Consider the following 69,197-nt stretch of genomic DNA (forward strand, 5'->3'; position numbering starts at 1 on the left):
GAAAGTGCACGGGAGCAGTCAAAAGAGGCTGTGGCCAAATAAACCCGCAATGTCGCCGATTTTTTTTATTTTACAGATCTCAGAAGCTCCGCAAGGTTGCGCCTGGACTGTGGCGCTTGGATTGGTGAGCGGCGTGCACGTCGGAGTGCGGTGTGCAGGTTACGCGTTGTGCCTCTCTACGATGCGCTTTCAGGCTCTGCCCCTTGTTGATCAGCGCGATGTCTGTGACGTTCCCTCCACGTGCTGGGAGCATCGTCAACATTTGAAATGTTAGAAGCATTGACAGATTTCAATTCTTCGTTACATTGGAGCTGAGATTCCATTCATAATTGTTAAGTTATTTAATGAACTTCAGGATGCTCCTCGAGCAATGGGTAAGGTTTTACATTTTTGTTCAAGTAACGAGACATTGACTGGACATCAAGGGACGTGCATTGTCCTCTTCAATCGATCTTCAGTCTGCGTCGTTGCACATCACCGCAGCACGGGAACGGTACCGGGGCCATAGAGCAACAGGAATGGAACAAAAGAATCCCGTCACGACCTTAGCGGGTCAATTTGCAACTGTGCACAACGAATATCAGAAGAACATTAAGTAGCAAATAAAGTTAATAATAAGTAAAGAATATGAATGAGTAAATACATTTAATAATGCAATTATTAACATGAATATTAAAATTAATTGTAAATATAATTTAAGTGAATTTACGCATTTAAATGAAATCACTTAAAATATTTTAAAATAATTTCAATTAAGTTAAATATTTATGAATAATAATTTAATATTAAAATAAATGTCATTTGCGTAAAATTGTAACTAAAATAATATTAGACAATAATATTTTAAAATATTTTCTAATTTAAATAAAATGAATAACACATTAATAATAAAATTTACAACAAGCACATTTAAAGAATAATAAATGCACCGGTCTCCCCCCTTGTTAAATGGTGGATGATAGGGGCAGGCGAGTGTGAGTAGCGGCGTCTTGTACAGAGCACGGAGTTGAGAGACACTGGGCGCGTTGTGGACGTCCTGTGGGCAGGGCATGCTCGAGACGGCTCCTCCCCCCAGCGTCGGGTGAACAATCCCGGTGCGGTTTGGATAAACGTATTCACTCGCACGAACGCCACCCACCCATTGTACATCACGTAAAGTACGGGGGAAATCACTGCTGTCGAGAAAGTATTGTATTTTAAATTCAAACAAACCACGCGTGACAGAACCCTGCGCGTGCAGGCACACGAGCTACAACATCAAAGTGAAGGAGTGTGCGCACGTCAATGAGAATGGACGTGAGGGGTCGTAAGCGGCAATGCTGCTGAGTTGCTCAGAGCGCAGCTGCTCGAGTGGAGGAGGAGAGGTGAGTTGGGTGATGAACCCGATTACCCAGACGAATCTAACGCGATGGAGCAGGTGGAGATGAGTCCATTTGCTGTACTGCCATCTGCTGGCACGCCAGGGTATGGTGACCTCAGTGCACAGGGGGAAGGGAGTGATCCACCTGGATTACAGGGATCCATCCCTCCTCAATGGAATCCAGTGCTGGATTTCAGGCACTCATCACCACAGCTCGTGCTATGCAGGTACAGCACAGTAGGTTGTTGGAGGGCAAGAAGAGGGTGGTTGGAAAGTCTGTAGAGAAGTTGGTGAATGACAACAAAACAACCGAAGGCTTTAGCTGGTGGAGTTTAAAGGGATAAAATGTCGAGAGAGATCAATAAAGTTGAGTGTGTCTGCTATGGACGGAGCTATTCATCTACGAGCCACCCATTTCAACGCACGCAGTTACTCAAAATAAATAATTTATTGTGCGCACAGGTCGTGCAGATCTTGGGGGTTGTTTGACCATACTTCACCACCAACTTCCTCAAAAGGCTACCACTCAGGTGGGCCCCACCGAGTGAAGCTGATCAAGGTGGTGGTGAAGCCTCTTCAGTCTGTGCGCGTGTTCTACTGACGATGCGCTGCGCTTCACGAATTGTAATCTTAATCGTTTTTCAAAACGACTCAACACGTTCATAAATAACACCGCTATTAAAGGAAATGCATCTAAATAGGCAATACGCGACGTTTATAGCAATTAACATTCTTCTTAAACCCATTATGAATATGCTCTCAAGAAGAGCCATTGCCTGAAACGTCACCAATTACACGTTTTCTATTACTTGGCTGTTATTAACCAATGTGTTGAGATTTTGTTACCTTTGCTTGTGCTCAACTGCCAACGCAGTGTCATCAAATAATAATTCTAAATCTACAAGTTACATAAGAAGTTTGTTTTACGATGAGAACTGATAGGCAGCTTTAACGTTAAAATTCCTGCGAACTTTGGAGAGCAACTGGAAGTGGAATGATTCAGCAAACACTGGCACAAGGCTCAGCAGCATTCCAAAGTTGAGCGCCTTATCTCTTGAACATCTACAATGTAAATAGTTTAAGCACGAGTTATCATTTAATTGTGCACTCTAAACAAAAGTCAACAAATCACTTCTGGGTAACCCTCATGTCTCTGCAACAGTGGCCAAGAGTCACTGCATTGGTGGCGAGATGTTAACTACCTCGCCTGGTACACAGGAGGTCGTGAGTTCGATCCCGACCCTAACGCCTGCTGCTGTATATTTTGAGTCATCACGTCTCTCTCCCCGTTGTCGCGTAAATTTCTCTCCGGGTCCTCCGTTTTTCCCCTCCACATTTAGAATAAATTTGCATTCAGAGGATTTGGCTGCCGCTGTAAATATCCACGTGACGAGCCACTCCGCTGAGCTGTAATTTGTGATAACGAGGTCACACGTGAACAAGAGCGACTTATCTCAGTTAGCCTTGCCTAGAAAAATAAATATTGTTTTCAGTTCGCATCATCCCACATTTCAGTTTTCGGTTTCATTTATTTGGTATAGCCCTGTGAGCCATTCGGCTGTTGAATCGGGTGCAACCACAACAAACAAAAACATGAACAAGAAATAATCTTAAAGTGACTATGTGACTGTGCAAACAGAAAATCCAGGAAAAAAACAGCACATGCCACAATCCACCACTCTGTTCACCCCCCACCCCCCATGGCCTATTGAACCAGCACTGAACACAAGACATACTTTAACAAAAAAAATACTAAAATATTTGTTAGCCTACGTTTCCTATGCAAAACCGCTATAATAATACAGAAATGAAACAATATTTAGGTGTAATAATAAATACATCTTCATATCTCATCATATTCATGAGGCAAATCATACCGTGCTGATCGTGAACTAATAAAACAAAAACGCCTCTCCAATCTGAATGAGCCGCTGCAGTCATCTCGACCAAGACTCAGAACCAACTCGGATCGCGACAAACGCTCAACCCCAAGGCAGCCATTTTGTACGTTTTAACCATTAACACTTTAAACGTAACTAACATTCAGTTCAACAAGCTACCCAAATAACGACCTCTATGTTTTTTTCATGTTTTACCATTCATAACGTTGTAACCGCCTTCCGATTGCTATATGCGCATTAATTTACCTCAGAATTTCCATAACAAAGTTATCAACGCTCGTTAATTGTAAATAAATAAATAAATGTGACAAAATGGAGTCTCCGACGCCATTTTGTATTTACACTTTTGGCGCCAAAAAAAATAAAGCGGCGAATGAGGCAAAGTTGAAGAATTAAAATCATTGGCAGAGTTTGACCTCTACATTTGTCCCTCACATTAGGAATCACAGGAGCATTCAATTGATTTTTTATTGTAAATCGCTAAAAGTAAATTGCTAAAGGTGCACCACCACTACCACCACTACCAACACCACCACCACCACTACAACCACCAACACCACTACCACCACCACTACCAACACCACTACCACCACCACTACCAACACCACTACCACCAACACCACTACGACCACCAACACCACTACCCCCAACACACCACCATCACTAACACCACCACCACCACTACGACCACCAACACCACTACCACCACCACTACCAACACCACTACCACCAACACCACCACGACCACCAACACCACTACCACCACTAACACTACCAACACTACGACCACCAACACCACTACGAACACCACTACCCCCAACACAACCACCATCACTAACACCACCACAACCACCACCCCGCTCCACGCCCACCAACGGAGTGGAGCTGACGAGTTCTCTGCTCCACTCAGCCCCCTGCCCCACACCGCCACAGCTGCGCACTGTCAGAGTCGTGGTTTAGGCTGCAGGAGGGGGAATCCGATGAGCTGTGAAGCTCTTTGTGTTCACGGATGGTGCAGTGGTGAGGGGCGGGCGTCGGGGGAGCGCGTGTGGGGGTGGGGGAGAGGGGGAAGCATGGTGACGTCACAGTGTTGGGGGAACGTGTGTGGTGACGTCACCACGTCCATGACGCAGCAGCAGACGACTTGAACAGCTGGGACATTGTTGGCGCCTTTTGTGTTTGGCGCCGTCTCTTTATTTGTTTATTAATTTGTAGATTTAATTTGCTTGGCAGTGGCTGTGTAGAGGATTTGCTCCTCGTGTTTAATTAATGAACAGTGAGCACGAATGACGCTGTACACAACTACATTGTTGTTGTTGTGTTCTGTATTTTTATTGTAGAATCGACGATACAAGCGTTACAACGCCACTGTCGTGCGCGTACATTTATACTAATTAAAATTAATATTATTGTTGTTGTATCTCTCCCACAACCCATGACACCACCAGTGTATAAACACATCCCAGTTCACCATTGCTAATCACTGCACCCTACACCACAGTCACACTCCTCTGGCAGGGTGAATTCATCCACGCTGGCTTCACACACACAGAGCGGTACTTATTTTATCACCCCCACCCCCCTATGAAGGTTGTGAGGATTGTTTACGCTCAGCCCCCCCTCCCGTTGTGATGGGGAGCCACGCAGCCCCTAGCCACCGACAGCCACCAGCCAGTCACGGGCGTGGCGCTGCGCGTGGCGGTGACGAGGGTGGCGAGCGCCGTGCGTCGTGGCGTCTGCCCTCTGCGCTGTTCACGTTCACCTCTCTCAGGACGCGCCACTCAGATCCACGATCCTCACTGAGTCACCATTATACCACACCCCCAGCCCAGGGTGTAGAGGCTGAGTGAATGTTTGGTGAAACGAGTGCAACGGCGCCATGGAGTCTGCGCTGTAAAACGACAGCAGCCCCGCGTCCCAGTCCAGGTGGACCCCGACTCTCCGCGAAGGCTGCGGCACCGACAGTGACGTCACTACCCCGCCATGCCGCACTGAGAAGCTGTCGTCACGTTTCTGTAGACACCAGGAGACGTCGCTCAGTCCCAGGCAGCACTCAGCACCAAACCCTCGCGACTCCAATCCGACACCGCCTCGCGCTCCCCACGTCCACCTCCCAGTAGTGCTGACCCGACGAGAAGCTCTCAGAGCACAACGCTTGTGGATAGACATCAAAGCGGTGTGGGTGATGGGGGCGACCCTGGGCGACATCGCTCCACGTCACCGTCCTGAGATCCGAGGAAATCTGGAGGCGGTCGTGGGCTGAGTTTGTGTCCAGAGTCGGTGAGCGTCCATCTGTGGTGAGTATTCGTGTACACACACAAATATTAGTTAGTATTAGTGTACACACACTAATATTAGTTAGTTTTAGTGTACACACACAAATATTAGTTAGTATTAGTGTACACACACCCTAATATTAGTTAGTATTAGTGTACACACACTAATATTAGTTAGTTTTAGTGTACACATACTAATATTAGTTAGTATTAGTGTACACATACTAATATTAGTTAGTTTTAGTGTACACATACTAATATTAGTTATTATTAGTGTACACATACTAATATTAGTTAGTATTAGTGTACACATACTAATATTAGTTAGTATTAGTGGTCACACACTAATATTAGTTAGTATTAGTGTACACACACTAATATTAGTTAGTATTAGTGTACACATACTAATATTAGTTAGTATTAGTGTACACATACTAATATTAGTTAGTATTAGTGTACACATACTAATATTAGTTATTATTAGTGTACATATACTAATATTAGTTATTATTAGTGTGCACATACTAATATTAGTTATTATTAGTGTACATATACTAATATTAGTTATTATTAGTGTGCACACACTAATATTAGTTATTATTAGTGTACACACACTAATATTAGTTATTATTAGTGTACACATACTAATATTAGTTATTTTTAGTGTACACATACTAATATTAGTTATTATTAGTGTACACATACTAATATTAGTTAGTATTCGTGTACACACACAAATATTAGTTAGTATTAGTGTACACACACTAATATTAGTTAGTTTTAGTGTACACACACAAATATTAGTTAGTATTAGTGTACACACACCCTAATATTAGTTAGTATTAGTGTACACACACTAATATTAGTTAGTTTTAGTGTACACATACTAATATTAGTTAGTATTAGTGTACACATACTAATATTAGTTAGTTTTAGTGTACACATACTAATATTAGTTATTATTAGTGTACACATACTAATATTAGTTAGTATTAGTGTACACATACTAATATTAGTTAGTATTAGTGTACACACACTAATATTAGTTAGTATTAGTGTACACATACTAATATTAGTTAGTATTAGTGTACACATACTAATAAAAGTTATTATTAGTGTACACATACTAATATTAGTTAGTATTAGTGTACAAATACTAATATTACTTAGCATTAGTGTACACATACTAATATTAGTTAGTATTAGCGTACTCGTACTAAAATTACTTAGTATTAGTGTACACATACTAATATTAGTTAGTATTAGTGTACACACACTAATATTAGTGAGTATTACTGTACATATACTAATATTCGTAAGTATTACTGTACACATACTAATATTCGTAAGTATTACTGTACACATACTAATATTCGTAAGCATTACTGTACACATACTAATATTCGGTAGTATTATTGTATACACACTAATATTCATTAGTATTAGTGTACACATACTAATATTAGTTAGTATTAGTGTACACACACTAATACTAACTAATATTAGTTTATATTAGTGTACACACATTAATATTAGTTAGTTTTAGTGTACACATACTAATATTCGTTAGTGTTAGTGTACACCTGCTAATATTCCTAAGTATTAGTGTACACATACTAATATTCGTTACTATTAGTGTACACATACTAATATTTGTTAGTATTATTGTACACATACTAATATTAGTTAGCATTAGTGTACACATAGTAGTATTAGTTAGTGTTAGTGTACACATACTAATATTAGTTAGTATTACTGTACAGATACAAATATTCGTTAGTATTAGTGTACACATACTAATGTTTGTTAGTATTAGTGTACACCTACTAATATTAGTTAGTATTAGTGTACACACGGTAACATTAGTTAGTATTAGTGTACACATGCTAATATCGTTAGTATAAATGTACACACACTGCTAATCACTCGTGAATAATAATAATAAATAATAATAGTACTACACTAACTTGACTTTGTGTGTGTGCAGTGGTAGTGAAGAGTGGTGATGATGCCAGCACCACGATGTTGACGCCATTCTCACACCCCCACACCAGACATTGTGTGTCACAGCCTCGCACACTCTCACACACACACACAGACATTGTGTGTCACAGCCTAGCACACTCTCACACCCACACACACAGACATTGTGTGTCACAGCCTCGCACACTCTCACATCCACAGACAGACATTTTGAGTCACAGCCTCGCACACTCTCACACCCACACACAGACATTGTGTGTCACAGCCTCGCACACTCTCACACCCACACACAGACAATGTGTGTCACAGCCTCGCACACAACAACAACAACAACCGCCATTCGCCACTAAGTGGCGGTGACGTCACCACGACGCTTGTGCCAGGCTATGTGCACCCTGAGGCCACGTGAAGTGTCGAATGCCCGCTGGCAGGTGGTCACGGGGCAGACCCAGGTGCCACGGGTCGACTGACTGAGATGACTGGCTGATGCACCACCTGTGCCCCCTACTGTGCCAACCTGCTGTGCTTTAGCCACCCGGCGCTCCGCTCGCTGTTGTGAGCGTCGCTCCTCCGCCCTCCGTTGTTGTTGGAGGGCGACTGCCTCCAACTGCCCAGTAGCATCCTTCACGAGCCTCCTCCACAGAGGCCGATCTTGACACCGCTGGTACCAGTCATCGGCAAGTCCACTCAGCTCCACGTCCTCCTGTACCACATCACTCCATCTCTTCTCTAGCCCGTGCCGCGCCCGCTTAGCCCCCTCAATCCGGCCAAACAAAAGCTGTTTCGGCATGCGGTGGCTGGGCATGCGGGCTACATGACCCAGCCATCGCAGCCTTGCCTGCCGGAGGAGCTCACCGATGGGACCCTGCCCAGATCTTTCAAGGATTTGTGAGCTCCTCACACAATCCAGTCTGGTTAAACCCAGGATGGATCGTAGGCAGGCCAGCCTAAATGTTTCTAACCGGCGAAGATGTTCCATTAGGGGGGTCCACGTTTCGCAAGCGTAGAGAAGGGAGGGAATGACCGTGGCCGAGAAGACCTGAAGCTTAGTGCGGAGCGACAGACCAGGTAGCTTCCACACAGCGTTACGCAACCGATGAAAAGATATTGCCGCTCGACTGATTCGGAGTGAGACCTCTGCTGTTAAACTGGAGCCAGTCATAAGCACACTGCCCAGGTATGGGAAACTCTCCACTCTCTCCACAACTGCCCCATCACCGATTGGGAGTTGTGGGGGTGGAGTGTCCGATGGTACAAAATACCCAGGCAGGTGCTTAGTTTTGGTGGGGCTGATGGTAAGGCCCCACCTCTTAGTGGCACGCTCCAGTCTCAGCAGCAGCGTCTCCAACTCCTCCTCTGACTGAGCAGCTATTACCAAATCATCAGCATACATAACGTGGTTGAGCAATAGGGAGCCATCCCTTGACCGCACCCGGGCATCGATTAGCCTCCCATTATATCTGTACCATATGGAGATTCCCCCGGTACAGCTATTGAAGGCTTCACGAACTACGTGGTCAAAATAGATGTTAAATAATGTGGGAGCCAGAAGACATCCCTGTCGCACCCCAAGGTGTACAGGGAATGGCTCTGACTCCCGGCCACGTAGTTTTACCCGGGCCCGCTCACCATCATGAAGGTCCTTAATGATCGTGAGCAGAGGGTCAGGTACTCCAAAAGCACGAAGAACGACCCAGAGCCCAGGCCTACTGATGGTATCATTGGCCTTGACCAGGTCAATAAAGCAGAGATGTAGGTCTTGTTGGAATTCCCTACACCTCTGCTGTAGCAGACGGACAGAAAATATGGCATCTGTGCAGGACCGCCCTTTCCTGAAACCGCATTGGGGCTCCGCAAGCCTCTCCTCAGCGTGCCTGGCAAGGCGATGCTGAATAATCCTTGCCAGGACCTTTCCCGGCACACTGAGGAGTGAGATGCCCCTGTAGTTGTTACAGTCTGTGCGGTCCCCCTTCTTAAAAAGGGGGACCACCAGGGCATCCTTCCAATCCTGCGGAACCCGTCCAGTGGTCCAGACTGTTGTTATGATGTCATATAGGGCAGTCTGTGCACAAACGCCACCCTCCCTCAGCATTTCGCTTGGGAGATCATCTCTGCCCGCTGCCTTTCCTGGTCTCAGACTCCGGATCGCCTTCAATACTTCCTCAGCAGATGGCACCTCAGCCAGCCACTCACAGGGGGTGACTTCATCCAATATTTGAGGCACCGCAGCCTCAGCAGGGTCATCCTCACTTTGTGCCAGGGTGTTTTCCTGGCTGAGGGATTTTCCCTCCCCCAGGACCTCACAGAAATGCTCAGCAAATCTGCGAACCTGTTCCTGGGGGTCGGAAATTGGATCACCGTTTTTTCCCCTAATGATGGTAATAGGTGTGGCGCTGCAGGTTACTTTTTTGATGGAGTTAAATAGAGATTTGTGATCACGGGCCACTGAGGCAGACTCCATCTCCTCAGCAACCCGCGACCACCACCCATCCTTGCAGCGCCTCATGGCTCTCCGAACCTCCGAGCGAAGGCTGCGGTAAGCCTCCTCATTCTCTGACGTGGGATTCTGTAGCCGATGACAGTGGGCCTGTCGCTTTTTCTCAACCATCCTGAACAACTCCTCTGTCATCCAGGGTGTCTGGGGAGGTCTGGACCGCGTACCCAAAGCAGCCATTGCAGCTGCATGAGTCACAGTCCTAAACCTCGCCCATTTACCCTCGACATCAGGAGGAGTCGGGGACGATGCCAATCCCAGCCGCAAGCGATGATGAAATTCTCGCTTGCAACTTTCATCAGATAACTGAGACCAGGCCACTTTAGGTTGGAATGGGGTCCTGGGTGTACACCCACCACCGGAGTGGAAGAATGGCAGGCGCATCTTACAGATGACTAGTCGATGGTCAGAGGGCAGATCAGCTCCACGGTAGGTCCTGGTGTCAAGGACATGGGCTCGCATTCGCTGGTCCGTCACTATGTAGTCCAGCAGATGTTCTTGCTTAGACCCGGCATGCATCCATGATGTTGTGTGGATGCGCCGATGCCGGAACAGCGTGTTGGTAATTACAAGCCCATGGGCTGCACAAAAATCTAGCAGCCTCCTACCGTTGTTATTGAGCTGATCTGGCCCATGCCCTCCAATCACTCCAGACCAGGTGCCAGTATCATGACCAACTCGGGCATTGAAGTCACCCAACATGATGACTCTATCCCGAGGGGTCACTTTAGCCAGCACCTGTGACAGGAGGTCATAGAAGGCATCTGACTCATCGGCTTTGCCTGCATCCCTCCACGGATGTTCATCTTCGGTGGGGGCATAAGTAACCACGACCACCATTCCTCGCCTCCGGTTGATGGGAAGGCGAGCCCAAAGTAGCCTGGGGCTTACAGCTTCCCACACCTCACCGCCACGCTCCCACGCCCCCTTCATTCTTTTGTTCAAAAGAAGACCCACACCCTGTTGTTTGGCAGTCTGCTGCCCCGAGTAGAGGACTGTCCACCCCTCATGGTGGCAGGAGCCAGAGCCGGTCCACCGGACCTCCTGAATGCTGCATAGATCCAGGCGGTACCGGTCCAGCTCCCGACAGAGGAGTGGCAGCCTCTCCTCTGCAGTGAGCGTTCGAACATTCCACGTGGCCACCCGTAGTGGCTTTTCGTTGTTTCTGGAGTAGCCCCGAGGGTAGGTATTCAATCTCCTGGCTCCGCCAATTGGGGTTTGGCCAGGAGACGTCATAGACGCCTGGCCCCCCGGGGCCTCCGGCACAAGCTTAGTTGTTACATATTTCAGTTTAATTCGTGGTTTCGTGGTAATTAATTGAAGGTGGAGGGGTTACCAGACCCTCGCACCCGTCCAGAGCCCCCGTTTAGCCCCTGTGGTGGACACATATGCCATGAGGGGAGGAGCCAATCAAAATTGGATCTCCCCCCACAGCGCTGTCCACGACAGAGTTGCCCGTCCGGCACCGCGAGGAGGTAGGGGGTTGTTTTGCCGGACAGCCTCGCACACTCTCACACCTACACACAGACATTGTGTGTCACAGCCTCGCACACTGTCACATCCACACACAGACATTGTGTGTCACAGCCTCGCACACTCTCACATCCACACACAGACATTGTGTGTCACAGCCTCGCACACTGTCACATCCACACACAGACATTGTGTGTCACAGCCTCGCACACTCTCACACCCATACACAAACATTGTGTGTCACAGCCTCGCACACTCTCACACCCACACACAGACATTGTGTGTCACATCCTCGCACACTCTCACACCCACACACAGACATTGTGTCTCACAGCCTCGCACACTCTCAGACCCACACACAGACATTGTGTCTCACAGCCTCGCACACTCTCAGACCCACACACAGACATTGTGTGTCACAGCCTCGCACACTCTCACACCCACACACACAGACATTGTGTGTCACAGCCTCGCACACTCTCACACCCACACACAGACATTGTGTGTCACAGCCTCGCATACTCTCACACCCACACACAGACATTATATGTAACAGCCTCGCACACTCTCACATCCACGCACAGACATTGTGTGTCACAGACTCGCACACTCTCAAACCCACACACACATACATTGTGTGTCACAGCCTCGCACACTCTCACACCCACACACAGACATTGTGTGTCACAGCCTCGCACACTCTCACATCCACACACAGACATTGTGTCATAGCCTCGCACACTTTCACACCCACACACAGCCAATGTGTGTCACAGCCTCGCACACTCTCACACCCACACACAGAAATTATGTGTCACAGCCTCGCACACTCTCACACCCACACACACACATTGTGTGTCACAGCCTCGCACACTCTCACACCCACACACAGACATTGTGTGTCACAGCCTTGCACACTCTCACATCCACACACAGACATTGTATGTCACAGCTTTGCACACTCTCACACCCACACACAGACATTGTGTGTCACAGCCTCGCACACTCTCACACCCACACACAGACATTGTGTGTCACAGCCTCGCACACTCTCACATCCACACACACACATTGTGTATCAGTGAGTGGGGGGTGTGCGTAGGTGAGTGAGTGGGTGAATGAGTGTGAGCAGCGTTAATGTAGCGGTATGCACACTGCACTGCGTAGAAGCGACCTGGCCACACGTGCTGATTGCTCATCAAAGTGCTTTTTCACGTGGAAATGTATAGCAGCCAAATACCCTAAATCCAGATGTCTAAACGTGGAGGGAAAAAAACCGGAGGACCCGGAGAAAAATTAGGATCTTGCACTGAAACTCTGAGACACAGTCAATCATTTACATTCCGTTGCACTTTTTAAAGTCCTGGTTGTGAAGGCTGCCTTCGCGATTATGAAACAGCTGCTGTCTCCATCCTGCACTTCGTTTTACTTGAACAGTTTAATCCCAATTTTCCCGCAGTTAGCGCCCTAAGTAGAATAAGGTACTTATCATTTGGCTCTCGTTCGTCTTAATTCTCACGTAGCAGCTTCTTTCCTCAACCAACCGTGAACCCACTGCACCCACGCGTGATGGTCAGCGTCTAAATGAGCGTGACGGGACTGGAACGTGCTTCGTCCGTAGCTTACAAAGTCGCCCTTTTGCTCTCAAGTAACGCACTGTCACGTTGCTGTTGTTGTTTGCAACTCCTGATGAGTGAGACCCTTCGTGTTGTTGACAATCTTTCACCCAGCACATCGGTGCCCGTTTCATGACCAAAATGCACGCAGGTCTCCCTTGCCAAAGGGGTCACGCTGCATTAATGCCCTCAAGCCTGGGTAAAATAAAGGAGGCCCTCCAAATGGGTAGGATTTGTAGGCAATCTGGAGTCTGTAATGGAGCCTAACGAAGATCGTCGTGGCAGAAGGACGTACCGAGAAAAGACAGAAGCTTAGTTTGGACGCCACCCACTGAGATGACTTTTGCGAGGTTCAGACCATGGGAGACGGGGGCTGGGTCATCCTGAGTCTCCTGGGAGACGGAGCTCCTCCTGCACTCACAGCACAGGACACACACAGAGTCTAATGAGGGTCCATGTCTCTCTACCCAAAAACCGCCATTCGCCTTTAAGTGGTGGTGACGTGCACCCTGAGGCCACGTGAAGTGTTGAACGCCCGCTGGCAGGAGGTCATGGGGCAGACCCTGGTGCCACAGGTCGACTGATTGAGATGACTGAGATGACTGGCTGATGCACCACCTGTGCCCTCTACTGTACCACCTTGCTGTGCTTTAGTCACCTGGCGCTCCGCTCGTTGTTGTGAGCGTCGTTCCTCCGCCCTCTGTTGTTGTTGGAGGTCGACTGCCTCCAACTGTCCAATAGCGTCCTTCACGAGCCTCCTCCACAGAGGCCAATCTTGACACCGCTGGTACCGGTCATCGGAAAGTCCACTCAGCTCCACGTCCTCCTGTACCACATCACTCCATCTCTTCTCTAGCCCGTGGTGCGCCCGTTTAGACCCCTCTATCCGGCCGAACAAAAGCTGTTTAGGCATGCGGTGGATGGGCATGCGGGCTACATGATCCAGCCAACCACAGCCTTGCCTGCCGGAGGAGCTCATCAATTGGACTTTGCCCAGATCTTTCAAGGATTTGTGAGCTCCTCAAACAATCCAGCCTGGTTAAATCCAGGATGGACCGTAGGCAGGCCAGCCTAAATGTCCACGTTTCACAAGCGTAGAGAAGGGAGGGAATGACCATGGCCGAGAAGATCTGAAGCTTCGTGCAGAGCGACAGACCAGGTATCTTCCACATATCGTTACGCACCCGATGAAAATATATTGCTGCTCGACTGATTTGGAGTGAGACCTCTGCTGTTAAACTGGAGCCGGACATGAGCACACTGCCCAGGTATGGGAGACTCTCCACTCTCTCCACAACTGCCCCATCACTGATTGGGAGTTGTGGGGGTGGAGTGTCCGATGGTACAAAATACCCAGGCAGGTGCTTAGTTTTGGTGGGGCTGATGGTAAGGCTCCACCTCTGAGTGGCACGGTCCAGTTTCAAAAGCAGCGTCTGCAACTCCTCCTCTGAATGAGCAGCAATTACCAAATCATCAGCATACATAACGTGGTTGACCACTCATAGCACAGGACACACAGAGTCTATTGAGGGCCCATGTCTCTCTGCAAATGGACAAACCAGGCAACCCTCGACTTGTGAACGCCCATACTTAAAAACCAGCTCCCATGAAGTCAAAAAATAACTTTGGCTTAAAATGCAAACTCGCAGCTGCAAACTGAACCGTGCAACTATTTTGTTCAGAGGAGCGATCCTCCGCCATATGTAATGAGTCCGCCTCGTGCCGGGAGTGTTTGCGTGTGTACGGACATTGTGTGTGTGTACGGACATTGTGCGTGTGTGTTAACATTGTGCGTGTGTGTGAACATTGTGGGTGTGTAAAAGTGTGTGGGGTACAGCTGTTGCATCAACCAGTCATCTCTGTCAGCCAACCCATAGCACCTGGGTCTGTCCCGAGACCTCCTGTCAGCGAGCCTTCGACATTTCACGTGACCTCAAAGTGCACTTGGCCTGGCACAGGCGCCGTGGTAACATCACCGTCACTTAGTGGCGAATGGCGGGTATTGGTATTGGTGTGGGGAGTGGTAGTGTAGCGGTGACGGCGCTGCGCTACGAAAGCGACGACCAGAGTTCGATTCTTGCTCACGGCCAACACCAGTACCTGGTGTGGTGCGTGGACATCGCCAACGGGGAGACAAAAGCAGCGGGCCGTGACGCTGGCCACCCACCCCCTCGTGTGCCACAGTGGCGGCCATCTTAGGCGCTGCTCGCTGAGAGAACTTGCCCCAAACATCCTGTGAAGGCTACACGGGGGGATTGTTGTCGTTGTGGTGTCTTTGTCTTTGTGTGTACATGCGTGCCCTGTTTGTTGTGGTGACTAATTGCGCCTCTACCGACTACATGTAAGTGAAAACAAAGTTTGCTTTCTATTCATATTATGTTATATTATGTTTAATTTACTATACAGTATATTGTTTTACATTGTTAGATGCAAATGTACAACATTTATTCTTTATTATTAATCTAACAATGCTTCCCTCTGTGTTGAAGCGCAACACATTTCATAACCGTGTCGGCATTTAAATAGGGTGCGTTATTGTATTCCGACTTACGAACCGTTCAACTTACGAATGAGTCTCAGGAACAAATTGTGTGCGTAACCCGAGGACTGCCCGTACGGGATGCAATTTACCACACGGGATACAACTGCATACAATTGGGTTTATTAGGACTCACATCACGACCGTTTGCTGATTTGTCCACCAGGTTGCAGACAGAGCTCGAGTTTGAGTCTGGGTTGGTACTGACCTGAGTCTCTCATTTACGGGATCCTGAAAAACACAAACCCGCATTTCACATTTACATTGACATCATAAACAGATGCCCAAACCTCCACACAGTCGCCTGCTATTTAGTGGAGTGCGACATCAAGGAATTAACAAATACCTGCAAACAGAGAATGGTGAAAAACAGAGTTATCTGTGTGCCTTTGTACTGTTAAGCCTATTCTTATTAAATTTTGACTTAAAGCTTTCGTGACTGCAGGGATTCATATGCTTGTGTTTCAATCGAACTTCGTGAGTTTTTTATATTCTTAATATTTTTGATATTTATATATATTTTAATTATTATTTTATTATCTGTCTATTTATTTATTTTCAATCTACGTTACTTCACCGAAAGAACCATAGGATATTGATTCCTGCAGTCACGAAAGCTTTAATTCAAAACATAGAATACCTATTATTCTTTTTTCATCAATAACAGGATTCCTTTGACTGGACACGGACCCCAACAAATGACAAAGCCACTCCTAGCAGGTTTAGTCTAGCAGCTAAACAAATGGTTAAGTGATGTTCAACAACTCGTGTTTTTTAACTCTTGTTCAGTAGCGAGCTGGCTATCACAAATGATAGCTCAACTAACTGGCTTATGTGGACATTTATAATAGCAGCCACATACTCTGAATGCATGATGTTGTTTCTAAATGGAGTGAAAAACAAGAGGACCTGAAAAAATCTACGCGATCAGAGAGAGAGAGAGACGCAGACTCAAAATTTACAGCAGGCATTGTCAGGGTTGGGTACAAACCCACGACCTCCTGCCTAGCAGGCCAGGTAAATGGCGATGTTGTACTGGACAAGTTCAGGTCTGAATGTCACACGAAAGCAAACGCGCGTCTATTTATGGACACCGCCGCTTTCTCCCAGATCGTGAAAACACTGAAATAAGTTTGCCAACAATGTGAACGTCTCACAGGGCGGTGCACCTCTGCTGGTTGTAGATAAATCCTCTTCTGATAAACCAAGGCTGTGAGTATAAACTATAAACTACTTTTTATACCTTACCAGGTAAGGCCACTGAGCTATATAGCTCTACTTCAGAAGTAACCTTGCCACAAATTATAACTCAAGAAAGTAGCTTATCGTGTGTACATTTATAGCAGCAAAATACTCTAAACGCGTGATGTCGATTCTAAATGTGGAGGGAAAACCAGAGGACCCGGAAAAAATCCACGCATCCACGAGAAGAGAGAGAGAGAGATGCAAACTCCGAATATACAGCAGCAGACGTCAGGGTTGTTATCAAACCCACGACCTCCTGCAAAAATCCACGCATCCACGAGAAGAGAGAGAGAGAGAGATGCAAACTCCGAATATACAGCAGCAGACGTCAGGGTTCTTATCAAACCCACGACCTCCTGCATACCAGGCGAGGTAGTTAACATCTCCTAGCCACCCTGGCGAGTGAATGGAGGTGGTGCCACCTGCAGGAAGGAGAGGGGGTCCTGCACGGCGAGAGCGGCGAGCAGCTGGTTGATCTCCTGCTCCAGGCCGTGTGCTCTGCTCTCGTAGCGAGCGATGTCCGCCTGGATGCGGGACAGCACGGAGCGGCCCTCCTCGTCCACGCGCTCCAGTGCCTCCCTCTCCTCCTCCCTCAGCTGCTCCCTCCGGCGCTCAAACTCTCGGCTGATCCGCGCCTTGGTCCCACGCAGAGACTCCTGCACAGACAGTGCCGAGTTGTTGAGTCACTTGTTAGTAAAGAAGCAATGTGGCGTCGTACAGGCAATGATTGTTACCTTACCTCGATTATGTACACGGAGGTGAGCGACGTGTGTTTTGGGAGCTCGTGAACATGTAAAGCACAGGAAGAATGAGAATGGGATATAAAATATCCTATTCAAGGAGATTACAGAAAATACGTCTTTCTATACCTACACGATGCTGAGTGTCTATCTGGTGAAAATGAAAAACATCTTCATGGATATCACTCGCATCTGTCTGTCTGTTCGTCCCACTCTGGATCTACCAAACGGTGCATGGGAAGAAAATGCCAATTAAACTGAAACAATTCTCTTGCCGAGGACATTCCCAGAAAAGTGTGTCAAAGGTCAAATACACGTCACATTGCTCGATGGTTTTAAATTAAAATGTGCTAAAAGAGTCAAACAATGCTGATTTCGAAGGCAATACTCACGTCCACTCTTCCTTACACTCAGGCTAAGTTGGTCCGATTCAGATTTGTGGGAGCCAGGAAGGAGGAATTGCAACATTCCATAGCAAGCATCGTGGTTGTGATCAATAAAGAAATCAACAGGGCAAGTCGCCAACGCATCATCCAGCGTAGATCGATTCTGCCCCCCAAACCAAAACTGATGTCAAGTTGGAAGTTGCGTCATAAATGAAGTTTCTGTGTCATCACCGTGGTGGCCTCTATTCACGTAGTAAACGTGTTGCAAATGGGGCCATCCTAAACCGGTTGTAATGTTTCCCACATTCTTTTTTCCTGATGTGTGAAAATACACAAAAGCAATACATTTCATTGAAGATTAACGTTTCATAAAAGTTATGCGCTCAAAAAATGAGATTTAAAAAAGTACTGACAGACAAACACAGCTACGAACTCACACTTTGCTTCGTTACAGTGTGATGTCGTTCATTGTCTTGATTGAAAGTAGGCAGCAAGCGAATTGTCATTGGGATACGATTCGCTTGAAATCCACACCGCTTGCAATTCACCGAAGTTGTATCCCACGCCGACGCGTGGGGCAGTGCTCGTCAATAATAAGAATTGCGATCGAAACGTCGTGATCTATTTTGTTTTCTACCTACGTGACTTTACCGAAAGAACCAAAGAGTATAACAAGAGCGAGGTTTAATGAAATACGATTCTTTAGGCAAACCAGAAGAGGAATTTGTGCGGCTGCCATCTCTCTCTGTACCTCCACGCGCCGGTAGTCGTCCCTGAGCGTCCGTGTCCGTGACGCCGCCGCGTTCCTCTTCTCCTCTCTTCCCTCCTTCTTGACTCTGAGCTCCTCCTGCGGCGAATGAGGCAAAGTTGAAGAATTAAAATCATTGGCAGAGTTTGACCTCTACATTTGTCCCTCACATTAGGAATCACAGGAGCATTCAATTGATTTTTTTTATTGTAAATCGCTAAAAGTAAATTGCTAAAGGTGCACCACCACTACCACCACTACCAACACCACCACCACCACTACAACCACCAACACCACTACCACCACCACTACCAACACCACTACCACCACCACTACCAACACCACTACCACCAACACCACTACGACCACCAACACCACTACCCCCAACACACCACCATCACTAACACCACCACCACCACTACGACCACCAACACCACTACCACCACCACTACCAACACCACTACCACCAACACCACTACGACCACCAACACCACTACCACCACTAACACTACCAACACTACGACCACCAACACCACTACGAACACCAACACCACTACCCCCAACACAACCACCATCACTAACACCACCACAACCACCACCCCGCTCCACGCCCACCAACGGAGTGGAGCTGACGAGTTCTCTGCTCCACTCAGCCACCTGCCCCACACCGCCACAGCTGCGCACTGTCAGAGTCGTGGTTTAGGCTGCAGGAGGGGGAATCCGATGAGCTGTGAAGCTCTTTGTGTTCACGGATGGTGCAGTGGTGAGGGGCGGGCGTCGGGAGAGCGCGTGTGGGGGTGGGGGAGAGGGGGAAGCATGGTGACGTCACAGTGTTGGGGGAACGTGTGTGGTGACGTCACCACGTCCATGACGCAGCAGCAGACGACTTGAACAGCTGGGACATTGTTGGCGCCTTTTGTGTTTGGCGCCGTCTCTTTATTTGTTTATTAATTTGTAGATTTAATTTGCTTGGCAGTGGCTGTGTAGAGGATTTGCTCCTCGTGTTTAATTAATGAACAGTGAGCACGAATGACGCTGTACACAACTACATTGTTGTTCTTCTTTGGTTCTTTCGGTAAAGTCACGTAGAATGAGAATAAAATAATAAATTGATAAAATAAAATAACACAATAATATTCTCACGACGTTTCGGCCACAACACAAGCGGCCTTCATCAGGTGAAGAAGGCGAGACTGTCTGGTAGGACAGCGCTGGAGTCTCGTCCCTTCACCTGATGAAGGCCGCTTGTGTTGTGGCCGAAACGTCGTGAGAATATTATTGTGTTATTTTATTTTATCAATTTATTATTTTATTCTCATTCTACGTGACTTTACCGAAAGAACCAAAGAAGATGAATCATTGCAGTCACGAAAGCTTTAAATCGAAATTTAACCGCCTCTACGGGGAGGGATTCCACACATCCTTAAGATCATTCAACAGACTTCGGGATAAGAAGGCTCAACTAATCGAGTCTCTCACCTTTCTGAAGAGATGCCGCGACTCTAAGGTTCTTTGTTCCTCTCACACAGCTTAAAAGCCGTGATCTGAACGTGGCTCTCTCACTCCAGCGCTGTCCTACCAGACAGTCTCGCCCCCTTCACCTGATGAAGGCCGCTTGTGTTGTGGCCGAAACGTCGTGAGAATATTATTGTGTTATTTTATTTTATCAATTTATTATTTTATTCTCATTCTACGTGACTTTACCGAAAGAACCAAAGAAGATGAATCATTGCAGTCACGAAAGCTTTAAATCGAAATTTAACCGCCTCTACGGGGAGGGATTCCACACATCCTTAAGATCATTCAACAGACTTCGGGATAAGAAGGCTCAACTAATCGAGTCTCTCACCTTTCTGAAGAGATGCCGCGACTCTAAGGTTCTTTGTTCCTCTCACACAGCTTAAAAGCCGTGATCTGAACGTGGCTCTCTCACTCCAGCGCTGTCCTACCAGACAGTCTCGCCCCCTTCACCTGATGAAGGCCGCTTGTGTTGTTGCCGAAACGTCGTGAGAATATTATTGTGTTATTTTATTTTATCAATTTATTATTTTATTCTCATTCTACGTGACTTTACCGAAAGAACCAAAGAAGATGAATCATTGCAGTCACGAAAGCTTTAAATCGAAATTTAACCGCCTCTACGGGGAGGGATTCCACACATCCTTAAGATCATTCAACAGACTTCGGGATAAGAAGGCTCAACTAATCGAGTCTCTCACCTTTCTGAAGAGATGCCGCGACTCTAAGGTTCTTTGTTCCTCTCACACAGCTTAAAAGCCGTGATCTGAACGTGGCTCTCTCACTCCAGAGCTGTCCTACTAGACAGTCTCGCCCCCTTCACCTGATGAAGGCTGCTTGTGTTGTGGCCGAAACGTCGTGAGAATATTATTGTGTTATTTTATTTTATCAATTTATTATTTTATTCTCATTCTACGTGACTTTACCGAAAGAACCAAAGAAGATGAATCATTGCAGTCACGAAAGCTTTAAATCGAAATTTAACCGCCTCTACGGGGAGGGATTCCACACATCCTTAAGATCATTCAACAGACTTCGGGATAAGAAGGCTCAACTAATCGAGTCTCTCACCTTTCTGAAGAGATGCCGCGACTCTAAGGTTCTTTGTTCCTCTCACACAGCTTAAAAGCCGTGATCTGAACGTGGCTCTCTCACTCCAGCGCTGTCCTACCAGACAGTCTCGCCCCCTTCACCTGATGAAGGCCGCTTGTGTTGTGGCCGAAACGTCGTGAGAATATTATTGTGTTATTTTATTTTATCAATTTATTATTTTATTCTCATTCTACGTGACTTTACCGAAAGAACCAAAGAAGATGAATCATTGCAGTCACGAAAGCTTTAAATCGAAATTTAACCGCCTCTATGGGGAGGGATTCCACACATCCTTAAGATCATTCAACAGACTTCGGGATAAGAAGGCTCAACTAATTGAGTCTCTCACCTTTCTGAAGAGATGCCGCGACTCTAAGGTTCTTTGTTCCTCTCACACAGCTTAAAAGCCGTGATCTGAACGTGGCTCTCTCACTCCAGCGCTGTCCTACCAGACAGTCTCGCCCCCTTCACCTGATGAAGGCCGCTTGTGTTGTGGCCGAAACGTCGTGAGAATATTATTGTGTTATTTTATTTTATCAATTTATTATTTTATTCTCATTCTACGTGACTTTACCGAAAGAACCAAAGAAGATGAATCATTGCAGTCACGAAAGCTTTAAATCGAAATTTAACCGCCTCTACGGGGAGGGATTCCACACATCCTTAAGATCATTCAACAGACTTCGGGATAAGAAGGCTCAACTAATCGAGTCTCTCACCTTTCTGAAGAGATGCCGCGACTCTAAGGTTCTTTGTTCCTCTCACACAGCTTAAAAGCCGTGATCTGAACGTGGCTCTCTCACTCCAGCGCTGTCCTACCAGACAGTCTCGCCCCCTTCACCTGATGAAGGCCGCTTGTGTTGTGGCCGAAACGTCGTGAGAATATTATTGTGTTATTTTATTTTATCAATTTATTATTTTATTCTCATTCTACGTGACTTTACCGAAAGAACCAAAGAAGATGAATCATTGCAGTCACGAAAGCTTTAAATCGAAATTTAACCGCCTCTACGGGGAGGGATTCCACACATCCTTAAGATCATTCAACAGACTTCGGGATAAGAAGGCTCAACTAATCGAGTCTCTCACCTTTCTGAAGAGATGCCGCGACTCTAAGGTTCTTTGTTCCTCTCACACAGCTTAAAAGCCGTGATCTGAACGTGGCTCTCTCACTCCAGCGCTGTCCTACCAGACAGTCTCGCCCCCTTCACCTGATGAAGGCCGCTTGTGTTGTGGCCGAAACGTCGTGAGAATATTATTGTGTTATTTTATTTTATCAATTTATTATTTTATTCTCATTCTACGTGACTTTACCGAAAGAACCAAAGAAGATGAATCATTGCAGTCACGAAAGCTTTAAATCGAAATTTAACCGCCTCTACGGGGAGGGATTCCACACATCCTTAAGATCATTCAACAGACTTCGGGATAAGAAGGCTCAACTAATCGAGTCTCTCACCTTTCTGAAGAGATGCCGCGACTCTAAGGTTCTTTGTTCCTCTCACACAGCTTAAAAGCCGTGATCTGAACGTGGCTCTCTCACTCCAGCGCTGTCCTACCAGACAGTCTCGCCCCCTTCACCTGATGAAGGCCGCTTGTGTTGTGGCCGAAACGTCGTGAGAATATTATTGTGTTATTTTATTTTATCAATTTATTATTTTATTCTCATTCTACGTGACTTTACCGAAAGAACCAAAGAAGATGAATCATTGCAGTCACGAAAGCTTTAAATCGAAATTTAACCGCCTCTACGGGGAGGGATTCCACACATCCTTAAGATCATTCAACAGACTTCGGGATAAGAAGGCTCAACTAATCGAGTCTCTCACCTTTCTGAAGAGATGCCGCGACTCTAAGGTTCTTTGTTCCTCTCACACAGCTTAAAAGCCGTGATCTGAACGTGGCTCTCTCACTCCAGCGCTGTCCTACCAGACAGTCTCGCCCCCTTCACCTGATGAAGGCCGCTTGTGTTGTGGCCGAAACGTCGTGAGAATATTATTGTGTTATTTTATTTTATCAATTTATTATTTTATTCTCATTCTACGTGACTTTACCGAAAGAACCAAAGAAGATGAATCATTGCAGTCACGAAAGCTTTAAATCGAAATTTAACCGCCTCTACGGGGAGGGATTCCACACATCCTTAAGATCATTCAACAGACTTCGGGATAAGAAGGCTCAACTAATCGAGTCTCTCACCTTTCTGAAGAGATGCCGCGACTCTAAGGTTCTTTGTTCCTCTCACACAGCTTAAAAGCCGTGATCTGAACGTGGCTCTCTCACTCCAGCGCTGTCCTACCAGACAGTCTCGCCCCCTTCACCTGATGAAGGCCGCTTGTGTTGTGGCCGAAACGTCGTGAGAATATTATTGTGTTATTTTATTTTATCAATTTATTATTTTATTCTCATTCTACGTGACTTTACCGAAAGAACCAAAGAAGATGAATCATTGCAGTCACGAAAGCTTTAAATCGAAATTTAACCGCCTCTACGGGGAGGGATTCCACACATCCTTAAGATCATTCAACAGACTTCGGGATAAGAAGGCTCAACTAATCGAGTCTCTCACCTTTCTGAAGAGATGCCGCGACTCTAAGGTTCTTTGTTCCTCTCACACAGCTTAAAAGCCGTGATCTGAACGTGGCTCTCTCACTCCAGCGCTGTCCTACCAGACAGTCTCGCCCCCTTCACCTGATGAAGGCCGCTTGTGTTGTGGCCGAAACGTCGTGAGAATATTATTGTGTTATTTTATTTTATCAATTTATTATTTTATTCTGATTCTACGTGACTTTATCGAAAGAACCAAAGAAGATGAATCATTGCAGTCACGAAAGCTTTAAATCAAAATTTAACCGCCTCTACGGGGAGGGATTCCACACATCCTTAAGATCATTCAACAGACTTCGGGATAAGAAGGCTCAACTAATCGAGTCTCTCACCTTTCTGAAGAGATGCCGCGACTCTAAGGTTCTTTGTTCCTCTCACACAGCTTAAAAGCCGTGATCTGAACGTGGCTCTCTCACTCCAGCGCTGTCCTACCAGACAGTCTCGCCCCCTTCACCTGATGAAGGCCGCTTGTGTTGTGGCCGAAACGTCGTGAGAATATTATTGTGTTATTTTATTTTATCAATTTATTATTTTATTCTCATTCTACGTGACTTTACCGAAAGAACCAAAGAAGATGAATCATTGCAGTCACGAAAGCTTTAAATCGAAATTTAACCGCCTCTACGGGGAGGGATTCCACACATCCTTAAGATCATTCAACAGACTTCGGGATAAGAAGGCTCAACTAATCGAGTCTCTCACCTTTCTGAAGAGATGCCGCGACTCTAAGGTTCTTTGTTCCTCTCACACAGCTTAAAAGCCGTGATCTGAACGTGGCTCTCTCACTCCAGCGCTGTCCTACCAGACAGTCTCGCCCCCTTCACCTGATGAAGGCCGCTTGTGTTGTGGCCGAAACGTCGTGAGAATATTATTGTGTTATTTTATTTTATCAATTTATTATTTTATTCTCATTCTACGTGACTTTACCGAAAGAACCAAAGAAGATGAATCATTGCAGTCACGAAAGCTTTAAATCGAAATTTAACCGCCTCTACGGGGAGGGATTCCACACATCCTTAAGATCATTCAACAGACTTCGGGATAAGAAGGCTCAACTAATCGAGTCTCTCACCTTTCTGAAGAGATGCCGCGACTCTAAGGTTCTTTGTTCCTCTCACACAGCTTAAAAGCCGTGATCTGAACGTGGCTCTCTCACTCCAGCGCTGTCCTACCAGACAGTCTCGCCCCCTTCACCTGATGAAGGCCGCTTGTGTTGTGGCCGAAACGTCGTGAGAATATTATTGTGTTATTTTATTTTATCAATTTATTATTTTATTCTCATTCTACGTGACTTTACCGAAAGAACCAAAGAAGATGAATCATTGCAGTCACGAAAGCTTTAAATCAAAATTTAACCGCCTCTACGGGGAGGGATTCCACACATCCTTAAGATCATTCAACAGACTTCGGGATAAGAAGGCTCAACTAATCGAGTCTCTCACCTTTCTGAAGAGATGCCGCGACTCTAAGGTTCTTTGTTCCTCTCACACAGCTTAAAAGCCGTGATCTGAACGTGGCTCTCTCACTCCAGCGCTGTCCTACCAGACAGTCTCGCCCCCTTCACCTGATGAAGGCCGCTTGTGTTGTGGCCGAAACGTCGTGAGAATATTATTGTGTTATTTTATTTTATCAATTTATTATTTTATTCTCATTCTACGTGACTTTACCGAAAGAACCAAAGAAGATGAATCATTGCAGTCACGAAAGCTTTAAATCGAAATTTAACCGCCTCTACGGGGAGGGATTCCACACATCCTTAAGATCATTCAACAGACTTCGGGATAAGAAGGCTCAACTAATCGAGTCTCTCACCTTTCTGAAGAGATGCCGCGACTCTAAGGTTCTTTGTTCCTCTCACACAGCTTAAAAGCCGTGATCTGAACGTGGCTCTCTCACTCCAGCGCTGTCCTACCAGACAGTCTCGCCCCCTTCACCTGATGAAGGCCGCTTGTGTTGTGGCCGAAACGTCGTGAGAATATTATTGTGTTATTTTATTTTATCAATTTATTATTTTATTCTCATTCTACGTGACTTTACCGAAAGAACCAAAGAAGATGAATCATTGCAGTCACGAAAGCTTTAAATCGAAATTTAACCGCCTCTACGGGGAGGGATTCCACACATCCTTAAGATCATTCAACAGACTTCGGGATAAGAAGGCTCAACTAATCGAGTCTCTCACCTTTCTGAAGAGATGCCGCGACTCTAAGGTTCTTTGTTCCTCTCACACAGCTTAAAAGCCGTGATCTGAACGTGGCTCTCTCACTCCAGCGCTGTCCTACCAGACAGTCTCGCCCCCTTCACCTGATGAAGGCCGCTTGTGTTGTGGCCGAAACGTCGTGAGAATATTATTGTGTTATTTTATTTTATCAATTTATTATTTTATTCTGATTCTACGTGACTTTATCGAAAGAACCAAAGAAGATGAATCATTGCAGTCACGAAAGCTTTAAATCAAAATTTAACCGCCTCTACGGGGAGGGATTCCACACATCCTTAAGATCATTCAACAGACTTCGGGATAAGAAGGCTCAACTAATCGAGTCTCTCACCTTTCTGAAGAGATGCCGCGACTCTAAGGTTCTTTGTTCCTCTCACACAGCTTAAAAGCCGTGATCTGAACGTGGCTCTCTCACTCCAGCGCTGTCCTACCAGACAGTCTCGCCCCCTTCACCTGATGAAGGCCGCTTGTGTTGTGGCCGAAACGTCGTGAGAATATTATTGTGTTATTTTATTTTATCAATTTATTATTTTATTCTCATTCTACGTGACTTTACCGAAAGAACCAAAGAAGATGAATCATTGCAGTCACGAAAGCTTTAAATCGAAATTTAACCGCCTCTACGGGGAGGGATTCCACACATCCTTAAGATCATTCAACAGACTTCGGGATAAGAAGGCTCAACTAATCGAGTCTCTCACCTTTCTGAAGAGATGCCGCGACTCTAAGGTTCTTTGTTCCTCTCACACAGCTTAAAAGCCGTGATCTGAACGTGGCTCTCTCACTCCAGCGCTGTCCTACCAGACAGTCTCGCCCCCTTCACCTGATGAAGGCCACTTGTGTTGTGGCCGAAACGTCGTGAGAATATTATTGTGTTATTTTATTTTATCAATTTATTATTTTATTCTCATTCTACGTGACTTTACCGAAAGAACCAAAGAAGATGAATCATTGCAGTCACGAAAGCTTTAAATCGAAATTTAACCGCCTCTACGGGGAGGGATTCCACACATCCTTAAGATCATTCAACAGACTTCGGGATAAGAAGGCTCAACTAATCGAGTCTCTCACCTTTCTGAAGAGATGCCGCGACTCTAAGGTTCTTTGTTCCTCTCACACAGCTTAAAAGCCGTGATCTGAACGTGGCTCTCTCACTCCAGCGCTGTCCTACCAGACAGTCTCGCCCCCTTCACCTGATGAAGGCCGCTTGTGTTGTGGCCGAAACGTCGTGAGAATATTATTGTGTTATTTTATTTTATCAATTTATTATTTTATTCTCATTCTACGTGACTTTACCGAAAGAACCAAAGAAGATGAATCATTGCAGTCACGAAAGCTTTAAATCGAAATTTAACCGCCTCTACGGGGAGGGATTCCACACATCCTTAAGATCATTCAACAGACTTTGGGATAAGAAGGCTCAACTAATCGAGTCTCTCACCTTTCTGAAGAGATGCCGCGACTCTAAGGTTCTTTGTTCCTCTCACACAGCTTAAAAGCCGTGATCTGAACGTGGCTCTCTCACTCCAGCGCTGTCCTACCAGACAGTCTCGCCCCCTTCACCTGATGAAGGCCGCTTGTGTTGTGGCCGAAACGTCGTGAGAATATTATTGTGTTATTTTATTTTATCAATTTATTATTTTATTCTCATTCTACGTGACTTTACCGAAAGAACCAAAGAAGATGAATCATTGCAGTCACGAAAGCTTTAAATCGAAATTTAACCACCTCTACGGGGAGGGATTCCACACATCCTTAAGATCATTCAACAGACTTCGGGATAAGAAGGCTCAACTAATCGAGTCTCTCACCTTTCTGAAGAGATGCCGCGACTCTAAGGTTCTTTGTTCCTCTCACACAGCTTAAAAGCCGTGATCTGAACGTGGCTCTCTCACTCCAGCGCTGTCCTACCAGACAGTCTCGCCCCCTTCACCTGATGAAGGCCGCTTGTGTTGTGGCCGAAACGTCGTGAGAATATTATTGTGTTATTTTATTTTATCAATTTATTATTTTATTCTCATTCTACGTGACTTTACCGAAAGAACCAAAGAAGATGAATCATTGCAGTCACGAAAGCTTTAAATCGAAATTTAACCGCCTCTACGGGGAGGGATTCCACACATCCATAAGATAATTCAACAGAATTCGGGATAAGAAGGCTCAACTAATCGAGTCTCTCACCTTTATGAAGAGATGCCGCGACTCTAAGGTTCTTTGTTCCTCTCACACAGCTTAAAAGCCGTGATCTGAACGTGGCTCTCTCACTCCAGCGCTGTCCTACCAGACAGTCTCGCCCCCTTCACCTGATGAAGGCCGCTTGTGTTGTGGCCGAAACGTCGTGAGAATATTATTGTGTTATTTTATTTTATCAATTTATTATTTTATTCTCATTCTACGTGACTTTACCGAAAGAACCAAAGAAGATGAATCATTGCAGTCACGAAAGCTTTAAATCGAAATTTAACCGCCTCTACGGGGAGGGATTCCACACATCCTTAAGATCATTCAACAGACTTCGGGATAAGAAGGCTCAACTAATCGAGTCTCTCACCTTTCTGAAGAGATGCCGCGACTCTAAGGTTCTTTGTTCCTCTCACACAGCTTAAAAGCCGTGATCTGAACGTGGCTCTCTCACTCCAGCGCTGTCCTACCAGACAGTCTCGCCCCCTTCACCTGATGAAGGCCGCTTGTGTTGTGGCCGAAACGTCGTGAGAATATTATTGTGTTATTTTATTTTATCAATTTATTATTTTATTCTCATTCTACGTGACTTTACCGAAAGAACCAAAGAAGATGAATCATTGCAGTCACGAAAGCTTTAAATCGAAATTTAACCGCCTCTACGGGGAGGGATTCCACACATCCTTAAGATCATTCAACAGACTTCGGGATAAGAAGGCTCAACTAATCGAGTCTCTCACCTTTCTGAAGAGATGCCGCGACTCTAAGGTTCTTTGTTCCTCTCACACAGCTTAAAAGCCGTGATCTGAACGTGGCTCTCTCACTCCAGCGCTGTCCTACCAGACAGTCTCGCCCCCTTCACCTGATGAAGGCCGCTTGTGTTGTGGCCGAAACGTCGTGAGAATATTATTGTGTTATTTTATTTTATCAATTTATTATTTTATTCTCATTCTACATGACTTTACCGAAAGAACCAAAGAAGATGAATCATTGCAGTGACGAAAGCTTTAAATCGAAATTTAACCGCCTCTACGGGGAGGGATTCCACACATCCTTAAGATCATTCAACAGACTTCGGGATAAGAAGGCTCAACTAATCGAGTCTCTCACCTTTCTGAAGAGATGCCGCGACTCTAAGGTTCTTTGTTCCTCTCACACAGCTTAAAAGCCGTGATCTGAACGTGGCTCTCTCACTCCACCGCTGCCCTACCAGACAGTCTCGCCCCCTTCACCTGATGAAGGCCGCTTGTGTTGTGGCCGAAACGTCGTGAGAATATTATTGTGTTATTTTATTTTATCAATTTATTATTTTATTCTCATTCTACGTGACTTTACCGAAAGAACCAAAGAAGATGAATCATTGCAGTCACGAAAGCTTTAAATCGAAATTTAACCGCCTCTACGGGGAGGGATTCCACACATCCTTAAGATCATTCAACAGACTTCGGGATAAGAAGGCTCATCTAATCGAGTCTCTCACCTTTCTGAAGAGATGCCGCGACTCTAAGGTTCTTTGTTCCTCTCACACAGCTTAAAAGCCGTGATCTGAACGTGGCTCTCTCACTCCAGCGCTGTCCTACCAGACAGTCTCGCCCCCTTCACCTGATGAAGGCCGCTTGTGTTGTGGCCGAAACGTCGTGAGAATATTATTGTGTTATTTTATTTTATCAATTTATTATTTTATTCTCATTCTACGTGACTTTACCGAAAGAACCAAAGAAGATGAATCATTGCAGTCACGAAAGCTTTAAATCGAAATTTAACCGCCTCTACGGGGAGGGATTCCACACATCCTTAAGATCATTCAACAGACTTCGGGATAAGAAGGCTCAACTAATCGAGTCTCTCACCTTTCTGAAGAGATGCCGCGACTCTAAGGTTCTTTGTTCCTCTCACACAGCTTAAAAGCCGTGATCTGAACGTGGCTCTCTCACTCCAGCGCTGTCCTACCAGACAGTCTCGCCCCCTTCACCTGATGAAGGCCGCTTGTGTTGTGGCCGAAACGTCGTGAGAATATTATTGTGTTATTTTATTTTATCAATTTATTATTTTATTCTCATTCTACGTGACTTTACCGAAAGAACCAAAGAAGATGAATCATTGCAGTCACGAAAGCTTTAAATCGAAATTTAACCGCCTCTACGGGGAGGGATTCCACACATCCTTAAGATCATTCAACAGACTTCGGGATAAGAAGGCTCAACTAATCGAGTCTCTCACCTTTCTGAAGAGATGCCGCGACTCTAAGGTTCTTTGTTCCTCTCACACAGCTTAAAAGCCGTGATCTGAACGTGGCTCTCTCACTCCAGCGCTGTCCTACCAGACAGTCTCGCCCCCTTCACCTGATGAAGGCCGCTTGTGTTGTGGCCGAAACGTCGTGAGAATATTATTGTGTTATTTTATTTTATCAATTTATTATTTTATTCTCATTCTACGTGACTTTACCGAAAGAACCAAAGAAGATGAATCATTGCAGTCACGAAAGCTTTAAATCGAAATTTAACCGCCTCTATGGGGAGGGATTCCACACATCCTTAAGATCATTCAACAGACTTCGGGATAAGAAGGCTCAACTAATCGAGTCTCTCACCTTTCTGAAGAGATGCCGCAACTCTAAGGTTCTTTGTTCCTCTCACACAGCTTAAAAGCCGTGATCTGAACGTGGCTCTCTCACTCCAGCGCTGTCCTACCAGACAGTCTCGCCCCCTTCACCTGATGAAGGCCGCTTGTGTTGTGGCCGAAACGTCGTGAGAATATTATTGTGTTATTTTATTTTATCAATTTATTATTTTATTCTCATTCTACGTGACTTTACCGAAAGAACCAAAGAAGATGAATCATTGCAGTCACGAAAGCTTTAAATCGATACATTGTTGTTGTTGTGTTCTGTATTTTTATTGTAGAATCGACGATACAAGCGTTACAACGCCACTGTCGTGCGCGTACATTTATACTTTTTAAAATTAATATTATTGTTGTTGTATCTCTCCCACAACCCATGACACCACCAGTGTATAAAGACATCCCAGTTCACCATTGCTAATCACTGCACCCTACACCACAGTCACACTCCTCTGGCAGGGTGAATCCATCCACGCTGGCTTCACACACACACAGAGCGGTACTTATTTTATCACCCCCACCCCCCTTATGAAGGTTGTGAGGATTGTTTACGCTCAGCCCCCGCCCCGTTGTGATGGAGAGCCACGCAGCCCCTAGCCACCGACAGCCACCAGCCAGTCACGGGCGTGGCGCTGCGCGTGGCGGTGACGAGGGTGGCGAGCGCCGTGCGTCGTGGCGTCTGCCCTCTGCGCTGTTCACGTTCACCTCTCTCAGGACGCGCCACTCAGATCCACGATCCTCACTGAGCCACCAACTTTAACGTAAAACAACCCCCACCCCACCCCCAGCGCAGGGTGTAGAGGCTGAGTGAATGTTTGGTGAAACGAGTGCAACGGCGCCATGGAGTCTGCGCTGTAAAACGACAGCAGCCCCGCGTCCCAGTCCAGGTGGACCCCGACTCTCCGCGAAGGCTGCGGCACCGACAGTGACGTCACTACCCCGCCATGCCGCACTGAGAAGCTGTCGTCACGTTTCTGTAGACACCAGGAGACGTCGCTCCCTCCCAGGCAGCACTCAGCACCACGCCCTCTCCGTGGGATCGTCCCGTACGCGACTCCAATCCGACACCGCCTCGCGCTCCCCACGTCCACCTCCCAGTAGTGCTGACCCGACGAGAAGCTCTCAGAGCACAGCGCTTGTGGCCAGCGCTGAAAGCGGTGTGGGTGATGGGGGCGACCCTGGGGGACATCGCTCCACGTCACCGTCCTGAGATCCGAGGAAATCTGGAGGCGGTCGTGGGCTGAGTTTGTGTCCAGAGTCGGTGAGCGTCCATCTGTGGTGAGTATTAGTGTACACATACTACAATTAGTTATAATTAGTGTACACATACTAATATTAGTTATTATTAGTGTACACATACTAATATTAGTTAGTATTCGTGTACACACACAAATATTAGTTAGTATTAGTGTACACACACTAATATTAGTTAGTTTTAGTGTACACACACAAATATTAGTTAGTATTAGTGTACACACACCCTAATATTAGTTAGTATTAGTGTACACACACTAATATTAGTTAGTTTTAGTGTACACATACTAATATTAGTTAGTATTAGTGTACACATACTAATATTAGTTAGTTTTAGTGTACACATACTAATATTAGTTATTATTAGTGTACACATACTAATATTAGTTAGTATTAGTGTACACATACTAATATTAGTTAGTATTAGTGTACACATACTAATATTAGATAGTATTAGTGGTCACACACTAATATTAGTTAGTATTAGTGTACACATACTAATATCTGTTAGTATTAGTGTGCACATACTAATATTAGTTAGTATTAGTGTACACATACTAATATTAGTTATTATTAGTGTACACATACTAATATTAGTTATTATTAGTGTGCACACACTAATATTAGTTATTATTAGTGTACACACACTAATATTAGTTAGTATTAGTGTACACATACTAATATTAGTTAGTATTAGTGTACACATACTAATAAAAGTTATTATTAGTGTACACATACTAATATTAGTTAGTATTAGTGTACAAATACTAATATTACTTAGCATTAGTGTACACATACTAATATTAGTTAGTATTAGCGTACTCGTACTAAAATTACTTAGTATTAGTGTACACATACTAATATTAGTTAGTATTAGTGTACACACACTAATATTAGTGAGTATTACTGTACATATACTAATATTCGTAAGTATTACTGTACACATACTAATATTCGTAAGTATTACTGTACACATACTAATATTCGGTAGTATTATTGTATACACACTAATATTCATTAGTATTAGTGTACACATACTAATATTAGTTAGCATTAGTATACACCTACTAATATTAGTTAGTATTAGTGTACACACACTAATACTAACTAAGATTAGTTTATATTAGTGTACACACATTAATATTAGTTAGTTTTAGTGTACACATACTAATATTCGTTAGTGTTAGTGTACACCTGCTAATATTCGTAAGTATTAGTGTACACATACTAATATTCGTTACTATTAGTGTACACATACTAATATTTGTTAGTATTATTGTACACATACTAATATTAGTTAGCATTAGTGTACACATAGTAGTATTAGTTAGTGTTAGTGTACACATACTAATATTAGTTAGTATTACTGTACAGATACAAATATTCGTTAGTATTAGTGTACACATACTAATGTTTGTTAGTATTAGTGTACACCTACTAATATTAGTTAGTATTAGTGTACACACGGTAACATTAGTTAGTATTAGTGTACACATGCTAATATCGTTAGTATAAATGTACACACACTGCTAATCACTCGTGAATAATAATAAATAATAATAGTACTACACTAACTTGACTTTGTGTGTGTGCAGTGGTAGTGTAGAGTGGTGATGATGCCAGCACCACGATGTTGACGCCACTCTCACACCCCCACACCAGACATTGTGTGTCACAGCCTTGCACACTCTCACACACACACAGACATTGTGTGTCACAGCCTCGCACACTCTCACATCCACAGAGAGACATTTTGAGTCACAGCCTCGCACACTCTCACACCCACACACAGACATTGTGTGTCACAGCCTCGCACACTCTCACACCCACACACAGACATTGTGTGTCACAGGCTTGCACACTCTCACACACACACAGACATTGTGTGTCACAGCCTCGCACACTCTCACATCCACAGACAGACATTTTGAGTCACAGCCTCGCACACTCTCACACCCACACACAGACATTGTGTGTCACAGCCTCGCACACTCTCACACCCACACACAGACAATGTGTGTCACAGCCTCGCACACTCTCACACCTACACACACACATAGTGTGTCACAGCCTCGCACACTCTCACATCCACACACAGACATTGTGTGTCACAGCCTCGCACACTGTCACATCCACACAAAGACATTGTGTGTCACAGCCTCGCACACTCTCACATCCACACATAGACATTGTTTGTCACAGCCTCGCACACTGTCACATCCACACACAGACATTGTGTGTCACAGCCTCGCACACTCTCACACCCATACACAAACATTGTGTGTCACAGCCTCGCACACTCTCACACCCACACACAGACATTGTGTGTCACATCCTCGCACACTCTCACACCCACACACAGACATTGTGTGTCACAGCCTCGCACACTCTCACACCCACACACACAGACATTGTGTGTCACAGCCTCGCACACTCTCACACCCACACACAGACATTGTGTGTCACAGCCTCGCACACTCTCACACCCACACACAGACATTATATGTAACAGCCTCGCACACTCTCACATCCACGCACAGACATTGTGTGTCACAGACTCGCACACTCTCAAACCCACACACACATACATTGTGTGTCACAGCCTCGCACACTCTCACACCCACACACAGACATTGTGTGTCACAGCCTCGCACGCTCTCACATCCACACACAGACATTGTGTCATAGCCTCGCACACTTTCACACCCACACACAGCCAATGTGTGTCACAGCCTCGCACACTCTCACACCCACACACAGAAATTATGTGTCACAGCCTCGCACACTCTCACACCCACACACACACATTGTGTGTCACAGTCTCGCACACTCTCACACCCACACACAGACATTGTGTGTCACAGCCTTGCACACTCTCACATCCACACACAGACATTGTATGTCACAGCTTTGCACACTCTCACACCCACACACACACATTGTGTGTCACAGCCGCGCACACTCTCACACCCACACACACAAACATTGTGTGTCACAGCCTCGCACACTCTCACATCCACACACAGACATTGTGTGTCACAGCCTCGTACACTCTCACATCCACACACAGATATTGTGTGTCACACCCTCGCACACTCTCACACCCACACACAGACATTGTGTGTCACAGCCTCGCACACTCTCACACCCACACACAGACATTGTGTGTCACAGCCTCGCACACTCTCACATCCACACACACACATTGTGTATCAGTGAGTGGGGGGTGTGCGTAGGTGAGTGAGTGGGTGAATGAGTGTGAGCAGCGTTAATGTAGCGGTATGCACACTGCACTGCGTAGAAGCGACCTGGCCACACGTGCTGATTGCTCATCAAAGTGCTTTTTCACGTGGAAATGTATAGCAGCCAAATACCCTAAATCCAGATGTCTAAACGTGGAGGGAAAAAAACCGGAGGACCCGGAGAAAAATTAGGATCTTGCACTGAAACTCTGAGACACAGTCAATCATTTACATTCCGTTGCACTTTTTAAAGTCCTGGTTGTGAAGGCTGCCTTCGCGATTATGAAACAGCTGCTGTCTCCATCCTGCACTTCGTTTTACTTGAACAGTTTAATCCCAATTTTCCCGCAGTTAGCGCCCTAAGTAGAATAAGGTACTTATCATTTGGCTCTCGTTCGTCTTAATTCTCACGTAGCAGCTTCTTTCCTCAACCAACCGTGAACCCACTGCACCCACACGTGATGGTCAGCGTCTAAATGAGCTTGACGGGACTGGAACGTGCTTCGTCCGTAGCTTACAAAGTCGCCCTTTTGCTCTCAAATAACGCACTGTCACGTTGCTGTTGTTGTTTGCAACTCCTGATGAGTGAGACCCTTCGTGTTGTTAACAATCTTTCACCCAGCACATCGGTGCCCGTTTCATGACCAAAATGCACGCAGGTCTCCCTTGCCAAAGGGGTCACGCTGCATTAATGCCCACAAGCCTGGGTAAAATAAAGGAGGCCCTCCAAATGGGTAGGATTTGTAGGCAATCTGGAGTCTGTAATGGAGCCTAACGAAGATCGTCGTGGCAGAAGGACGTACCGAGAAAAGACAGAAGCTTAGTTTGGACGCCGCCCACTGAGATGACTTTTGCGAGGTTCAGACCATGGGAGACGGGGGCTGGGTCATCCTGAGTCTCCTGGGAGACGGAACTCCTCCTGCACTCACAGCACAGGACACACACAGAGTCTAATGAGGGTCCATGTCTCTCTACCCAAAAACCGCCATTCGCCTTTAAGTGGTGGTGACGTGCACCCTGAGGCCACGTGAATTGTCGAACGCCCGCTGGCAGGAGGTCACGGGGCAGATCCTGGTGCCACAGGTCGACTGATTGAGATGACTGAGATGACTGGCTGATGCACCACATGTGCCCTCTACTGTACCACCTTGCTGTGCTTTAGCCACCTGGCGCTCCGCTCGTTGTTGTGAGCGTCGTTCCTCCGCCCTCTGTTGTTGTTGGAGGTCGACTGCCTCCAACTGTCCAATAGCGTCCTTCACGAGCCTCCTCCACAGAGGCCAATCTTGATACTGCTGGTACCGGTCATCGGCAAGTCCACTCAGCTCCAGGTCCTCCTGTACCACATCACTCCATCTCTTCTCTAGCCCGTGCCGCGCCCGTTTAGACCCCTCTATCCGGCCGAGCAAAAGCTGTTTAGGCATGCGGTGGATGGGCATGTGGGCTACATGATCCAGCCAACCACAGCCTTGCCTGCCGGAGGAGCTTATCAATTGGACTTTGCCCAGATCTTCCAAGGATTTGTGAGCTCCTCACACAATCCAGCCTGGTTAAATCCAGGATGGACTGTAGGCAGGCCAGCCTAAATGTCCACGTTTCACAAGCGTAGAGAAGGGAGCGAATGACCATGGCCGAGAAGATCTGAAGCTTCGTGCCGAGCGACAGACCAGGTATCTTCCACATATCGTTACGCACCTGATGAAAATATATTGCTGCTCGACTGATTTTGAGTGAGACTTCTACTGTTAAACTGGAGCCGGACATGAGCACACTGCCCAGGTATGGGAGACTCTCCACTCTCTCCACAACTGCCCCATCACTGATTGGGAGTTGTGGGGGTAGAGTGTCCGATGGTACAAAATACCCAGGCAGGTGCTTAGTTTTGGTGGGGCTGATGGTAAGGCCCCACCTCTGAGTGGCACGGTCCAGTTTCAAAAGCAGCGTCTGCAACTCCTCCTCTGAATGAGCAGCAATTACCAAATCATCAGCATACATAACGTGGTTGACCACTCATAGCACAGGACACACAGAGTCTATTGAGGGCCCATGTCTCTCTGCAAATGGTCAAAACAGGCAACCCTCGACTTGTGAACGCCCATACTTAAAAACCAGCTCCCATGAAGTCAAAAAATAACTTTGGCTTAAAATGCAAACTCGCAGCTGCAAACTGAACCATGCAACTATTTTGTTCAGAGGAGCGATCCTCCGCCATATATAATGAGTCCGCCTCGTGCCGGGAGTGTTTGCGTGTGTACGGACATTGTGTGTGTGTACGGACATTGTGCGTGTGTGTTAACATTGTGCGTGTGTGTGAACATTGTGGGTGTGTAAAAGTGTGTGGGGTACAGCTGTTGCATCAACCAGTCATCTCTGTCAGCCAACCCATAGCACCTGGGTCTGTCCCGAGACCTCCTGTCAGCGAGCCTTCGACATTTCACGTGACCTCAAAGTGCACTTGGCCTGGCACAGGCGCCGTGGTAACATCACCGTCACTTAGTGGCGAATGGCGGGTATTGGTATTGGTGTGGGGAGCGGTAGTGTAGCGGTGACGGCGCTGCGCTACGAAAGCGACGACCAGAGTTCGATTCTTGCTCACGGCCAACACCAGTACCTGGTGTGGTGCGTGGACATCGCCAACGGGGAGACAAAAGCAGCGGGCCGTGACGCTGGCCACCCACCCCCTCGTGTGCCACAGTGGCGGCCATCTTAGGCGCTGCTCGCTGAGAGAACTTGCCCCAAACATCCTGTGAAGGCTACACGGGGGGATTGTTGTCGTTGTGGTGTCTTTGTCTTTGTGTGTACATGCGTGCCCTGTTTGTTGTGGTGACTAATTGCGCCCCTACCGACTACATGTAAGTGAAAACAAAGTTTGCTTTCTATTCATATTATGTTATATTATGTTTAATTTACTATACAGTATATTGTTTTACATTGTTAGATGCAAATGTACAACATTTATTCTTTATTATTAATCTAACAATGCTTCCCTCTGTGTTGAAGCGCAACACATTTCATAACCGTGTCGGCATTTAAATAGGGTGCGTTATTGTATTCCGACTTACGAACCGTTCAACTTACGAATGAGTCTCAGGAACAAATTGTGTGCGTAATCCGAGGACTGCCCGTACGGGATGCAATTTACCACACGGGATACAACTGCATACAATTGGGTTTATTAGGACTCACATCACGACCGTTTGCTGATTTGTCCACCAGGTTGCAGACAGAGCTCGAGTTTGAGTCTGGGTTGGTACTGACCTGAGTCTCTCATTTACGGGATCCTGAAAAACACAAACCCGCATTTCACATTTACATTGACATCATAAACAGATGCCCAAACCTCCACACAGTCGCCTGCTATTTAGTGGAGTGCGACATCAAGGAATTAACAAATACCTGCAAACAGAGAATGGTGAAAAACAGAGTTATCTGTGTGCCTTTGTACTGTTAAGCCTATTCTTATTAAATTTTGACTTAAAGCTTTCGTGACTGCAGGGATTCATATGCTTGTGTTTCAATCGAACTTCGTGAGTTTTTTATATTCTTAATATTTTTGATATTTATATATATTTTAATTATTATTTTATTATCTGTCTATTTATTTATTTTCAATCTACGTTACTTCACCGAAAGAACCATAGGATATTGATTCCTGCAGTCACGAAAGCTTTAATTCAAAACATAGAATACCTATTATTCTTTTTTCATCAATAACAGGATTCCTTTGACTGGACACGGACCCCAACAAATGACAAAGCCACTCCTAGCAGGTTTAGTCTAGCAGCTAAACAAATGGTTAAGTGATGTTCAACAACTCGTGTTTTTTAACTCTTGTTCAGTAGCGAGCTGGCTATCACAAATGATAGCTCAACTAACTGGCTTATGTGGACATTTATAATAGCAGCCACATACTCTGAATGCATGATGTTGTTTCTAAATGGAGTGAAAAACAAGAGGACCTGAAAAAATCTACGCGATCAGAGAGAGAGAGAGACGCAGACTCAAAATTTACAGCAGGCATTGTCAGGGTTGGGTACAAACCCACGACCTCCTGCCTAGCAGGCCAGGTAAATGGCGATGTTGTACTGGACAAGTTCAGGTCTGAATGTCACACGAAAGCAAACGCGCGTCTATTTATGGACACCGCCGCTTTCTCCCAGATCGTGAAAACACTGAAATAAGTTTGCCAACAATGTGAACGTCTCACAGGGCGGTGCACCTCTGCTGGTTGTAGATAAATCCTCTTCTGATAAACCAAGGCTGTGAGTATAAACTATAAACTACTTTTTATACCTTACCAGGTAAGGCCACTGAGCTATATAGCTCTACTTCAGAAGTAACCTTGCCACAAATTATAACTCAAGAAAGTAGCTTATCGTGTGTACATTTATAGCAGCAAAATACTCTAAACGCGTGATGTCGATTCTAAATGTGGAGGGAAAACCAGAGGACCCGGAAAAAATCCACGCATCCACGAGAAGAGAGAGAGAGAGATGCAAACTCCGAATATACAGCAGCAGACGTCAGGGTTCTTATCAAACCCACGACCTCCTGCATACCAGGCGAGGTAGTTAACATCTCCTAGCCACCCTGGCGAGTGAATGGAGGTGGTGCCACCTGCAGGAAGGAGAGGGGGTCCTGCACGGCGAGAGCGGCGAGCAGCTGGTTGATCTCCTGCTCCAGGCCGTGTGCTCTGCTCTCGTAGCGAGCGATGTCCGCCTGGATGCGGGACAGCACGGAGCGGCCCTCCTCGTCCACGCACTCCAGTGCCTCCCTCTCCTCCTCCCTCAGCTGCTCCCTCCGGCGCTCAAACTCTCGGCTGATCCGCGCCTTGGTCCCACGCAGAGACTCCTGCACAGACAGTGCCGAGTTGTTGAGTCACTTGTTGGTAAAGAAGCAATGTGGCGTCGTACAGGCAATGATTGTTACCTTACCTCGATTATGTACACGGAGGTGAGCGACGTGTGTTTTGGGAGCTCGTGAACATGTAAAGCACAGGAAGAATGAGAATGGGATATAAAATATCCTATTCAAGGAGATTACAGAAAATACGTCTTTCTATACCTACACGATGCTGAGTGTCTATCTGGTGAAAATGAAAAACATCTTCATGGATATCACTCGCATCTGTCTGTCTGTTCGTCCCACTCTGGATCTACCAAACGGTGCATGGGAAGAAAATGCCAATTAAACTGAAACAATTCTCTTGCCGAGGACATTCCCAGAAAAGTGTGTCAAAGGTCAAATACACGTCACATTGCTCGATGGTTTTAAATTAAAATGTGCTAAAAGAGTCAAACAATGCTGATTTCGAAGGCAATACTCACGTCCACTCTTCCTTACACTCAGGCTAAGTTGGTCCGATTCAGATTTGTGGGAGCCAGGAAGGAGGAATTGCAACATTCCATAGCAAGCATCGTGGTTGTGATCAATAAAGAAATCGACAGGGCAAGTCGCCAACGCATCGTCCAGCGTGGATCGATTCTGCCCCCCAAACCAAAACTGATGTCAAGTTGGAAGTTGCGTCATAAATGAAGTTTCTGTGTCATCACCGTGGTGGCCTCTATTCACGTAGTAAACGTGTTGCAAATGGGGCCATCCTAAACCGGTTGTAATGTTTCCCACATTCTTTTTTCCTGATGTGTCAAAATACACAAAAGCAATACATTTCATTGAAGATTAACGTTTCATAAAAGTTATGCGCTCAAAAAATGAGATTTTAAAAAGTACTGACAGACAAACACAGCTACGAACTCACACTTTGCTTCGTTACAGTGTGATGTCGTTCATTGTCTTGATTGAAAGTAGGCAGCAAGCGAATTGTCATTTGGATACGATTCGCTTGAAATCCACACCGCTTGCAATTCACCGAAGTTGTATCCCACGCCGACGCGTAGGGCAGTGCTCGTCAATAATAAGAATTGCGATCGAAACGTCGTGATCTATTTTGTTTTCTACCTACGTGACTTTACCGAAAGAACCAAAGAGTATAACAAGAGCGAGGTTTAATGAAATACGATTCTTTAGGCAAACCAGAAGAGGAATTTGTGCGGCTGCCATCTCTCTCTATACCTCCACGCGCCGGTAGTCGTCCCTGAGCGTCCGTGTCCGTGACGCCGCCGCGTTCCTCTTCTCCTCTCTCCCCTCCTTCTTGACTCTGAGCTCCTCCTGCGGTGTGGTAAATAAATAAATAAATAAAATCGCGATGCTCGACATTGACATTGGTGGATCACTGATAGATCATCCCGCTTCTCAGCACGGTTGGCTATGAAAGAAGTTCACCACACATACACACATCTGTTGTCATTATGCTTCTGCATACGTCTACATTCATATTTATCCTTTTTCCACGATTGCATCCCGACTGCACTGTCCGTGTCATGCATTGATGTGAAGAATAAATCGTAACAACTGCAGAGCAATGAAATATCATCTTAGACAACATCATTGACAAATATCACGTACATTCTAAAATATGTTTTTAACCTCTTCCAGCGATGGGTGTAGCTGCTTCTCACACGTCCTGCTATACATAGCAACGTTTCTCACTGAGTCAAACTGAGATTTTGAATTCTCACGCAAAATATTGTTGAACGTGATGTCAAATGTTGACTCGACTTAGACCATCAACTCACCAAACTTGAGAATCCGGTTTAATCCATGGGCAGCCGTCTAGATTCCAACTAAGAATTACAGCGTTACCATGTCAGCCTTCTGACGTCTGAGCCACCCTGCCACCTCTACCTGGGTCTCCCTGTAGAGGGACGTTTGGTCTCAACAGGAGCTCACCTGGTCGAGGTGAGGGGTTACGACCTACTGATATGAATCTCTCAGCCTCCTGTAACAATGCGGATTACAACGGAACATGACACTTCACCTGTCTTGTCTGTTGCGCTTTTTCCACTGTGATGACTTTGTGCCCGGGATGGTCTCCAGTGATGGTGCAGCCTGTGCAGACCGGGATCTTATCCTGTTCACAGAAGAACTTCAGATCCTCTCTGTGCTCGCGGCACCGTCGCTCCTCCAGGTTCGCGATGGAAGCCACCAGCACGTGATTACTCAGCCTGGGATTCTCCACATGAGGCCTCAAGTGCGTCGCACAGAAGGACATCTCACATCTCAGGCAGGTGTTCACTGCAGGAGTGTGGCCATCACCGCAGATGTCACACACGACGGCCGCGGCCATCCCGTCCCCAACTCTGAGCTGTTCCGCCAGGTTGGCGAGGGCCACGTTCCTCCTTAGCTGGGGTCGCACAGGGAAGGTCGCTCGGCACTGCGGGCAGCTGAAGCTGCTCGCCGTCTCCCAGGCGGCCTCCAGGCACCGCAGGCCGAACGAGTGTCCGCAGCTCAGCGTGGAGGGACAGACGAACGTCTCCAGGCAGATGGAGCAGCGCAGCTAACTATCCACACTCTCGCTGGGAGTCGCGCTCGCCATGACCCATGGGCTTCGCTGGGATCGCTCGCTGTGTGGCTCAGAGAGACGCTGGACCAAGACATCTCTCTTATAACGACGGTGAAGAAGGAAGTAAAATACTTTAAATATTTTCATTGTCGTCACTGACATCATGAGACACTGCCTGGAATGTGAACCCGCGCCCCTTGGTGTGCAAACAGCAGCCTCAAGGTGAACACGGCTACTGCACACACCTTGACATTTATAGAAATGAGCGCTGTTGTTAATATAAATCGGTGAGGCTCAGCTGCGGTGGCCCATTCGTGAGATGAGTGTCGAGAGATGAACTTCTACAGCAAGTTGGTGGCAAGATGTTATCTCCCTCGCCCGGTATACAGGAGGTGGTGGGGTTTGATCCCAATCCTGACGCTTGCTTTATATTTAAAGTTTGCATCTCTCTCTCCGTGGTCGCGTGAATTTTTCTCCGGACCCTCCGGTTTTTCCCTTCCACATTTACAATCAACATCACGCGTTTAGAGTAGTTGACTGCAATACATTTCCACGTGATAAGCCATCATTTGTGGCCAGGTCGTTTCAGAAAATAGCCACATTGCTCAGTGAGCGTTGCCTGGTAAAATAAAAAAAAATGTTGGCATAGTTGAAGATATCTCATGATGTCCTGTAACTCCATCTCCGTGTAATTATCCCAACGTGACGAGTTGCTTGAATGTCATCGTGGCATCTGAGATGGAATTTGTCTGTAGCCTCCCGTGACAGATCCTGGAATCTTGAGCCTATTGCTAGCAGTGTGAATCTATCACCAACTCTACCTGCCTCCATCACCCACTGCTGGCGATGTCACCGTCTCTCACTCTCACCTTGTCCGGGACTGCAGATCCCCGTGCGACCATTCACAGCCGCACCCACCACTTACTTCACCTGCGTTATTGCTTCACATTCACACGCACGGCTACTCAACGCGCATGCACACGCAGCAACACAGATGCCCATCGGCGTTCACCATGATGGTAAAAAACATGCAAATAAAGCTCAACTAATTTTATTTTACCAAGTGTAATGCCCTACTGAGCTATTGGCTTATTTTTCCTAAGCGACCTGCCCATCACAAATGACAGCTCAACAAAGTGGCTCGTCATGTTGGAAGTGCATAGCGGCCAAATAATCTAAATACTGAACTCTAAACGCTGCTTGAACCCAGAGACGCTCTCTTGGGCTCTGCGGGTTGTTCACAGCAGATAACGAATGCCTTGGACTCGACACCCCAGTCGGACTCGTGGGAAAACGCGACGTGGATTACATTGAACACACGGCCTGGACTCGTCTGCTTTGCTTACTAACGGATAAATAAGCGACACTGCGTTTGAAAGCTTCCTTCTACAAGGTCACAAATGCGAGCGAAAGGGGTTCCCACGATGTCCACGGCTCATTCCTCGGTGCAGTAGCAGCGACGGCTCAGTGCTCAATGAGGCGCAGTGGCTCCAGGCCAGGCAAGCAGCGCGATCCACCGCGGGTTTTGTAGACAAAAAAATCCTCCAAGCATCCTAGCAGAGCTGGTTCGGTGACAGCTCAGCACCCCTCGGGTTCCACGCAGCCCACACCCGGCTACTCTTTCATTTACACTCACACACTCACTCACACACTCACACACACACTCACTCACACACTCACACACACACTCACTTACACACTCCACTCACACACTCTCACTCACTCACACACACAACAACAACAACAACCGCCATTCGCCACTAAGTGGCGGTGACGTCACCACGACGCTTGTGCCAGGCTATGTGCACCCTGAGGCCACGTGAAGTGTCGAACGCCCGCTGGCAGGAGGTCACGGGGCAGACCCAGGTGCCACGGGTCGACTGACTGAGATGACTGGCTGATGCACCACCTGTGCCCCCTACTGTGCCAACCTGCTGTGCTTTAGCCACCCGGCGCTCCGCTCGCTGTTGTGAGCGTCGCTCCTCCGCCCTCCGTTGTTGTTGGAGGGCGACTGCCTCCAACTGCCCAGTAGCATCCTTCACGAGCCTCCTCCACAGAGGCCGATCTTGACACCGCTGGTACCAGTCATCGGCAAGTCCACTCAGCTCCACGTCCTCCTGTACCACATCACTCCATCTCTTCTCTAGCCCGTGCCGCGCCCGCTTAGCCCCCTCAATCCGGCCAAACAAAAGCTGTTTCGGCATGCGGTGGCTGGGCATGCGGGCTACATGACCCAGCCATCGCAGCCTTGCCTGCCGGAGGAGCTCACCGATGGGACCCTGCCCAGATCTTTCAAGGATTTGTGAGCTCCTCACACAATCCAGTCTGGTTAAACCCAGGATGGATCGTAGGCAGGCCAGCCTAAATGTTTCTAACCGGCGAAGATGTTCCATTAGGGGGGTCCACGTTTCGCAAGCGTAGAGAAGGGCCGAGAAGACCTGAAGCTTAGTGCGGAGCGACAGACCAGGTAGCTTCCACACAGCGTTACGCAACCGATGAAAAGATATTGCCGCTCGACTGATTCGGAGTGAGACCTCTGCTGTTAAACTGGAGCCAGTCATAAGCACACTGCCCAGGTATGGGAAACTCTCCACTCTCTCCACAACTACCCCATCACCGATTGGGAGTTGTGGGGGTGGAGTGTCCGATGGTACAAAATACCCAGGCAGGTGCTTAGTTTTGGTGGGGCTGATGGTAAGGCCCCACCTCTTAGTGGCACGCTCCAGTCTCAGCAGCAGCGTCTCCAACTCCTCCTCTGACTGAGCAGCTATTACCAAATCATCAGCATACATAACGTGGTTGAGCAATAGGGAGCCATCCCTTGACCGCACCCGGGCATCGATTAGCCTCCCATTATATCTGTACCATATGGAGATTCCCCCGGTACAGCTATTGAAGGCTTCACGAACTACGTGGTCAAAATAGATGTTAAATAATGTGGGAGCCAGAGGACATCCCTGTCGCACCCCAAGGTGTACAGGGAATGGCTCTGACTCCCGGCCACGTAGTTTTACCCGGGCCCGCTCACCATCATGAAGGTCCTTAATGATCGTGAGCAGAGGGTCAGGTACTCCAAAAGCACGAAGAACGACCCAGAGCCCAGGCCTACTGATGGTATCATAGGCCTTGACCAGGTCAATAAAGCAGAGATGTAGGTCTTGTTGGAATTCCCTACACCTCTGCTGTAGCAGACGGACAGAAAATATGGCATCTGTGCAGGACCGCCCTTTCCTGAAACCGCATTGGGGCTCCGCAAGCCTCTCCTCAGCGTGCCTGGCAAGGCGATGCTGAATAATCCTTGCCAGGACCTTTCCCGGCACACTGAGGAGTGAGATGCCCCTGTAGTTGTTACAGTCTGTGCGGTCCCCCTTCATAAAAAGGGGGACCACCAGGGCATCCTTCCAATCCTGCGGAACCCGTCCAGTGGTCCAGACTGCTGTTATGATGTCATATAGGGCAGTCTGTGCACAAACGCCACCCTCCCTCAGCATTTCGCTTGGGAGATCATCTCTGCCCGCTGCCTTTCCTGGTCTCAGACTCCGGATCGCCTTCAATACTTCCTCAGCAGATGGCACCTCAGCCAGCCACTCACAGGGGGTGACTTCATCCAATATTTGAGGCACCGCAGCCTCAGCAGGGTCATCCTCACTTTGTGCCACGATGTTTTCCTGGCTGAGGGATTTTCCCTCCCCCAGGACCTCACAGAAATGCTCAGCAAATCTGCGAACCTGTTCCTGGGGGTCGGAAATTGGATCACCGTTTTTTCCCCTAATGATAGTAATAGGTGTGGCGCTGCAGGTTACTTTTTTGATGGAGTTAAATAGAGATTTGTGATCACGGGCCACTGAGGCAGACTCCATATCCTCAGCAGCCCGCGACCACCACCCATCCTTGCAGCGCCTCACGGCTCTCCGAACCTCCGAGCGAAGGCTGCGGTAAGCCTCCTCATTCTCTGATGTGGGATTCTGTAGCCGATGACAGTGGGCCTGTCGCTTTTTCTCAACCATCCTGAACAACTCCTCTGTCATCCAGGGTGTCTGGGGAGGTCTGGACCGCGTACCCAAAGCAGCCATTGCAGCTGCATGAGTCACAGTCCTAAACCTCGCCCATTTACCCTCGACATCAGGAGGAGTCGGGGACGATGCCAATCCCAGCTGCAAGCGATGATGAAATTCTCGCTTGCAACTTTCATCAGATAACTGAGACCAGGCCACTTTAGGTTGGAATGGGGTCCTGGGTGTACACCCACCACCGGAGTGGAAGAATGGCAGGCGCATCTTACAGATGACTAGTCGATGGTCAGAGGGCAGATCAGCTCCACGGTAGGTCCTGGTGTCAAGGACATGGGCTCGCATTCGCTGGTCCGTCACTATGTAGTCCAGCAGATGTTCTTGCTTGGACCCGGCATGCATCCATGATGTTGTGTGGATGCGCCGATGCCGGAACAGCGTGTTGGTAATTACAAGCCCATGGGCTGCACAAAAATCTAGCAGCCTCCTACCGTTGTTATTGAGCTGATCTGGCCCATGCCCTCCAATCACTCCAGACCAGGTGCCAGTATCATGACCAACTCGGGCATTGAAGTCACCCAACATGATGACTCTATCCCGAGGGGCCACTTTAGCCAGCACCTGTGACAGGAGGTCATAGAAGGCATCTGACTCATCGGCTTTGCCTGCATCCCTCCACGGATGTTCATCTTCGGTGGGGGCATAAGTAACCACGACCACCATTCCTCGCCTCCGGTTGATGGGAAGGCGAGCCCAAAGTAGCCTGGGGCTTACAGCTTCCCACACCTCACCGCCACGCTCCCACGCCCCCTTCATTCTTTTGTTCAAAAGAAGACCCACACCCTGTTGTTTGGCAGTCTGCTGCCCCGAGTAGAGGACTGTCCACCCCTCATGGTGGCAGGAGCCAGAGCCGGTCCACCGGACCTCCTGAATGCCGCATAGATCCAGGCGGTACCGGTCCAGCTCCCGACAGAGGAGTGGCAGCCTCTCCTCTGCAGTGAGCGTTCGAACATTCCACGTGGCCACCCGTAGTGGCTTTTCGTTGTTTCTGGAGTAGCCCCGAGGGTAGGTATTCAATCTCCTGGCTCCGCCAATTGGGGTTTGGCCAGGAGACGTCATAGACGCCTGGCCCCCCGGGGCCTCCGGCACAAGCTTAGTTGTTACATATTTCAGTTTAATTCGTGGTTTTGTGGTAATTAATTGAAGGTGGAGGGGTTACCAGCCCCTCGCACCCGTCCAGAGCCCCCGTTTAGCCCCTGTGGTGGACACATGCCATGAGGGGAGGAGCCAATCAAAATTGGATCTCCCCCCACAGCGCTGTCCACGACAGAGTTGCCCGTCCGGCACCGCGAGGAGGTAGGGGGTTGTTTTGCCGGACTACTCACACACACTCACACACACTCACTCACACTCACTCAAACACACACTCACACACTCCACTCACTCACTCACACACACTCACTCACTTACATACTCACACACTCACTCACGGGCCTACGGTCTGTCTCTCTCTTTCTCACTCATCGCTTGTATAAAGCCGTCTATGTCCCGTCTGTATACTCCCGTACATTAATCTGTCTCTAATCTGTGTGTCTCTAGTCTGTGTGTCTCTAGTCTGTATATCTCTATAAAAAGGTATCTGTGTACCATCTGTGTTGTATAATTGCCTTTTTCCAAAGTGTATATTAAGAGTGATATTGCCTATTTTTTACGTAAAAGTTTTCTCTTTCCAAATGTCTGGATTTAGCGCGTTCTAAAAAAAAACGCATAATACCAATTACGTCAATTCTCCACGACCAGAATAATTTGGATTCCAGGGGTATAACCAGAGCCTGTCAAACCGCCTTTGTCTTCCCAGTGGCTGTCATTGCTGCTGCAGCAGGAATTCACATTAAGGCTGAGTCGACCTAAAGAGAGGTGAAGGCCGTTCCACAATAAACAAGGCTACAGACACACACCACACCAGGGGCAATTAAGAACATCTGCGCTCACACATTCTTAATTACACTTAGCACACATTTTTAGTTAATCACTATTAATTGCATACGTTAACATATTTAACGTATTTTTTTGTAACTGTTTTTATCAATATTTTAAAAAAAAAATTTCTAAAATCACAAAATATTTAACAGGGGTCACCAGACATCAGGACCAGCCCTGTACAAGGCACGCAATGGGATGGTCCCCGCAACATTAACAGCAGTGCCTCTTAACGTTGATTGCAGCCTTGCACCCCTTTGGTTTTCAATAGTAAAAATGTTTAATAATGTTAATAAATACCTGGGGGTTTGATACACAAAGGAGTTTTACTTACGTGCCCGTGCTCAATTTGTTTTTCGATTATTTACCTTCTAACAAAGTCTGGCCAAGTCTCACACCCCCCAGAAAGGGCATCTCGCACCCCCAGGGGAAGCGTTCACGCCAGATTGAGAACCAATGTCTACAGGGACCGATCTCCGCTCATTAACCACGAGACCCCTGAGGACTACGGGTCGCCTCCTTCGAAGGACTCCGAGGTCAAGGCTCTGTTGGTGTGGTGATCGGGTGGGTGGGTGAGCGAGTGGGTGAGTGAGTGGAGGTGGGTGAGTAGGTGGGTGAGTGAGTGACTGAGTGGCTAAATCGCCCTTTACCCCCCCCCCCTGCCAAGCCCTGCCCGTCTACCCTGCAGGCTCTGTCTATTTTCTGCTTTCCATACGCGGGGTGCATTGGTGGCGGGACCCTCCGGATGCAACTCGCAACTCTCTAAGTGTAAATTATTGTTGTAGTTATTGTAATTTGCACACGATGAGTAGTAAGTAGTCTCCCTATAATGTACAAAGCGACTTTTACAGCAGGAAAAATATATATTCTAAATAAATAGCAAGAGAAAATATTTCAGCTTCTTGTTTTGAGTTTCATTTTGACACTCGCGTGACGAAACTTCTGCGTTTTTAAAGACAAACAACACTGTATAATTTATATATTTATTTGTTGTCTTTGTTTCTTCTTCTGTCGTTCCAAAAGAACTCCCCAAAACCTTCCTCCCAGGTGGACCACTCAGCAATTGTTATTCCAGACAAGTTGCCAATAACAAAACTAATACGGGGATTGATTGTATTCGCTTGCAGTTACTGGCGAGTTAAGACACATCACAAAATGTACAGTTGGTTCAAATATTGACGTTCATTCTTCACGCATTTATTTCTCAGAACCATGTTGGGTCAGGCAAGGGCGGTACTCGGTTTGAACAAAAATCAATAAAGGGGGGCACAGCAGTGGCCAACAAAGGTTGAGAACCACTGCTGTCAACAGCATTGCGTGCCTTGTAAAGGATTGGTCCAGATGTCTGGTGACCCCCCCCCCAAAAATGAATTGACCCCTTACATTTGTTTTCCTTTGCATATTAATTTGTTTTAAATTAACCTTCCTTTAAATATATATGAAATTTTAGATAATTAAATGGGGGAGAGGATAGGGTCACAATACATCTGGACCACGCCTGCAGCGTTAAACTTCAGTACGCGTAAGACGACTGGAGGGGTGTTGTGTCACGTGATGGAGGAGTGAAAGTTGCCCCTTTAAACAACAGCTTTAAACATCGCACAGAGCTACCCAGCCGTGCCCGACGCACAAACTGTAAGTAACAACTATGTTTGTTTTACCATGTGAGGCAACACTGAGCTATGTAACTCTTGTTTTCAGAAACGACCTGGACACCACAAATGATATTCATAGAGACCCATTTAGATACATAGAGACCCATAGAGATGTTAGACCCAGAGTGACACATAGAGACACATAGAGATATTAGACCCAGAGTGACACATAGAGACCCATAGAGATGTTAGACCCAGAGTGACACATAGAGACACATAGAGATATTAGACCCAGAGTGACACATAGAGACACAGAGAGATATTAGACCCAGAGTGACACATAAAGACACATAGAGATATTAGACCCAGAGTGACACATAGAGACCCATAGAGATATTAGACCCAGAGTGACACATAGAGACACATAGAGATATTAGACCCAGAGTGACACATAGAGACACATAGAGATATTAGACCAAGAGTGACACCTAGAGACACATAGAGATATTAGACCCAGAGTGACACATAGAGACACATAGGAATATTAGACCCAGAATAACACATAGAGACACATAGAGATATTAGACACAGAGTGACACATAGAGACCCATAGAGATATTAGACCAAGAGTGACACATAGAGACACATAGAGATATTAGACCCAGAGTGACACATAGAGACACATAGAGATATTAGACCCAGAGTGACACATAAAGACACGTCGAGATATTAGACCCAGAGTGACACATAGAGACACAGAGATATTAGACCCAGAGTGACACATAGAGACCCATAGAGATATTAGACCCAGAGTGACACATAGAGACACATAGAGACACATAGAGATATTAGACCCAGAGTGACACATAGAGACACATAGAGATATTAAACCCAGAGTGACACATAGAGACACATAGAGATATTAGACCCAGAGTGACACATAGAGACCCATAGAGATATTAGACCAAGAGTGACACATAGAGACACATAGAGATAATAGACCCAGAGTGACACATAGAGACACATAGAGATATTAGACCCAGAGTGACACATAGAAACACATAGAGATATTAGACAAAGAGTTACACATAGAGATAATAGACCCAGAGTGACACATATAGACACATAGAGATATTAGACCCAGAGTGACACATAGAGACACATAGAGATATTAGACCCAGAGTGACGCATAGAGACCCATAGAGATATTAGACCAAGAGTGACACATAGAGACACATAGAGATAATAGACCCAGAGTGACACATAGAGACACATAGATATATTAAACCCAGAGTGACACATAGAGACCCATAGAGATATTAGACCCAGAGTGACACATAGAGACACATAGAGATATTAGACCCAGAGTGACACATAGAGACACATAGAGATATTAGACCCAGAGTGACACATAGAGACACATAGAGATATTAGACCCAGAGTGACACATAGAGACCCATAGAGATATTAGACCCAGAGTGACAAATAGAGACACATAGAGATATTAGACCCAGAGTGACACATAGAGACCCATAGAGATATAAGACCCAGAGTGACACATAGAGACACATAGAGATATTAGACCCAGAGTGACACATAGAGACCCATAGAGATATTAGACCCAGAGTGACACATAGAGACACATAGAGATATTAGACCCAGTGATACATAGAGACCCATAGAGATATTAGACCCAGTGATACATAGAGACACATAGAGATATTAGACCCAGAGTGACACATAGAGACCCATAGAGATATTAGACCCAGAGTGACACATAGAGACCCATAGAGATATTAGACCCAGAGTGACACATAGAGACCCATAGAGATATTAGACCCAGAGTGACACATAGAGACCCATAGAGATATTAGACCCAGAGTGACACATATAGACCCATAGAAATATTAGACCCAGAGTGACACATCGATACCCAGAGATATTAGACCCAGAGTGACACATAGAGACCCATAGAGATATTAGACCCAGAGTGACACATAGAGACCCATAGAGATATTAGACCCAGAGTGAAACATAGAGATATTAGACCCAGAGTGACCGTTATCGAGGACATAGGTCATTGGTTCTTAACCTGTGGGTGCATCACGAACCTCCTGGGGTACATCACTCACCCCCTGTGGGTGCATCACGCACCCCCTGTGGGTACAAGATGCACATTCTGGGGGTGCGAGACATGGGCAGATTTATTTAGAAAGTAAATATTTTAAAAGACAAATTAAGCACGGGCACGTTAATACAACTACTTTGTTTCATCAAACCAATGTATTTATTAACACTGTATACCACACACTATACACTACACTATACACTACTATACAGTACAATATGCATTCCACTATACACTACACTACACTTCCATTGTAACTCCACTATACACTTCACTATACAATCCACTATACACTCCACAATACACTACACTATACACTCCTCTATGCACTACACTATACACTCCACTATAAACTCCATTATACGCTTCCCTGCTATACAGTACACTATACACCACACTATACAGTGCACTATACACTCCACTATACACTTCACCAGCGGTTCACAAATTAAGTGACCGTCAAGTAAGTACAACGTCTTTGTTTCACCAAACACTTTGTGTATATTAACAATATCACATTGTTAACGACTAACAACCAAAGGGTTTCAGGCTGCAGTGACTGCTCACGGCTGAGATTTGTTTCCACGCTGAGCGTAGGAATGTGAAGCCGAACCGGTCGGAGGGGTTCTCATTTGGCGGTGTGTGACACAGCAACTTTGAGTGATAAACCTTCACATTCTGAAGTTACTGGGCTGTGGTGTGATACTCAAAATGCGTGTTTCTTTTGATTACGGCACGATTTATTAGATGTTGTGAGTGTGCTATCCAGCTTAGGCACGTGTTCACGTTCAACACCTTCAGTTGAACACAACAGCATTATTCACTATGATCGAGTGCAAATATCTCAAGCAAAGGGAACAACACGATGTTGTATCATGTATAACTTAAACGGCATTGTAGCATTAGTTGAACACCTTCGTGTCGACGTATTTACAATCCTAACATTAGACACTCTTCCTAATCCCGTTTATTGGATGTAAATGTGCAACCTGCGGGGTGGAGCGGTGGTGCAGCGGTTGGCGCATTGCATTGCCAATCGCCCCAGCTGAGATCAATGCCTGGCCAAGTCTGACATCGTCCATCGCTCGCACAACTTCATCGCCCGCGTGGTTCATTCGTGCTTCTTGTTAATTGTTTTGTTGTTTCACAGACTCATCACGGACGAATCTGTGTGCGTGTTAACGCGTCCATTGTCCGTCTCCTCTCAGCCGCGTGTCGTCCGAGGGCGGCTTCACCGCTCGAGCTGCGAGTGGCGCGCCCCTAAAGATGCCTGCGGCAGCGCCTTGCGGACGCTCGAGAGGGGAACATCGCTCAGCACGCAGCCCGACACAGGAAGCCGCACCTGAAGTATTGACAGGTGATGGGGCTATAAATATTTACTGATATCATAAGCCAAGAATGTGTGTGCGTCCCGCGCGTGACGTCACTCCACATGAGGCCCCCCTCATTAATAATCATGAGCGGGTGACGTCACTCCACATGGGCCACCCCCCACCCCCCTCATTAAAAATCATGAGCTGATGACGTCACTGCACATGGAGCCCCCCCTCATCAATAATTATGAGCTGATGACGTAACTCATGTGGACCCCACCCCATCATTAATAATCATGAGCGGGTCATTATTTTCGATAGAATATTTCAGATAAACTGCAAAACACCCGTCCTTGAACGGGCTATAGGCTAGTAATTATATAATTATATATATCTCGAACGCAATTAGACAGCGCAGAAAGTAAAAACACAGCAATGAGCACAATTCAGTGCACCAAATAAAGTAATTTAACAATTCAAAGGCATCTAAAAAAAATGAAATACACGCACAGAGATCGACGAAGAGCCTGCATAGACTTGTGTGACCAGCACTGTTAGCGTGCACCTATTAACGCAGGGAGTTGTACGAGATGGTGGTTGTGACGATAGCTCCAAGCCCGACCCCCTTTGTCTCCCCAGTGGTTGTGTTTACTCAACGCACCAGATACTCATTTGAGGTTGAGTCGACCCAGGGAAGGCCCAGGACCGGTTCAGATGATCGTCGCCGGTGTTTGGCCGCGAGCGGGAATCGAACTCGGGTCGCTGGGTTCGTAGCCCAGCGCAGCGCTCACGGCTGTGGCCACCGCTCCACCCACACGGAGTCGTCCACAGGCGCCAGGGACACGCCGAGGGGGAATCCCCGCCGCGTGATCAGCGCCCCACTCGCCCCCCATGGGCACCCACGGCAGTCAGGAGATGTTTTTGTTTCGTCTTCCAAGCGGCCTCTCGCTCCCAAGCGAAAGCCTCGCCCCGAATCTCGCCTCGCCTCCTCCTCCTCCACGCGAGCAGCTGGGCTGTGAGCAGCTCGGCAGCGTTGCCACTCACGACCCTTCACGTCCATTCTCATTGACGTGCGCACACTCCTTCACTTTGATGTTACAGCTCGTGTGCCTACACGCGGAGGGTTCTGTCACGCGTGGTTTGTTTGGTTTAAAAATAAAATATATTCTCAACAGCAGTGATTTCCCCCGTGCTGAACGTGATGTACAATGGGTGGGTGGCGTTCATGTGATTGAATACGTTCATCCGTGCTCTGTACAAGACGCAGCTACTCACACTCGCCTGCCCCTAACATCCACCATTTAACAAGGGGAGGAACCGGTGCATTTATTATTAATTTTATTAGATGGTTGTTTATTTTATTATTAATATATTATTCATACACGATTCATTGTATTTAAATTATTAAATATTTTATAAATATTTTCACACGAATTTATTTAAATTATGACTTCACTTAAATTATTCATTTAATTATTCTCATATAATTAACTTTAAGTTATGAAATCAAATTTTTTCATTATTTTAATGTAACTTATTAATTTTATTTTTGTGTATTTTTATTAATTTTATTATTAATACATTTTATAATACATTTTATTATTCATTTTTCTTATCTATTATTCACTTTATTTGCTACTTAATGTTCTTCTGCTATTCGCTGTGCGCAGTTGCAAATTGATTTTACTCCTGATAATTGTTTTTTCACCCTTTTATCTGGCAACAGAACTGACACCTTTTTTACAAGGAGTCATGTTTACATTGACCACAATACTTGCGGTCGGAACGCAAACAAAAAACAACAACTCTGATAATGTATGTGGCACTGTCCTTGAAATTAATTGGTCCACACCCGAGACAGCTTTCTTTAGAGCCTCGTTTGTCTCGGGTGTGGACCAATCAATTTCAAGGACGGTGCATACATTATCAGAGTTGTTTTTGTTTGCGTTCTGACCACAGGTATTGTGGTCAATGTAAACATGACTCCTTGTAAAAAAGGTGTCAGTTTTGTTGCCAGATAAAAGGGTAAAAAAACAATTATCATATTTTGTTACTGCCAAATGAGGTTTCCAATGGTGTGATTTTACTCAGTCGGTGGTCGCCGCTGAGGTCGTGACGGGATTCTTTTGTTCCATTCCTGTTGCTGCTGTGGCCCCGGCACCGTTCCCGTGCGGCTGCGATGTGCACCGACGCCCACTTGAGTGAGGGCGATGTTGGCACGCAGACTGAAGATGGATTGAAGAGGACGAATAAAAGTCCCTTCGTGTCCAGTCAATGTCCCGTTACTTGAACAAATATGTAAAACCTTACCCATGGCTCGAGGAGTATCCTGAAGCTCATTAAATAATTTAACAATTATGATTGGAATCTCAGTTCCACCGTGACGAAGAATTTAAAACTGTCAATGCTCCTTGCATTTCTGCTTTCAACTGAAGAAGATTCAACTCTTGACGATGCTCCCAGCACGTGGAGGGAACGTCACAGACATCGCGCTTATCAACAAGGGGCAGAACCTGAACGAGCATCGTAGAGAGCCACAACGCGTAACCTGCACACCGCACTCCGACGTGCACGCCGCTCACCAATCCAAGCGCCACAGTCCAGGCTCAACCATGCGCAGCTTCCGAGATCTGGAAAAAAAAAACTCGGCGACATTCCGGGTTGATTTGGCCACAGCCTCTTTTGAAATCTCCCGTGCACTTTCATTGTTCAGCGCGCCCCGCAAATCCCTGCGGTGGAGCGGCAGCGCCCTCGCGTGGCACGCACCAACACCGCTCTAGGCACCGCAGGGACCTAAACGGCGTCTGGGAATCGGTCGCGATCCGTGACTCGGTCCGCAACTCTGGACCAGTGGCGGCAGTAAAACAATGAACCCCACGTGACGCCCAACATCCCCATCTCCCCCACTCCCTAGGGGTCCCAGCACCATAGTGCGTCACGTGGCGCCTTCTAGCTACTACCACTACCACACCGCTGTCATCACACCAGCACCACGGTGCGTCACGTGACACCGTCTAGCTACAACCACTACAACACCGCTGTCATCGCACTCCGATACGTTTATTTCTCAATATATACACACGTATATTTATATATTGTCAAATATTTTGTTACGTATTTATATAAAAATTAATTCAGGTATAAATTTATATAAACAAAAATATATTTGAAAAAAACATATACACATGAATTTATATTTTATTATAAATATATAAATACTAGCCTTTCGCCCGTCCTAGGACAGAAGCTGTAATATTAAAGACATACATTTACGCCTTCTTGTGTGATTGTAATTCTTCGTAGGAATTGTTGCACGTAAATTATTTTTTATTAACTTATAAAATAAAATTGAGGGGTTTGAAATATGTATCTGTATACGATATTGTGTGTGAATCCCTTATCACTGTTCAAAAAGGTTTCCGTGCAGTTGACTATCCTTGATGAACACTTTGATCCGCTGAGGATTTTTGGATCTAGACAGAGCCACGTGCAACTGTCCATGGGAAGACTGAAGAAATAAATAAATATACCAAACACACTTTGATGCTGCGCAAAATTATTTATTTTATTAACATTCAATAAAGAAACGTCAAATTTAAAGCGAATTTGCGTAAAAAATATTTCCGCTCTACCTGCGAGAGCGTAAAAATCCACCCGCTCATGATTATCAATGGGGGGGAGGGCTCTTTTGCATGAGGTCACGTACGGATGTAGCACTGTGCTGCGTATATTTAATTTTGACCGTCACTTTCTGATATTGAAACGTCGTCATATTTGAAGCGACTTTGCGAAGAAAACATATCTTTCCACTCGACCTTCTTCCGCGTGAGTGTAAAATCCACCCGCTCATGATTAAGGTGACGTCACAGGGCCTCTGTTTTTGTTGTTGCCAACACGGTGACGTGGTGACTTCACAGCGACTCCCCCAGTGGCGGGAATCGAGAATGTCAGAATCTGTGTTTGTCGTGCTGGAGGAGGAATCCGATGAGCTGTGAAGCTCTTTGTGTTCACAGGGGCGGGCGTGGGGAGAGCACGTGGGGGGGTGGGGGAGAAAGGGGGAGAGGTGACATCACCGCGTTGTAGAGCGTGCGTGGTGACGTCACCACGTCCATGACGCAGCAGCAGCGGACAACTTGTTGACGCCTTTTGTGTTTGGCGTTGTCTCTTTATTTGTTTATTAATTTGTAGATTTAATTTGCTTGGCAGTGGCTGTGTAGAGGATTTTCTCCTCGTGTTTAATTAATGAACGGCGTTGCGGGATGCAGAGAGTACGAATGACGCTGTACACAACTACATTGTTGTTATATATTATTGGTTCTTTCGGAAAAGTCACGTTGAAGGGAAACAATAAAATAATAATATATGAAACAATAAAATTCTCACGACGTTTCGACTGTAAAGCAAACAGTCATCATCAGGTGTGAAAAACCAACGGCAAGAAACATTTGAAAGAAGTGTCGGTTTGCATTTATTTATTTATTTTCAAAAACGTTAGCACCACGGATAGCAATTTGACAGTTTGTTTAGAAGGACGAGTCCATCTATATTCGGAAAAGAGGAGGGGGGAGACGAAAAATTAATGTATGCTGTCTGAAAGCCACCATAAGCGTGAACAATCAATTAAGACCCGAAATGGTTTATCAAATCCTTCCAATGATTGCTAAGCCAGAATCCATCTTCTCGGTTGAAATTGGCTCTGTGTTTGTATATGTGTATAGCCTCATGAACGAATCTCTCATGGTAGCCAGATGGCTTGCAAAGAACCTCTGTCTTGGAGAAGTCAATGTCATGTGAGCCTACTGAATTATAACAGTGATCTGCCACGGCCGAGGTGTTGGTCCTACCGTGTTTAAGGTCTGCTTTGTGTTCACGAATGCGATCCGAGACATGTCGTTTGGTTTCTCCAATGTAACTACTACCACAGAGGCAACTTAGTTTGTAGACACCAGGGTACTGTATGTCCGGAATCACATCTTTTACAGACGGAACCAGATCACAGATTTTATGTAATGTGTCGAAACGTACCTGGATCTTGTGTTTATTCAAGATTTTGGAGATCTTTTTTGTGATCCCCGCAATGTAGGGTAAAGTGATGGTTTTGAAAGGCTCCTCAAGAGGGTCCTTCTTCATGGTTTGAGTGATAGCTTTGCGGATTGTGTAGTCGGAGTAACCATTAGCTTCAAGAGCTTGGTGTACGTGCTTGAGTTCACTGCCTATGTGTTCCTGGTCGGATATGCATTGGGCTCTATGGTGCAGAGTCTTGATGAGAGAATTCTTCTGTGATGGATAGTGGTGGTAATCCGGTTTCAGGTAAGCATACGTACGGGTAGCTTTCCTGTAGACAGAGTGGCTCATTGAACCATCAGGTCTCTTTTTTTATTAGGACATCCAAAAAAGGTAGCTTGCCATTTTTTTCGACTTCTATGGTAAATCTGATGGCTGGGTATATGGAATTGATGTGGTCGAAGTATTGGTCTAGAGCAGGCCGGCCATGTGGCCAAATGACAAAAGTGTCATCCACGTACCTCTTCCATAAGGTTGGGCTCAGAGTGGCAGTCTGGATGGCGTCAGTCTCAAATTTCTCCATGAAAATGTTGGCAATAACCGAAGATAGGGGGGAGCCCATTGGGGTGCCCTCAGTTTGTTTGTAGAAAGTTCCATTCCAAGTGAAGTATGTATTGGTTAAGCAGTGTCTCACCAGGGGGGGTACCTCAGTGTTTAGTCCTTGATGAACCAAGTCTTCAATTATTGCGATGGAGTCAGGTACAGGAACTTTGGTGAATAAGGAAACTACATCAAAATTGACAAGCAGGTCGTCTGGGGACAGGGAAATACCCTTGATTGTCGATACCAGGTGAGTAGAATTTTGTACAGCAGAGGTTGTTTTTCCAGTGAAAGGCTCGGGGCCGTCGACTTCCCAGCCACTCGAACGTCCGTGTGATGAGTCGAAGTGCAGCGAGAATCCGACCCAGCAGCTCCGAACGAGTCGAACCATGAGCACACGAAAGTGAGATATTGAGGCCATTGTGAAATTGTCTAAGGAGAGTGATTTGAAAGAGGCGATGCATATCGGGTCTTAGGCCATCGGGAGATAGGTTAGACCTGCTCTGCTGACTCAAATTGACTCGGGTAATTTAGCCTCGGACTCGCTGAGAATAAACTGTTGGGGATCAATAAACCTTGTCATGTGGTTTCTGCGAGGGTGGAACGGATGCATGTTGGTGTTCGTCGTTGTACCCTGTGTTTGTGCGTGAGTGTGTATTTACCCACGTGTTTGCGCTCGCCCATAAATGTAGCTCGTGAGGAGCATGTGCGTGTGGTGAGCGGCGGCGGACTCGTACAGGGGCACATGAGATTACTCATACGCCCTTTCGTTTAACGTGTGCATGAGGCTAACGGGCGGCATACACGCGAGATTATTCATGCGGCCTTTTGTTTAGCGTGAGCGTGGGGTGAACGGGCGGCGTACCCGTGAGTTTGTTCATACAGCCCTTTAAATAAATCTCCGAGACAACCCCCCAATCGGCTGCCCGTGTGCGAGTGACGTCCCTGCCCTCTGACCCCGACCCCGAGTCCCGCGTGCGCGATTGGTGCGTGGCACGGGAGAGGAGCGACATCGGATTTCGAGTGAGTGGGTGTGAGTGAGTGTGCACAGAGATTGTGTGAATTGATCGCAGGTGGCTAAGCGCCAGCCATGAATCATGCCCCGAGGGTCGCAGCGAAGGGGGGGGGGGGGGGGGGAGTCGGTGAGCAGTAACCCTCCCCAGGACACGGAAGAGGGGAGCAGTGGATCCCACGTGAGCGAGGAGCCGGGGGTCAGCCTCCTCGACATCTCCCCTCTCTCCCTCCCTCAACGCCTTTCACTACCTCCTTCTCTCCGTCCTTCCCTCCACTCCCTCCCTCCACTCCCTCCACTCCCTCCTTCCACTCCCTCCCTCAATCCCTCCTCCCTTCCCCACCCTCCCTTCCCTCCATCTGGTTTCACCGTTCTCCTAGAAATGTTTAAGCCCCTAATAAAAACTTGCCCGACGCCACTTTGATTTGTAGGGGAGGAGCGCAGATTTCGGGGCAATCGTTGGTGGCCCTGGCTCCTCACCGCCTGGCTGTTGCCTATCCCGCTCCTCGTCTCTGCACGAGAGCGAGCGACTTACCGTGCAGCGTGCTACAAGTTGAAATCATCGTTCTTGTTGTTGCTGTTATTCTTGTCAACCCACTCCTGGACTCACCCACTTCCCATTAGCATGGTTGGCGATGTACGGTGCGAAAGAAGTTCAACACACGTACGTAGATACGCACACGGACAGAGGCCGCTCCATGCCGTGCAGGTTATGGGAGTTCTTTCACCGTACTTCGCCACACTGCCAAGCGCGGGTTGTGAAGATGGGACACGTGGACAGACGTTGGGAGCCTATCAAAGCGCAGGGACAGCCACGGATGTCGCTGCACTGCCCCCTGCTGCCCACGACGTCGTCGCTACCGAAAGGAGCGTCACGGAGACGAAGGCGAGGAGCGTCAAGGAGGGTGTCACGAACCTGCTCCATGTGGCGGCATCTGGCCACCTCGCAGCCCCTAGCGTGACCCTCGCCTTCAAAAGGTTTCGCCATAAGCCGGTTTCCATCGCTCGGTGTTCATCAAGATGCTTGTGAAGCGTGCTCAGCGATTGCATTCCACTGCCATGGCTACACTTACAGAGTGTTTCACCCCCTTCTCGTCCCTCCTACTGCTCCCCCCACCTCCTACCCCCTCCTCCTCCCCTCCCTCTCCTTCGCCCCCCCTCCCTCCCTCTTCCCCCTCCCCGTCCTCCCCCTCCACCTGCTCCCTCCTCCTCCTTCATATTTTATGATCTTCAGAAAGTAACAATCGATTATTATTCATTTCTGTTCAGGATACCAACAGTCAACTAAAGAGTGACACTAGGATGTAAAATATATTGGTGCACAAGACACTGACATGAGGCTCAGATCATCATTCCACATCAATACGCCATGGTTGCTAGGAGATGTTAACTACCTCGCCTTGTGTACAGGAGGTCGTGGGTTCAATCCCAACCCTGACGCCTGCTGTATATTTGGATTTTCCAGTGTCTCTCCCTCCCTGTGGTCGCGTGGATTTTTCCGGTTTTACCTCAGCATTTAGAATTATTGATATTTGGCTGCAATACATTTCTACGCGATAAGCCACTTCATTAAGCTGTCGTCACGTGTGGCGAGGTCGCTTCTGTGAGTAGAACTATAAAAGAGCCGCATAGCTCAGTGGGCCTTGCCTGGTAAATCGCCCGATGCAGCTGCTTGTTGTTGTAGTCACCAGCGAGACGTCACGGAACTCAAACGTCAACGTTGTAGCGGGTTCACTCTCCAGCACACAAACGGTTAGTGCTGAAGTAGTCACTGATTGTCACGTGTTGTACGTGGTGACGTCACCACTCACATGCCCATGCATAGTGACTGTGTCGCGCGTCTCCATAGCAACCGGCCTCTGTATTAATCAGCTGTTCACATTTAAGGCGAAAAAACAACTTACATCGATCTTCTTGTATCACTCGATAGCAGCAGAGCCCTGACTAGTGGAGACAACGACAAAGATCCCCCGTGTAGCCTTAGCAGACTGTTGGGTCAAGTGCGGTTAGTGAGTAGCAGCACCTGTGAAGGCCGACACTGTGGCACACGAGGGGGTAGGAGGCTAGCACCTTTCCGGACCGCCTTTGTCTCCCTAGTGGTGATGTTTACTACACACCACACCAGGTATACATTTGAGGCCGAGTCGATCTAGGGGATGCCCAGGACCAATTGTTCAGATCATTCATCACCGGAATTGGCAGATGTGAGCGGGAATCCACCACGGTCGGCCCGGGTTCGTAGCGCAGCGCGCCGCTAACCGCTGCGCCACCGCTCCCCACGCCGGGTGGCAGTGCAGCCCCGAGCGACAGAGACGCGGACACCGTGGGGCTCCCATCACGAGGAGACCCCACGTGGAGACGTCTCAACGTGAACTCGCGCCGCTGACGTCGCCCCTTCACACCGTTGCCGTGGTCCAGGATGCCTCTAACACGACGCGTTGAGTTGCGTGGGCGAGCGGCCTGGCTGAGCGGCAGCGATGGATCGCACGGAGGGATCCGCTGAGCGAGCAGCTGGTGTGTCATCTACCACGTGACGAGCACGAGGCCTAGCCAAGCCCTCACCAATCAGAGACCAGCACATCAAGTGGGGTGCATAGAGAGGGGTGCACCCTGGGTTTGGGGGCGGGGTAGGGGGAGGTGGAGGGGGCGGGGTAGGGGTAGTGGGAGGTGGAGGGGCAGTGGGAGGGGTAGGGGCAGTGGGAAGGGTAGGGGGAGGGGTTGAGGTAGTGGGGGGGGGGGGGTAGAGGGAGGGGTAGAGGGAGGGGTAGGGGGTACGGGGTGCTAGGGAAGGGTGCATGAGGTGGGGGGGTTGTCTGGGGGGGGGCTTAGGGGTTGTCACGCGAGAGGAGGGACCCCTAGGGAGTGGGGGGGATGGGGGTGTTGGGGGTCACGTGGGGTTCATTGTTTTACTGTCGTCACTGCTCCAGAGTTGAGGACCGAGTCACGAATCGCGACCGATTCCCAGACGCCGTTTGGGTACCGGCCGGGCCTGGAGCGGTGTTGGTGCGCGCCATGCGAGGGAGCTGCCGCTCCACCGCAGGGACTCGCAGGGTGCTCTGAATAAGGGGCCATCCATTTAGTACGTACACAAAAATCTGTCAAAACTTGACCCCTCCCCCCCTCCCTGTATGCACGCGTAGTTGTTACACCCCCCCCCCCCACCTGCGTACGTACGCTGGACTAACGCCCCCCCCCCCCCGAATCCCATAGAACAGCCGATATTTAATCCACGCAGAAACGATCAAGGAGTAATACTATTAACGTGTTTAAGCAAATGGATTGTCCACCGCCGGCTGCGTTATTATTATTATCAAGAATTAATCCCCCCCCTCTGTTTCTTATGTGTACATACATTGTCAGTAGACTCCCCATAGGCAAGCGTACGCATTTGGGTTAACAACCCCTCCCCCCTCTATGCATACGTACTAAATGGATGGCCCCTAATGAAAGTGCACGGGAAATTTCAAAAGAGGCTGTGGCCAAATAAACCCGCAATGTCGCCGATTTTTTTTATTTTACAGATCTCGGAAGCTCCGCAAGGTTGAGCCTGGACTGTGGCGCTTGGATCGGAGTGCGGTGTGCAGGTTACGCGTTGTGCCTCTCTACGATGCGCTTTCAGGCTCTGCCCCTTGTTGATCAGCGCGATGTCTGTGACGTTCCCTCCACGTGCTGGGAGCATCGTCAACATTTGTTACATTGGAGCTGAGATTCCATTCATAATTGTTAAGTTATTTAATGAACTTCAGGATACTCCTCGAGCCATGGGTAAGGTTTTACATTTTTGTTCTAGTAACGAGACATTGACTGGACATCAAGGGACTTGCATTGTCCTCTTCAATCGATCTTCAGTCTGCGTCGGTGCACATCACCGCAGCACGGGAACGGTACCGGGGCCATAGAGCAACAGGAATGGAACAAAAGAATCCCATCACGACCTTAGCGGGTCAATTTGCAACTGTGCACAACGAATATCAGAAGAACATTAAGTAGCAAATAAAGTTAATAATAAGTAAAGAATATGAATGAGTAAATACATTTAATAATGCAATTATTAACATGAATATTAAAATTAATTGTAAATATAATTTAAGTGAATTTACGCATTTAAATGAAATCACTTAAAAATATTTTAAAATAATTTTAATTAAGTTAAATATTTATGAATAATAATTTAATATTAAAATAAATGTCATTTGCATAAAATTGTAACTAAAATAATATTAGACAATAATATATTAAAATATTTTCTAATTTAAATAAAATGAATAATACATGAATAATAAAATTTACAACAAGCACATTTAAAGAATCATAAATGCACCGGTCTCCCCCCTTGTTAAATGGTGGATGATAGGGGCAGGCGAGTGTGAGTAGCGGCGTCTTGTACAGAGCACGGAGTTGAGAGACACTGGGCGCGTTGTGGACGTCCTGTGGGCAGGGCGTGCTCGAGACGGCTCCTCCCCCCAGCGTCGGGTGAACAATCCCGGTGCGGTTTGGATGAACTTATTCACTCGCACGAACGCCACCCACCCATTGTACATCACGTAAAGTACGGGGGAAATCACTGCTGTCGAGAAAGTATTGCATTTTAAATTCAAACAAACCACGCGTGACAGAACCCTGCGCGTGCAGGCACACGAGCTACAACATCAAAGTGAAGGAGTGTGCGCACGTCAATGAGAATGGACGTGAGGGGTCGTAAGCGGCAATGCTGCTGAGTTGCTCAGAGCGCAGCTGCTCGAGTGGAGGAGGAGAGGTGAGTTGGATGATGAACCCGAGTACCCAGACGCATCTAACGCGATGGAGCAGGTGGAGATGAGTCCACTTGTTGTACTGCCATCTGCTGGAACGCCAGGGTATGGTTACCTCAGTGCCCAGAGGGAAGGGAGTGATCCACCTGGATTACAGGGATCCCTCCCTCCTCAATGGATCCAATGCTGGATTTCAGGCACTCATCACCACAGCTCTTGCTATGCAGGTACAGCACAGTTGGTTGTTGGAGGGCAAGACTAGGGTGGTTGGAAAGTCTGTACAGAAGTTGATGAATGACAACAAACAACCAAAGTCTTTAGCTGGTGGAGTTTAAAGGGATACAATGTCGAGAGAGATCAGTAAAGTTGGAGATTTCTGCTATGGACGGAGCTATTCATCTACGAGCCACCCATTGCAACGCACGCAGTTACTCAGAATAAATAATTTAGAGTGTCCACAGGCCGTGCTGATCGTGGGGGTTGTTTGGCCATACTTCACCACGCCAGCCAGTACGGGTTGGTGGTAGACGTGGCATCTATAGACAGAGGTACATGTTACAGTACAACATTGGGTTGTTCTGCTCTACCGTCTTAAACCCACAACAATGTCCAGTCTAGCAACCAAAAATTTACTGAATGACGGAAGCAAGGCACTTATAGGGTCGTACAGAAGGTTTAACGAACCTGCTTCATGTACAACATCTGGCTACTTTGCAGCCTCAACTATTTTTTAGTTTCACAAACATTCGTGATCCACCAACCCCCACCCACCCCCCTCAAAAGGCTACCACTCAGGTGGGCCCCACCGAGTGAAGTTGATCAAGGTGGTGGTGAAGCCTCTGCAGTCTGTGCGCGTGTTCTACTGACGATGCGCTGCACTTTACGAATTGTGATCTTCATCATCGTTTTCCAAAACAAATCAACACATTCATCAATAACACCACCACCATTAAAGGAAATGCATATATAAAGGCAATACGCAACGTTTTTAGCAATTAGCATTATTCTTAAACCCATTATGAATGTGCTCTCAAGAAGAGCCATTGCCTGAAACGTCACAAGTTACACGTTTGATATTAACTGGCTGTGTTTAACCAATGTGTTAAGAGTTTGTTATATTTGCATGTGCACAACTGCCAACTCAGTATCATCAAATAATAATTATAAATCTACAAGTTAAGTAAGAGGTTTGATTTACGTTGAGAACTGACAGGCAGCTTGAACGCTAAAATACCTGCGAACTTTGGAGAGCAACTAGAAGTGAAATGATTCAGCAAACACTGGCACAAGGCTCAGCAGCATTCCAAAGTTCAGCATCCTATCTCTTGAACAGCTACAATGTAAATAGTTTAAGCACTAGTTATTATTTAATTGTGCACTATAAACAAAGCAAACAAATCACTTCTGGGTAACCCTCGTGTCTCTGCAACAGTGGCCAAGAGTCACTGCATTGGTGGCGAGATGTTAACTACCTCGCCTGGTACACGGGAGGTCGTGGGTTCGATCCCGACCCTAACGCCTGCTGCTGTATATTTTGGGTCATCACGTCTCTCTCCCCGTTGTCGCGTAGATTTCTCTCCGGGTCCTCCGTTTTCCCCCTCCACATTTAGAGTAAATTTGCATTCAGAGGATTTGGCTGCCGCTGTAAATATCCACGTGACGAGCCACTCCGTAGAGCTGTAATTTGTGATAACGAGGTCACACGTGAACAAGAGCGACTTCTCTCAGTTAGCCTTGCCTAGAAAAATAAATATAGTTTATAGTTCGCATCATCCCACATGAACAAGAAATAATCTTAAAGTCACTATGTGACTGTGCAAACAGAAAATCCAGGAAAAAAACAGCACATGCCACAATCCACCACTCTGCTCACCCCCCCCCCCCCCCCCCCCCCCCCCATGGCTTATTGAACCAGCACTGAACACAAGACGAACTTGAACAAAAAATACTCAAATATTTGTTAGCCGACGTTTCCTTTTCAAAACCGCTATTATACAGAAATGAGACAATATAAAGGTGTAATAATAAGCACATCATCAAATCTCATCATATTCATGAGGCAAATCATACCGTACTAATCGTGAACTAATAAAACAAAAACGCCTCTCCAATCTGAATCAGCCGCTGCAGTCATCTCGACCAAGACTCAGAACCAACTCGGCTCGCGACAAACGCTCAACCCCAAGGCAGCCATTTTGTACGTTTTAACCATTAACACTTTAAACATAATTAACATTTAATTCAACAAGCTACACAAATAACGACCTCTATGTTTTTTTCTTGTTTTACCTTTCATAACGTTGGAACCGCCGATTGCTAAACGCGCATTAATTTACCTCAGAATTTCCATAACAAAGTTATCAACGCTCGTTAATTGTAAATAAATAAATGAAACAAAATGGAGTACCCGACGCCATTTTGTATTTACACTTTTGGCGGCAAAAAAAAATAAAGTGGCGAATGAGGCAAAGCTGAAGACTTAAAATCATTGGCGGAGTTTGACCTCTACATTTGTCTCTCACATTAGGAATCGCGGGTGCATTTAATTGATTTTTTTTCATTGTAAATCACTAAAAGTAAATTGATTAAAGTGAACTTCTCGCACCATCACCGCTGACCAAGAGACACCGCATCGACTGTGGGGGCTACCGTCCCCCGCCATCACCGTATTGTCGGGACCATTGCTCTCCGACTTCCCCGTAACACTCGTCCCACTACCCCCCGGCTGCTCTGTGGGGTCCGGGCTACCGACCCCCAATTCCTCGCCCCCTTGCGCCCCCGACTTTGCGGCTGCCCACGTCACCATGTTTCAATTGACGCAGTGGTCTGTTTATATGCTCGCGGTGCGCTTTGCCGTTCAGAGGCGGTGTGCCGCTGTAAGCGCGCTCGCCAGTAAAATCTCCGTCCCGCCCGTAAACAAACAGGCGCAGCGCGTGTTTCCCTCCCACCCGCGCTTCACGTGTTCCGATAATAACAAACACGCCCCTACCCTCTGCCCAGCCCCGTACACCAATCGCACGCGAGGGGGTTGGAGCCGAGTGATGGGCGGGCGGGACGTTTGCCGTGCGCGTGCCGCTGATTGGGGAGGGTCGCTCAGCTCTGAGTGGACGGGCCCGCTCAAACAGTCGCGCGAATACGCACGCGCTCGGCGCTTTAACTCGCTACTCCGCGATTACACAATTCTGCGGGTGCGTGACCGCAACACAGCCACACAGGTACGCGATCGCTAAGCACTATTGTGAGCGATATCACGGGTACGCGAGCACTGGGCACCACCGAAAGTCGCCACGTATGCCCGTACGCGCCGCACAGTACTGTACACAAATGCGCGGGTGCGCGATCACGACGCCGTCACACCGCTATGCGAGCGCTACGCGCTACTGTAAACAATCGTGCAGGTACGTAAACACCACACACTTCGTCTCGAGGTGAACAGCCGCACATACACGTAGACACCCAGCACACTCTGCCCTCCACTTCACGCTCCCAAAAGACCACACAACACAGTTTTATTCCCGCACTAGCGAATTTTATTTACCTCGAGTAACCAGTTTTATCTACGTGTGATGGTATGGGTCAGTGGACGCTATTCTATCCCTCAGAGGTCTTCAATTCAATTTCTCATACCGATCGCCCCGCTCTCTACCCTGGATTTAAAACGCTTAAACTTACGCCTCTCTCACTCGTACTTACTTCCACCTGCTGTACTGACCACTGTAAGGGGGGCGAGGCGGCGAGTTGTCTCTGTAGAGGGGCGAGCCTGTCGGTGCTGGAGTACGTCTCACGGACGTCTCGGACGGCTGACTCTGCTGCTCCTGGAACCGCGATGATCTTGAAGAAGAACTGACTTGCTACCTGAATCCCCCTCCCTTTATCCTACCTACAACAAAGGAATTTCGCCGTTTCG

The 69,197-nt window shown here is 47.0% G+C and overlaps 1 protein-coding gene and 2 long non-coding RNA genes across 3 annotated transcripts; all 3 read right to left on the reverse strand.

Moving 5' to 3' along the window:
* Positions 1-14,720: 14,720 nt before the first annotated feature.
* LOC116956953 (uncharacterized) lies at positions 14,721-18,856 on the reverse strand. Its single transcript, XR_004405062.2, has 3 exons — positions 18,765-18,856; positions 17,310-17,543; positions 14,721-15,873 (listed from the first exon to the last, which is right to left on the reverse strand). It is a non-coding gene; the product is annotated as an uncharacterized LOC116956953 (long non-coding RNA).
* A 12,394-nt stretch (positions 18,857-31,250) lies between these two features.
* LOC116956952 (E3 ubiquitin/ISG15 ligase TRIM25-like) lies at positions 31,251-43,799 on the reverse strand. The gene is made up of 7 exons (XM_076054927.1): positions 43,767-43,799; positions 42,373-42,891; positions 41,568-41,663; positions 40,113-40,346; positions 38,682-38,776; positions 36,302-36,417; positions 31,251-32,275 (listed from the first exon to the last, which is right to left on the reverse strand). Exons 1-7 carry the CDS (start codon positions 43,797-43,799, stop codon positions 31,713-31,715), a joined length of 1,656 nt encoding a protein of 551 aa, XP_075911042.1. The 3' UTR covers positions 31,251-31,712.
* A 6,057-nt stretch (positions 43,800-49,856) lies between these two features.
* On the reverse strand, positions 49,857-55,261 carry LOC142906614 (uncharacterized). Its single transcript, XR_012930392.1, has 2 exons — positions 54,585-55,261; positions 49,857-53,892 (listed from the first exon to the last, which is right to left on the reverse strand). It is a non-coding gene; the product is annotated as an uncharacterized LOC142906614 (long non-coding RNA).
* Between the last annotated feature and the right edge of the window lie 13,936 nt (positions 55,262-69,197).

This window comes from Petromyzon marinus, chromosome 68 (genome assembly GCF_048934315.1).
Source record: "Petromyzon marinus isolate PM22_M1 ecotype Great Lakes invasive population chromosome 68, UKy_Petmar_22M1.pri1.0, whole genome shotgun sequence".
Taxonomy (NCBI): Eukaryota; Metazoa; Chordata; class Hyperoartia; order Petromyzontiformes; family Petromyzontidae; genus Petromyzon; species Petromyzon marinus.

Bases quoted from the DNA above. Each gene is read 5' to 3' on its own strand.
- LOC116956952 (XM_076054927.1), bottom strand. From the start codon at position 43,799: ATGGTCGCACGGGGATCTGCAGTCCCGGACAAG. The intron at 42,892-43,766 runs GTGAGAGTGAGA...GTGGATAGTTAG, and splicing joins GATCTGCAGTCCCGGACAAG to CTGCGCTGCTCCATCTGCCT. The intron at 38,777-40,112 runs GTGGCACCACCT...TGTGTTTTTCAG, and splicing joins ACCCCCTCTCCTTCCTGCAG to GATCCCGTAAATGAGAGACT.